The sequence below is a fragment of the Sinohyriopsis cumingii genome, unplaced genomic scaffold (assembly GCF_028554795.1).
Source record: "Sinohyriopsis cumingii isolate HCF-2022 unplaced genomic scaffold, ASM2855479v2 utg001176l, whole genome shotgun sequence".
Classification (NCBI taxonomy): domain Eukaryota; kingdom Metazoa; phylum Mollusca; class Bivalvia; order Unionida; family Unionidae; genus Sinohyriopsis; species Sinohyriopsis cumingii.
Window position 1 is genome coordinate 493429 of NW_028315968.1, and position 72089 is coordinate 565517.

At 36.0% G+C, this 72089-nt stretch overlaps 1 protein-coding gene across 1 annotated transcript; it reads left to right on the plus strand.

Annotated features, from left to right (window-relative positions):
* Positions 1-2042: 2042 nt before the first annotated feature.
* Positions 2043-37953, plus strand: LOC149772751 (uncharacterized). Its single transcript, XM_089947308.1, has 10 exons — positions 2043-2183; positions 11430-11547; positions 13979-14149; positions 15371-15547; positions 17819-18072; positions 20768-20965; positions 23866-24137; positions 27048-27188; positions 31612-31995; positions 35825-37953. The coding sequence occupies exons 1-10, from the start codon at positions 2098-2100 to the stop codon at positions 35920-35922; spliced, it is 1899 nt and encodes a 632-aa protein (XP_089803434.1). The 5' UTR covers positions 2043-2097; the 3' UTR covers positions 35923-37953.
* The last annotated feature ends 34136 nt before the right edge of the window (positions 37954-72089 follow it).

Below are 72089 nucleotides of genomic sequence, written 5' to 3' on the forward strand. Positions count from 1 at the left end.
CCAGGGAAAAGCCCGATAAGAACCAAAGACTCACGGGACGCTACTGGCAATTTTATTTCCAGCCAACGCGGACAAAGGTGTGATGACAATTGACTGGTAACGACGACCGCTTTAGACCACTTGGCCTCAAAGGACCCCCGATAAATCTTTGAATAAGCACATACATACATACATACGTACATACGCGAGGAAGAGAAAATCACTAAAAGAAATAACTCTACAAATAATATATTTTTTAAAAGGAAATTAAAAATCGTATTATGTTCGATACTAAATAAACAATATACTAAGACTAATACAATTATCTCTCTCTCTCTCTCTCTCTCTCATCAGATGCCAATTTTTCATCTGAAATGCAGCGTGATTCAATTGAATTATTTAAATATATCATTTATATTCTTTTTAACAGATTATGAGTTTTTGTTAAAGATCGCAATATTAACAAATGGAAGAAAAGAAAGAAAAGAAAACGTTTAAATGATTTGCGGAGCACTTCGAGTTTATCGGTTTACGCTGTTCGTTTTACTGCGATGCCGTACACCTGTGATAATTCACAGAAGTAGTATAAGGTTAAAATTTTCTACTGACGATGCTAATAACAATTAATGACTGTTTATTGACTTCGCAAATGATGAAGTTTCTACAAATATTGATTATAAATTTTGAAAAAGATTGGCAGCAGTTTCACAAATTTTCAGCTTATATTGACTCTCACTGTAAAAAGAGATTGCCCACCGACAGATCATAAATGAAATTTAAACAGTAGTTATCTTTAAATATATATTGCTGGAATTCACCGCTTACACACTGCAAACAATTGCATCATAATTCTAGACTGTGCTCAAGATGTTCTCAGACCTCCACACCACATATTTAAAATAAAAAATATAAACTGCGCCAGACATGTTCTTTAAAATACAGATGGAAAAAATCTTGTCAGTCAAAAATGTTAAAACGTTTTCGGTTATTCTAGCTGAACTTAGAGAATCCTACTGCTACGACAACCCTGAACAACTCAACAAATATAAGTTTTCATTGAATCTTTGAAATTTATAAGTTTCAGCAAGAACATACCAGATGACTCAATGAAATCTGAATCAAGTGATGAATGATAAAGGATGCTGATTATATTCTTTCTTTGTGACATTTAATTTTCAAAATGTCTACTATTTTCACAACATCGCAGGAGCATTCTTCCTTTGTTAATGAAGGTAGTGTGATAGTATGGTGTTTAAACACTTATTGTTGTTTTGACCTTTTCAGTTCTTTGCACTGGTTTTCATGCGTAAGGGATATAAGGCTTTAGTTTAATTGCCATGGCGACAATGAAAAATAACAACATTTAATCTAAATAATTAGCCTTTAATTCAATAGTCATAACGACACTGAAAATACAAATCATTATATATATGTATTTAGGTTTTAGTTTAAAAGTCATGACGACAATGAAGACAGCAACATGAAATCTGTCTGTTTTAGCCTTAGGTTAACAGCCATAGCGACAATGAAAATAGCAACACGAACACTGTGTATTTAGACTTTAGTCTAGCAGGCCTAACGACAAAAGAAAAATAGCATCATGAAATCTATATATTTAGGCTTTTGTTGAACAGCTGTAACGACAATGAAAAACAGAAATATATGTACTTATGTAACAAAAAAAAAGAAAGTAATTTCTTGGTGTTTTCCTAAAGTACTTTTTTTTCACTCTACAAGTTTATATAGGTCTTCCTCAACTTCCTCATTGTAAAACTTCGTGTTGCTGTTCTTCGCTTCGAGTTACTAAAAGTAAAAATTCTTAATTGCTTACGATGTTTGCTATTTACATGATAGTAGTAGTAGTAGTAGTAGTAGTAGTAAAATTAGTAGCTTATTAAAATATAGAAAAATTTACTGAAAATAACTTTGTTGTTATTGTTGATGTTACTGTTATCACCCATTGCCATTTGTTTCTTGCCGACAGGTATGGATAAGATTTATCTTTACCCAAACTACCTTTTACACCGACCGGCGTCACGACTGACTGCCGTCCCCTTGTCAATTTCCATTCCACGTGATAATTTTGACAGAGCGCGAAACATCGTACAAAAGTTAAAAATGAGTCTGCTGTTTGGAGTGTCTCTCATTTCAGTGTCACTTACACTACTAGCGGTATTTTACAGTGTATTCAGGAGGCTTATTAGGTATGCTTATAAAAGATTCATATTCGTAGGTGTTGCAAATTTTGAAGACGAGGAAAGACCTATTCGTTGGGTGATGGCACAGGGGCTCGTTACAAAGAAAATCAAGGGATGGGGGTTCTGACCTGTAATAACCCCCATCACTTGATTTTCTTTGTAACGAGCCCCTGTGGGTGATGGGTGTTAATTTAATTTATCCTGGGATTTGAGCATGGTGTTAATTTTTTTTCAATTTAATTATTATTGTTCACTTCACAGGGGGCTCGTATCGTTGCATATCTATTAACTATAATACACACAAACACAGTGACACACACACACACACACACACACACATATATATATATATATATTAATTAGTACATGTATTAGCTACGATGTCGTAGCCTCACCTTGATCTTGTTGTGATTGAGGCTACGAACTGATCCCATATCATGTAATGGAGCAAAAAATATCATCACTAAAGTCAGAAAAACAAACAGTGTAGAAATCAACTACATAAGTATAATCATGTTGTGAAAGAAATTTGGCTTATTTTGAATTTATTAAGCCCTTACACGATAAAATAAATTGGCATGGTTACTCTAACCTTATACTGTCCACCATGACAGATAACACGAGACTCTCGCCGTGACCCCTTTTCTACGTAAGGCTTGCCAGACCATATTTTGGATATTCTATGCTATATTATTATCAATCAAGTGCGAATAATCGCTTCTTGGTGAATTTCAAAGTTGCCGATAAACTGTATTTAGATTTAATGCAAAGAATTTCTGACCCAAACGGCGCCAAATTTTTTCTACGATTTGTTTACGTTTCCAAATAAGGCATCAATGTCCTTATATGGCACACAAACAAATGAGGCTGAGAATGGAAGTAATCATTATTTGAAATAATATGGTGGACGATCTAAACGAAAATATCGGCTAAAAGGGGTAAACAAGATTTTACAACTATTTCTACAATGATTTTCGATACTTCCAGTATTAAATAAGAGGACTACACAATTTATTGGATTATAATCAAGGAATATATTTAAAGTGTTATTATTAGGCTAAAAGAGCGCCGGGTGTGAATCACACCCAGCCTGCTCCATTAACACTTATATGCTCATGTTAGTACCCTGTCCACGAGGTACGAGTAGGGGTACTAATATTAGTACTATACATGTATGACAGGTAAAATGTAACGGGTGTTACAAAACAAACAAATATACACAGATCCACTGAATTCCACACCAATTCGCATTGTCACTACTGTCTCATCTATAAATTACAATGCTCCCCTAGTCCTACATGTAAGACATGGCACAGTTTGATTTTGTTCAGGTGCTATGTCTTGCTATCCAAATAACGGCCTTGTATAGTGTGTTCCGATGTTGTTGACATCGAATGAGTATTCCAAGTTTAGGAACATCTCACACACTTGGCAGCCTGAATCGACATTTTTCCACTAATTTATGTGTAATTAATATACTTACTGTGCTGCCTTTATCCTGGTAGAATGAAAATATGACACTAGCAAATGGATGCATTTTCACATTCTGTTGACATACATTTGAATTTGTTGCAATGCGACAGTAGTCAAGGCATGCCGAAGTAGGTTCATGTTGGGGATCTGTTTCTTGAACAAAATGAACCGTTGCTTACAGTTCCAATAGGCATAGTATATTTTTTATGCGTTTCGTTAAAAAATTAATATTTCAACTTTATCCGATTTCGGCATTGTCGGTTTTCATCGCTTTCCAGCCAACTGAAATGTAGGCCAAAGAAACTTTTGTGAGAATTTGAATTTATTCGAGAAAAGGCATTATTATAAGTAAAGTCTGACTAAAACAACTTTAATTTGTAGAAAAGTGTCGTTATTTTAGTTGTCAGTTGTGTGAAATATTCCTGAAAATGTGACTTTCGTAATGATGTTAGTCGACATCAAAACACACTACACCGAGCCGTTAGTTAGGCTGTAAGAGAACCTGATGCCCAAACCATAAATATCAGCGTCAGGTCTTACAGGTAGGACTAAATGCTCCCCTCCCCCGATTTTTTTCTTTAAAACTTCACATTCTTGTGTCGGGTTGATCAATAATAAATACAAATGCTATTTACTTGTATTATATCTTTCGACTTTTATCTCCACTTGGTTAATAAATAAATGACAAATCACTTCACCGCTCTATCGCCCGGCCAAATACCACACAATGGAGTGATTTCCCCTAACAGGATTCTATATAAATGACCTTTAAAATATATAAATGACCAAGAACAAATGTTGCAAATAATTTATTGTCATACAGAAGTAGTTAATAAATTCTTAAGAAACCCAAAGGTTCCAAATATCATTGCCTCATAAAAATGGCTTATCAAATCTAAAGATGTAAAAGAACTAAAATGTTTCTAATATATGATTACCTCATAGAAGTGATTAAAACATCTAACAATGTACATAGTTTTAGGACTAAGACTACTACCTGCACAAAGTTGTCCTTAATGGCAACTTAAGCATGAGATGACATGGCATTTCAGTGTTCAAAAATGCCATTAAGCGAGTTCTCACTTAACATCCCCTCTATGATATAAGTGACGAGCATAACAAAAATTTTAAATGGAGGAAGGAAGCTCTAAAATTACTAATCGGACCAAGACAGCATGTATAAAAGACATGAACTTTTGTCATGATGCAAATATATACCAAGTTTCATTAACCCTTAAAGTGCGACATTAGTTGCGCTGTTGGTCGAGGTATCGTAGTGCTTGTCGCGACTTAAGTCATTTTCCAGGTAGGCAACAATGTACACATTCATTACATAGCTGCCAAGTGACCTGTTTTTTTCTTCGTATTTGTCCTATATTTTGGACCTGAATATAGGCGTATGTTTTTTGGGGTAAAAAATACATTTTTTTATTTTAAAAAAATTATATAAAAAATTTCCTTGCAATTTTCAGTTTAGAACGGGCACTTGGTTCCATTCTGATAGAAATGTATCGCATCTATATAAGAATACAGTTCTGCAATATGATTGGTTCATTCGAAATCAAGGCTACAGTGCCTGTCTTTATCTGCCATATTGGATTTTGCATACAGTTACCGCTGTCACTGTATCTCATTTTCGTAATATTCAACTTCTAATCATGTTGAATAGGTAAGCAGAATATTCAGAATTTTCTCCAGGAAAGACAAGAAAACAGAACTAGTACAATTGTACCGTTTTGTTTAGATTTTTGAAACCAACTAGTAAAGGAGAAAACTCTACGTTTTGCAAATTGTGTAATGTGATTTTGCTATTGGGCATGAAAACACCCATGAAATAAAGAGCACGAAAAAGCTAATAAACATCAGCTTGCTGCTTCGTCATGCATATATCAGCTTGAACTTATGACCTATATAATACCAGAGAGAACCTTGATGTAATTCAATCGAAATTTGGTTTGTTACGTTCTTTTGGAAATTAACCTTCCTCTTTCAGTTACTAGTGCTGCTGGCGATTTATTTTGCACATTTTCCAGACAGTAAAATCGCAGAGGATTACTCGTATGCTAGAACGAAAACAGTTCAGTAAGAGAATAACACAGAATTGAGATCATCAATGAAAGTTGCTACATTCAAATCAATAATGATTGGGGGAAAAATAAGGTGTGGAAAAGGCTACTAAAAACAGCCTCTGTCTGAGTGTGTTGCACCTTCTGAATAGGCATCCAAATACATGATACAACACATGCATCTTTGACATTAAATAATTATGCTAAGCACTGTCCTACTTTACTGATGGTTGTAAATAGTTACATATACATTAAAATGTTAAAAATCAGTATTTATTCCTGAAAATCAGTATTTTTGTCACAAACAGTCAATATTTTTTTATTCGGGGGTTGGCAGCTATGCTATTACTTCAACTTGCCATGACTACTTGTAAAACTGTATTTGATTCGTTTAGAGGCCCAGAAGAAGCATTCTGTTGTACTTTACTAAGCATTTAGCAAAGAAGTTTTACAAATACTTGCATTTGAACATATTGTACCTGGAAAAAACTAAAATGGATGTCGCTAAATACGATGACAATTTTTTGCGAATACTAACTTCTGATAATGATGAAAACAATGATTTTGACCACTCCGGTGGCCTAGTGGTAAAATCGTCTGCCTCAGCTGTGGAAGGTCATGGGTTCAATCCCCGGCCAAGTCATACCAAAGACTTACAAAAATGGTACGAACAGTTGCATCGCTTGGCGCTCAGCAGTAAGATGTTAGTGTTCGGACTAGTTGGCCTGGTGTCAGGATAATGTGACTGGGTGGGACATCATGCTACATATCTGCGGCATGATGCCCCAGTGCTAGACCTCACCATACACTTTAGAGATTGTAGCAATATGACTGAATCTTTTTTAAAGCTAATGTTAAAAATTCAAAGCTCACACACACACACCGTAAGTAAACCAAAAGGTTTAGTTTTACTGATCAAGCATTAGAGATTAAACTTTGTGTATCATAACTTTAACATACTCGCTCATCACATTATTGTATAAGATACTATAATAAATTAAAACTTTAAGAATGACAATCGACAATCTAAAAACGCACCTGATTTGATAGAGAAAACATTTCAGTTGTAAATATTGTTAGATGCCAGGAGGGCACTTTTTAATGCAGTAAATTATTGTTTATCCACAAATTATAGCTCATATTACAATCCCTAGTTGAGGGGCCCCGAGTGGCAGAGTGGTCTAAAGCGCTTTCCGTTACGGATCACTGCCATCTCACCTCTGTCTGCATGGGTTCGAGTCGAGGATTCAACCAATGTGGGTATGTGAGAAAGCTTGCCAGTAGCTTCTCGTGGGTTGGTGGTTCTTCCCTGGGTTTTCAAAGGGTTCTTCCTCCACCATTAATACTGGCCGCCATACATAGCCTATCGTGTGCTGAAAAATGGCGTTAAACCCCACAACAACAACAACAACAATCCCTAGTTAAAGTAGAGACAGCCAACAACAATGCAGAAATAAAAGATCTTTTGTTGTTGTTGAGTTTAATTAGAGTGGCATGCGCACAATTGTGCATGTGCCACTTTTTTCTGACTGCACCGCAGCCTGCTAGTTATTCATGGGGAAGGGTATGGTGCCACTTCCCCCAGGCTTTTATGGGTTTAAGGAACACTGATAGTTTGGCCTGAATCTGTGGATCCATAAAGGTCCCTTACAGTTGAATGGTTGGCCGTCATTAGTGGGAAGGAGAGCTTGGGAACAGTCCTGGTTGCTTCACATTGCTGGTTTCTTGTTGAATTTGCCTGGTTTTTCTTGCTATTTTTTCTTCTTCAAAATGTTCTAAAAAAGTGGGGGGGGTTCTATGCTGTTTATAGAGGTTGTTAGTAGAAATCATGTATGAAGAGAGATTTTCAAGGTTATTATGGTATTACTAGTCGAGGTGTTTAGGGTGTGCTTCCCACTTTATGTTATTTATAAGTTTTCAGATATTGCCTCTTAAGTTATTTATTTATTTATGTTTTTAGAGATTGAATGTTATTTATTTTTCATTTAGCAAGAGACTGGAGTCCTAGCTGATTACACGGTTTGTTTAGTACATCTGATTTTGTGGTTTCCTTAGTTTTTGATAGGTGCTTCGTAATTGAATTATTTATTAATATTTTTATAAAATTGAATGATATGTTATGGGTTTTTATGTGGGGGCTTCTGACCTTATGAACTTTTTAAAAATAGCATGCATTAGTTTGTCATGAAGGGATTTCAGTTTCATACAATGATCCTGATGTTTGACCAAATAAAGCCACTATTCCAAAACAGGAGAAGAAAAATATTTAAATGGCTTCTCCAGAAAGTTGCTCATCAAAACTTGACCAAACTTTACAAAAACATCCTTGCATAAAGTCTTTCAGTTTGTACGGTTGGATTCCATTCTGCCATGAAATATGGCTACTAAATATAGAAAATTCATTCCCTTGTAAAACCAACCAGGCAACATGAGAAATCTTAGGTGAAATTACCATGTCAATCTGACCAGTCATCTTCAAGAAGTATGGATGATAAGATAGTTCATTTAGCCAATTTGGTGGCCATATTGCCCCCCCCCCCTCCATGTGTTTTGTATAGTACTAGTTTTAAATTAAAGTAGGCAGGTATCTATTTTTATATAATATTATATATATTATAATTATTAGTAGATGTAATGTATTAAGCACTTCATGTACTTGGCTAAACTGGCTTGATGCACAAATCAGTTTTTTATTTTATTTATTTTTTTCTTCTATTTTTTGGGGTGGGGTGCTAGGGTTAGAACCAAAAAACAGAGTTGGCCAACTGTAAACAATATTTTGCCTTGGAGATGGCACCATTCTCATATTGGTGAGCTTGAAAATGTTATCTCTTTTCCTCTCAAACAGATAATTATGTCAACATGGAATTTTTGCCAACAAACTACTTAGGTAACTAGTTGTTCCCAAATGAAAATGGTGCCATTCATACACACAATATGGTTGCCATGATGGCTCTCATGAAATCTTGCCGTCACATCCTCACCAGAACAAATGTTCATACTGACATGGTGATTTTGGCACTAAGACTTCTGATGATCTCCTCATGGTTTTGAATGAAACTGGTGCCAATCTGACATCTTGTATGTCTACTACAGCAAATAATTCTTGCTTTCACTGAATTATAGCAGAGATGGTTTCAACACTTTGCATTTGAAAAGAAGAAGTGTTATGTCAAATTCCTGGAAATTTATTAGCTCAGTTGAGAATCAGTTCTGTTGAAGTGACTCTTGTATTTTGTTGTTTTTGAGGTCTTTTTAAACAATGGATGGATGTATTATGTAGAGAAAGGAGGAGCTTGGTGTCTTTCCCAAGGATACACTGTGGCAGCCAAGCCTGGCTGGCAAAGGCAGGTGTCAAACTCTTGACCCTTGGGTTACACATGAGAAAGGTTAAATTTGGAGGACCAATTCAGAATTACTTATGGTTTAATGGACATGCCTAGGTCAGTTAGAAAAATAGTGATTTTTGATGCTTCATTCAACAAATTAACAAATGCATAGAAAGATGTCACAGTGAAAATTAGGGCCAATTCTTTCCAGTAAGCTATTTTTGGTCGTGCTGTATGTGATACAGCAGAATACGAAATGTAATATTTGAAAGTTTTATAGTATATCATCAGTATTTTAATCATCTGTGGCTTTGTCATTATCATTTGAAGTAGCCAGCTCAAAAGAGAAATATAAATGGCAATGCAACTAATAAATCTGTGCAAGTAGGTTATACTGCCAGCAGCTTATGAGATGGCTGCATCTGATGCAAAAATATGGATGAAAAACAAGGTTAATAGGGACTATTTGGAACATTATACATTTTCACGTAAATGTGTCACCCTATTCTGCTTGGAGATCTTTTCACCCAGATATTTCATATAGGACCCCCAAGCCAGTGCTGTCCCCAGGACATCTAGTGAGCTACTTGAGAATTTTCTGCATGATAAAGTCCTTTGATGGCATCATCTTTGTGATAGATGGCATATTTTATGCATGATAAAGTCTTCAGATTATACCATCTCAGTGACAGATGGCTTATATTATGCATATTTTATGCATGATAAAGTCTTCAGATTATACCATCTTGGTGACAGATGGCATATATTATGCATGATAAAGTCTTCAGATTATACCATCTCAGTGACAGATGGCATATTTTATGCATGATAAAGTCTTAAGATTATACCATCTCAGTGACAGATGGCATATTTTATACATGATAAAGTCTTCAGATTATACCATCTCTGTGACAGATGGCATATTTTATGCATGATAAAGTCTTCAGATTATACCATCTTAGTGACAGATGGCATATTTTATGCATGATCAAGTCTTCAGATTATACCATCTCAGTGACAGATGGCATATTTTATACATGATAAAGTCTTCAGATTATACCATCTCTTATGCATGAGAAAGTCCTATGATTGTGCCATCTTGGTGACAGATGGTATATTGCATGCATGAGAAAGTCCTATGATTGTACCATCTTGGTGACAGATGGCATATTGCATGCATGAGAAAGTCTCCTGATGGCACCATTTCAATGAGAGATGGCTTAATTTATCAGCTGAATTGCAAGTGAAAATGGGGTAATGGATGCGAAGTGCATATCTGAAATCCACACAGAGAATGCTACCTTGTGCCAGTGTTAAACACCTGGATATGCAGACACCTGTATACAGCAGCCATTTATGTAGACTGGTGACGTCTGAAGGCAGGTTCAGCTCTCAAACATGGTTCTGGATAAACTTCTGTCCTAAGAACTGAAGACCATTATTATTAGTAGTATTATCAATATTGTTATTTCTTGTCTATTATTATTACTGGTGTATGTTAGCAAGATACAGTGATTTAGATTAGTTTAGTAAAGAGAAAAATAAAACCAATCTGATAATTTAAATACACCCTTATGAAATCAAGACAGCTACAACTGTGTAGATGAGCACTCATTTATACATCTCTCTTGCTCTCTGGTGGCCTCAAGTGGTCTAAAGTGCTCACTGTTATGGATCACTGCCATCTCACCTCTGTCTGTGTGATTTCAAGTCTAGGATTCGGCCAATGTGCGTATGTGAGAAAGCTTGTCAGTAGTGTCTCATGGGTTGGTGGTTCTTCCCAGGTTCTTCCTCCACCATTAATACTGGCCACCATTCATAGCCTATCGTGTACTGAAAAATGGCATGAAATCCTACAACATCAAAACTCTGTCTCTGTCTCTGTCTCTCTCTCTTATATGATTAGAAATTGCTCCTAAATAAAATTACTGACAGCTTTACCTGTAATTGTGAAACACACTATATTTTTTGTTAGGACTGTTGGTATATTAGGCATGAAGACAGGTGTTCACATTTTATAAAGTTTTTGGATTAAACAGTAGCTCAAACTCACTGAGATCAAGATAGTTGGCTTTTGTTTGTGACCTTTGATGATTAAGGAATTAAAAGAAGCTTCCTGTGGCTATTGTTAATAGCATTAATCCATAAGGGATGTCACTAGTTCAGTGAACCTGTACTCATAGATTATGCGGATGGCAGGGTGAAACCACTGCTTCTTTAAGAAACACATGCATGTTTGCATTTCCCATTGGTTTTGGACAGTACAAGTAGAAAATTTTGTTTTATTTTATATATGTTTATTAGAAAGACATTGTGTATGTGTATAAAAATGAGCATATTCATTGTATTCATACATACAATACATGTCATTTCACCCTCCACAGGCCAAAGTTTCCAGTCCGTGTAAACTGCTGGTTCTGTAACAAGGACACAGTGGTGCCTTATGGCAACAGAAATTGCTGGGATTGCCCACACTGCGACCAGTACAATGGATTTAATGAGGTAACTAAACGGAGCTCCCTTCCGCTTTACTTATGACACATATTGCCTGAGGTAGATGCTTTCATGGTTTTAACTTGTGTGACAGTTTAAAATAGCCAACAAAAATCCTATGCCAATGATGTTGAAAAAAATTGGGTGAAAAAAAATTCTGTTATTAACCAGAACTTTGAAAATTACATGTTAGTCATATATAAAATAATAATTACAACTCTTATTGTAAAAAAAAAAACGTTTTTCATGCTTTGTAGAAGTTGGGACCTGATATCATGTATAATTTGTTATGTGCTAGAAGTTTTTGGACATTTTAGACACTTTTTTTCCTCCAAATTGTCAATCATAAGATAAAAGTTTCTGATTTACAAGTTATTAGGGACAACTTCATTACTCATGGGATGGTTATAAAGTTAGATTTATATGAATTGTTTGAGAAATCAATATAAAGATTTAATTTTCTCCTTTGATATGTTCTGCAATCACGTTACATTAGGAATATTAGCCTGCTGCCTCGCAAATCCAGCCCTACTAAGAGGGCAGTCACCATTTTTTGTGTATTTTTGAGAGATTGACTTTTGTAAGGTGAAGTTGTTCGCATTTGAAACATGCATAGTGGAGAGAATGTTGGCATAACTTTATGCTACTTTGTTGCACTGTGGCTGACATTTCTTTGGATATTGTACTTGTGGAAATCGTACATGATCTACTAACCACATGGCTAACTAAAATGACTGCGCTCTTGTGCTAGAAAATCACCCTAAATTAGTCTAAAGTACATAACCTTTAGCAGTTATTAAGATAGGGAAAATGAATTTGAAAGAAAGTCTTGACAAAACCAACTACTGAAAGTACAATAAATGAATTACAAATTATAAAAAATGTATTTAAAAAAAAGATATTGGCTTTTTTTTACAAGAGAAAATGAGCAAGTGGAGCTAGCAGCTATCTGAGAGTTGGACATCTGGAGTAAGGCAAAGTTGTATGCTCTATAACCCATATTGCACCCATCAATCATATACCAAATTAAAGGGAATTAAAGGTTCTCTGAAAAATAACTAAGATATACAAGGTCTTTTTTAAATAGGCAGTAGAACCAATGAGGAAACCTGGGGAAATTCGTTTTCTTTAAAATTCTTACAATGTGCAAATTACCCTAAAATACGAGAATTCTCTTTTTCTATTTCAATAGACAAAGGGCAATAACTCTTGCCCATTACCTCCACTTGGCACTGCCAGGTGTTGCTGATTTTAGCCGAGCAAGATACTAATGAGCATGCTTCCATGGCAAGGTGGTTGGGTGGGTTTGTAAGCAGCAGTGGGATTGGGTAGAAAAATACTTTACTTAAAAAATCTTTTACCTTCTGTTCATTGATCACCAGATTTGGCCTCATAGTGCCTACACAGGACTGTCAAACATATGTTGGGTGTATAATGCACTACTCAAGTTACTTGTATGCATATTAACTTTTAGACTGGTGGTTACAACAAGCCCATCCCTGACATAGTTTTTTCACAGTGTTGTTTAGCTTTTAGACTGGTAGTTACAACAACCCCGTCCCTGACATAAAACATGTACAGTTTTTTAACAGTGTTGTTTAACTTTTAGACTGGTGGTTACAACAAGCCCATCCCTAACATAAAACATGAACAGTTTTTTACAGTCTTGTTTAACTTTTAGACTGGTGGTTACAACAAGCCCATCCCTGACATAAAACATGTACAGTTTTTTGACAGTGTTATTTAACTTTTAGACTGGTGGTTACAACAAGCCCATCCCTGACATAAAACATCTACAGTTTTTTACAGTGTTGTTTAACTTTTAGACTGGTGGTTACAACAAGCCCATCCCTAACATAAAACATGTACAGTTTTTTTACAGTGTTGTTTAACTTTTAGACTGGTGGTTACAACAAGCCCATCCCTGACATAAAACATGTACAGTTTTTTACAGTGTTCTTTAACTTTTAGGCTGGTGGTTACAACAAGCCCATCCCTGACATAAAACATGTACAGTTTATTTACAGTGTTGTTTAACTTTTAGACTGATGGTTACAACAAGCCCATCCCTGACATAAAACATGTACAGTTTTTTACAGTGTTGTTTAACTTTTAGACTGGTGGTTACAACAAGCCCATCCCTGACATAAAACATCTACAGTTTTTTTTACAGTGTTGTTTAACTTTTAGACTGGTGGTTACAACAAGCCCATCCCTGACACAAAACATGTACAGTTTTTTTACAGTGTTGTTTAACTTTTAGACTGGTGGTTATAACAAGCCCATCCCTGACATAAAACATGTACAGCTTTTTAACAGTGTTGTATAACTTTTAGACTGGTGGTTACAACAAGCCCATCCCTGACATAAAACATGTACAGTTTTTTACAGTGTTGCTTAACTTTTATACTGGTTAGTTACAGTGTTGTTTAACTTTTAGACTGGTGGTTACAACAAGCCCATCCCTGCTCAGCTTCATGATGACCTGAACTACCCAGTCGGCTGCAAGCAGGATGAATTCATTTCCAATGATGATGTCCTGTGTGAAAGCTGCAATCGAAATCAGCAATTGAAAATAAAACAAATTGCTCTTTTTGAACCAATGAATGAAGTAAGTTGCAACTTAAATATTTACATGTATTGCACAGTAGTATATTATGTCACTATTTTTGTGTCATTAGATTAAAAGCCTTGGAATCATAGATTTCTTATATTCAATGTGGAACTAAGTGTTTTAAAGGGCAGGGATGCATATTTGAATATGTTATGTATGCAATACTTTTTTTTATAAACTCTAGTTCAATTGTTTGCTTGAATTTCCTAATTTGGTAAAAGATCTAAATGTCTCGAGTTCATATTTATCAGGAATACACAGAGGATATTTTCATTTCTTATGTTAATACAGATATATTTTATTGTAGGGTACCAAAGTCATCATATTGCAACAAGTGGCTAAGCCATGAGTTGAAATGTATAGTTTGGTACCACAAGATGAAAAATATTTTCTGTATTAACATAGGAAAAGAAAATCGTCTTTTTATTACATACCAGATTTGATCCAGAATTGAAATTTAGAAGATTAAATATACTCTTCAGCACAACATGCAGACCCCATTCCTTTTTCGGAAATTCACCTCATGTTCATAGCCTGATCATATAAATATAGGTAACTTGAGAAAGCGGTATGATTGGGTTGACATAATCTGTCACGGTCAATTAAATTTTTGTAAACTATTTGAGCCTATCTGAAAACAATGCAAGTCCAATTCATCAATGCATCACACTGGATTTTTATCGTTGTTGTCGAAGATGTAAGTGGAGATAAGGTGAGATTTCATTATCATGGATTAATTACCATGTCTGAAATGTTAGGCAGTTTCTATGTATTTGTTCTGGCATACAAGGTACTCTATTGTTTCGTTGTTGTTGCAGGTACTTTTGTAGGCATACACAATGAAGCATCAAATGGCATGATGGGAAATCTTTTATTTTCACATGAAAATATAAGGAGACTTTTCACATGTGAAAATACAGGAATGAAGAAAATATGGAAATTATTTTGCCAACAAGTCTTTATTTCACACTTAAGTGTCTAATAAATGGATGCACATTTCAAAAGAAGTTTATATTTATGGAAATTCTGGTCTACATTTCTCTGTTTTTTAAACACCAGATATATTGGCTTCAAAAGGTTTTTTAATTAGCATGAAATAGTCAGCACCATTGTAATTATGGTAAATTCTGTTTGACTATATTTGTTAATAAATCATTAGTTACATATGTAAAAATTGTCAGTTGCAATATATTTTAATATTATATTCTGATTCTTTAGGCCAATTTTGATGCCGAGTTTGCAGCACACAAAATCCATTTAGAGCGGGTATATAAACTATGCTCAGTCTGTCAGGAACAAGTCGACCAGGAGCTACAACGACAAGATGACATTCTTCGACCAAAAGTGGAGAAACTGCATGCCAGCCTGAACCAGTCTGCTGAGTCGGATTCAGGGGTATTTGGTCTTGGTGAAACTTTACACCATTTATTTTGGCAGAAACTATACCTTGTAATTAATTTTAACTGGTACAAATACTAGATAGATTTTGTAATTGCAATTACAAATTGGTAAAATATTTAATTCCCAGCTAAAGAAGCTTTTTAATTGTCATTACTTTCTAAGACTCTCAGAGTCATTAACATTTTCAAACTAGTTTGAAACAAAACCCATAAATGTACACGAGAGCAAATGGATGGGTGTCTTCACACCCTACTGTTCGTCTTGTCCAGACCACAGTGGTCACTTGGTCACTGATGTTATGGTTGAATAGCCTTTAACTTAACAACTACATTTATCAGTTAGAATTCATTTCAATGTATAGTTTTTGTCATGCCCATCTGAAGTTGGATGGCCAAAATATTTAATATAATAACCAAGAAGGGCACATAAACCTTAAGTTGCATGGCTGTATTTGGAAGTGTGTCCATGAATTTCCTGTTCAAGATTCATGTACATCTAATTAATGAGACGTTTTAATGTCTGCATGTGAATGATTTGTTTGCGCAGTTTGTTGTCAACACCTGCCTAGGTCACAATACATATCGCCTGAGGATACAACATCTATAAACATGTTGAACATCTAAAAAGTCAGAGTGAGGTAAATTTTGCTGCCCCTGTTGTTGCTGTTGCTGTTGTTGTGGGGTTTAACGCCATTTTTCAGCACGATAGGCTATACATGGCGGCCAGTATTAATGGTAGAGGAAGAACCCGGAAAACCCCGGAAAGAACCACCGACCCATGAGAAGCTACTGGCATGCTGTCCCTGTAGAAAAAGGCAATGTTTAAATTTTGTTAGGTGATTTATTTGCATGCTATTTGTATAGTGGTCAAGTTGGGCATTGGCCAGGACTGGCCTATAAAAACATGTGGGCTTGATATATTATCTTACCATATGTACCTGCTGACAAGTTGAGTCAAACTGCAAACAGTATAGTCCCTGATCGGTCATTTTGTAATGTGAATGCAGATCAGGATCTTTGTTGTTATACTGATTGCTCCTAACAAACTGCAGAGACCCATATCTGCCTGAGCATTATGCAACAGTAGTTCATAGTCTGTGCATTTTCCAGACCACTCCGATGGCCTAGTGGTTAGACCGTCTGCCTAGGATGTGGGAGATCGTGGGTTCAATCCTAGGCCGAGTCATACCAAAGACTTACAAAAATGGTACTAATAGCTGCCTCGCTTGGTGCTCAGCTTTTAGAGATTAGTGTTATGACTAGTCAGCCTGGTGTCAGGATAATGTGACTGAGTGGGGCATCGTGCTACTTATTTGCAGCATGATGCACCAGTGCTAGACGTCACTATAAACTGCCACACTGCAGACATCATAGTGATACGACTGAAAAATTGTTAAAGCTACATTAAAAATTCCAATCACACACACACAAATTAGAGAACTATTATACTATCCCCAGCAGTGACATCCAGATGTGTAAATGTGTATACTAGTATTTCTACTTACTTTTGTTGTTAGCGGTACATGAACTTCTTAATGGTCAGAATTGAGGCTACATTAGGCTTACAAAGTCTATGGTTAACATGGGTATAATATAATGACAGGTGGCTCTGAGTGGCAGAGTGGTCTAAAAGCACTCACCGTTCTGGATCACTGCCATCTCACCTCAGTCTGCATGGGTTCAAGTCCAAGGCTCTGCTAGCGTAAGTATGTGGGAAAGCCTGCCAGTAGTTTCTTGTGGGTCGGTGGTTCTTCCCTGGGGTTTCCAGGGTTCTTCCTTCACCAGTTATACTGGCCGCCATGTATAACCTATTCTGTGCTTTAAAAAAATGGCATTAAACACTGGAACAACAACAACAAAAATATAAGGACAGAAGGTGCTGCCTATGGGTGATGAGGGTGGGTGTAATGGGATTAGCATACATGCTAACCATAATGCTTTTGGCATAAATATTTCACTTTTTGTCATCAAATTATATTTTACATTCACATGTATATGGATTGCACTTTTTTGTGTACATTAAAAGATGAACATGTAGCAATAGAAAGTTGTTTTTGTCCTTTTTATTGGCAACACTTTACCCAGGTCCAAATCTTGTCATACCCTAGTAATGGCCCTCGCTTGTTGGTAAAGGTCATCAGTGGTCACGAGTTAAGTGTATATTCTGCTACGTTGCTGTAGTAGTGTTACATAAATATTGAGCAGGATTATTTCAAGAGAGATATGCAAACAACATGTTAATGGAAAGCAAATTTTTCTGTTTCAGGGTGACCACTGCACATCTTCAATTGAATGTGAAACGCACAAGAGGGGTGGTGTTGTCCATTGGCTGACCCTGATATGCTCGTTGTGTTTATTGTTCACCAGTGTCCATCACGTGCTTTGGCGATCTGAACATATTCAGCCAGTGGTTAGTTGGCTTGACCCGATGTTGATAGCTCTGGATAGATTCGCCACAGGCATTGCCTTTCTTGGCTTGATTCTGAATGTTGGGGCAAAGTTTCATATGGGGAAAAACTGGTAAGCAAACATAAAATTCTTAAATCAACCAATTGAAAATCTTGGAAAACAGTTACCCGCCAAAATGTATGAACATGCTTAAAATTATTCAATCTCTTGAAACCTTGCAAATTTTAAACTTTACATTCCTCTGTCCACTCAAACCATTGCAGTTTGGAAAAATGTCAGCATCAACAGTGAGTGCAGTGTTAAATTCATGCTGTTTTGGGGATCATGCAGGTTAAAAAAAAAAGTAAGATATCCAATAATGCAAACACTGCAATATTTATAGGTTACTGCATTTGTATGGGAAAATATGAACAAGTTTTTTGGATGGAATACTGCACAAACTTGTGAGTGCAGTATATCCTTCCAACAAAACGAGTTCATATTTTCCCATACAAATGCAGTAACCTTTTTATTATATGCTCATTTTTTTATTCTACCTAAGGTTTAGTTATATAAACAAAATATACTTCAAGAAACAACGTAAATGAATGAACGCTGTATTGCAAACGAAATAAACAAGCGCAGATTTGTCATTACACATTTACATCATTATTAATGCGCACATAACTCCGCCCAGATAAATTTGAACTTAGTTGCGCGCTCGACATAACTTTCGAAAGAAAATGGCATGTCTAGTTAAAATTGAATGAATGCGCATTGCAACAACTGTTCCATTTGATCTGGAATGAATATATTTTGGTATTTTGTTTCGATTCGACGAAAGTTTGTGATTTTTTACTGGATTCATTTGTGCAAATTATACATGAAATACATCAGATTGAAGTGGCGCGGGAGAAGCGTGTTTACGTCTGCAAATATGTCTGTTTTTGTCATTGAATGTTTGAAATCATAATGTGGGAAAAATATGAAGTCTTTCAATTGCAATTATCAAAAAGACTCTATGGAATTTAATGCATATTTCATTTTGAGTGCAGTAAGGAGGATGTAATTGCTCTTATCATCGAAATTACAGCACAATTTCGAAATGTGTAATCCAGATGAAAACCGATGACATGGCTCATGTAATTCGGGTTTGCAGAATTAAGAAAATACATTTTGAGGAAATTCAGGATGTAAAACTGTAACTATATTTTTTTTTGCCATTATTATCACTAGCTAAAGAAAACAGTATATGCCTTGCCTTGTCACTTGCATGTTATTTGTAAAGACCTAATCTTCCGTCATTTATATAATGTAGCTAGCCTAAATCCAAAATATTGTATCAACGCGGAATGTGCCAAAACAGCTGGGGTTTTTTGCAGTCTATGAAACATGTTTTACTTCATTCAGAAACAAATTTAAACAACCACAATATAAAGAGCCTCTTACGCGAGTGTACATGATTGTTTACAAAAGAAAGTAGTTCCTTTATTCACATGAATGCTATTTGTGTATTGTCATGCATGTTCAGTATCAGGGAATATTGAACGATTCTGACAATGTAAAGTTAACGGGGAAAAAAATGAGCATATAATAAAAAATATATACTGTATACAGCATGTATGATATCCAGTAATACAAACACTGCAATATAAATATATGCTATATGCTGTGTACAGCATGTAAGATATCCAGTAATGCAGTATAAATATATACTGTATACAGCATGTAAGATATCCAGTAATGCAGTATAAATATATACTGTATACAGCATGTATGATATCCAGTAATACAAACACTGCAATATAAATATATGCTATATGCTGTGTACAGCTTGTAAGATATCCAGTAATGCAGTATAAATATATACTGTATACAGCATGCAAGATAACCAGTAATAAAAACGCTGCAATATAAATATATACTGTATACAGCATGTAAGATATCCAGTAATGCAAACTCTGCAATATAAATACATACTGTATACAGCATGTAAGATATCCAGTAATGCAAACTCTGCAATATAAATGTATACTGTATACAGCATGTAAGATATCCAGTAATGCAAACTCTGCAATATAAATGTATACTGTATACAGCATGTAAGATATCCAGTAATGCAAACTCTGCAATATAAATATATACTGTGTACAGCATGTAAGATATCCAGTAATGCAAACTCTGCAATATAAATGTATACTGTATACAGCATGTAAGATATCCAGTAATGCAAACTCTGCAATATAAATGTATACTGTATACAGCATGTAAGATATCCAGTAATGCAAACATTGCAATATAAATAAAATTGAGATGATGCCATGGTGACAGATTTCTCTGCATCTTGCAGATGCGTTGTAAGTAGAGTATAGATTTCTTTCCTTGTATTTATGTACTTGCCACAAGTATTATGTTATCATGTTGTCCAGCATTCGATGATCAATCTATTTCTAGTTTCATTACTGGACAATAACTCATTAGTCTAAATTTATGAACCTTTATGGTTGGCATGCACTTGGTGTAAAGAAGAACCCTATTTGTGCTTGGTTAAAAAGGTTACAAAGCTGAATTAACAAAATGGTTTCCACATGATAGCTTTAGTTCTTCATCTACAGAACCCAAGTAACTGAAATAATAATTAGCATATATAGTGTACTAAGCACATAAAGTACTGGGCCCAGTTACATGCAAAATTCATTTTTAGGAATTTTCTTTTCTTTTTTTAATACAGGAAGGGGGAGATCTAGGGTCGGCAACAATGAATGGGGCTGGTTGGCTGACCAGAAGACCGCAAATTTTTTTTGACACAATGTTTTTTGAATTACAGGTTGTCACTGGCCGACATCATAAGCTGTCCTATTTGGTTGGTAGTACTGTTGATACAGACTGATTTTCTGCCTGTTTCTCCAAACTCACAGAAGATGAATGTAGAGCTGTTTGTTTGCTTTCTCAACACGTTTATTGCTTCATTGTGTGCTAGTCAAAAAAGACACAGACATAACAGGACTACCATAAAAATTAGCAGGTATTATTTATTTTGGTGTAAAACATGCATTTTTTTGTTGTAGAAAAACGTTTGTTCAAATCTTATTGATCTAACTTTTGCATTGTTTAGAGTATTCAATCATGTCTCTTCATTTTTAATTGAAATATCTGACAACCATTTAGGTCTTTTAAGTTTGAAGGTTGGAATCATGCCTTGATTAGTCTGGGTCTAGTGTTATGGTGTGTCTTGCCACTTTAAAACAATGTTGTTTATGTACATGTGTGATATTAAAAACATAAACCAAAAAAAATAAAACTTCCAAGCGGTCTGTAATAAGAGTGTCAGTTAGGCATGAAGTAAATGAACTCCCAAGTATTCTGTAATATGAGTGTTGATTGGTCATCAAACAGACAAAAATTCTTCAATGGTGTGTAGTAAGAGTGTCAATTAGACACAAACGAAAACTCTTCAATGGTGTGTAATAAGAGTGTCAATTGGACCTCAAACAAAAACTGTTCAGTGGTGTGTAATAAGAGTGTCAGTTAGACATCAAACTAAAACTCTTCACTGGTGTGTAATAAGAGTGTCAATTAGACATCAAACTAAAACTCTTCAGTGGTGTGTAATAAGAGTGTCAATTAGACATCACACAAAAACTGTTAGGTTGTCTGTAATAAGAGTGTCAATGAGACAATAAATGAAAACTCTTCAGTGGTCTGTAATAAGGGTCAATTAGACATGAAACAAAAACTCTTCAGTGGTCTGTAATAAGAGTGTCAATTAGACATCAAACAAAACCCTTCAGTGGTCTGTAATAAGAGTCAATTAGACATCAAACAAAAACTCTTCAGTGGTCTGTAATAAGAGTGTTGATTAGACATTGTGGAGACTGATGAGTCAGTAGCTCATAAAACAAAAGTGTACATCACAAGAGTGACCTTCCTGTAATGTGAAACAAAGAATTGTATTTTGTTTACACTAGTCACAAATGGGACAATGCTGCAATGTGAAACAGAATTTTCTATCACAAGTCGCAAGAGTAACATTTCTGCAGTGTGAAACAAAGGTTTATATCTCCATTGCTTACACTTGTTGCAAGAGTGACCTTTCTGTAATGTGAAACAAAGCATTTTATATCATTTACACTAGTCACAAGAGTGGCCTTCCTGTAATGTGAAAAAAATTTTTTATATTGTTTTCACTAGTCACATGAGGGACATATTCCTGCAATCTGAAGCAAAAAATTATGTATCTTTTACACTGACACGTACCTCTTTTGCATTCTAAAATTTCTCAGATCTTTTGTTGGACAGCAAAACCTGTTGTGAGAGACAGCCCCTTTCTGCCAAAAAAAATGGTCTCTCAAGACAGGTGGTCTCTCATAACAGGTTTGTACAAAAAGATCGGTTTCCAAGGTCCAGTTTCAGGCCCGTTTAAAGAAAAATAACAACAATCACTGTACAAATATTCTATTCTTTATTAATAGTTCTTGCTAAAATATTGTATGCATTCATCTAAAAACAAAATTATATAGCAGTAAAGACATACTTCTATCCTTAAACATGAAATCACCTTTACATTTGAAGATCACATGTATTAGCATATAAAAGCATTTCTGATTTACTCCTTTTCCTTCATTACACCCTAAATTTGTTTTACTGTTGTTTATGCTGCTATTTTGCGAGTAGTCTTCCCTTTTTCACTTCTTTTCGTTACAATAATTATTTTTCTTCAGTTTTAAAATTTGTCTCTTTTTATTTGGAGGTTTGTCCATTGTTATTAAGGTTCTAGGTGTTAACATTATTAGTGCTCAGTTGTAATATTGAATGTAAAGACAGTTTTGACTAGGCTTTGTGAAACTATGAAAAATCTATACATGTGCATTGCATATCTAACAATTAATGAAATAAAAAAGACAATTATCTCCTCCAGAAACAGAATTGTTTACTCAGAGATAAAAGTATGCAGCTTAATTCAAAGGAGACATACAGGCATTAACTCTATAAACGAAGTGTATAACCCGGTTGTACCAACTTGAATAGATGATAGCTTTGTGATTGGGATGTAATCACCGTAACATTGGGGAAAAAACATCACAAGTCTCTAACACTATCAGTCGAATCCCGCAAACGATTCTCTCTTGCTGGTATAATAAGCAAAGACCTTATTCAGCCCCAGGCAAAACAGATTAACTCTAACACAAACAATATACGTGACCACTACGTCAATTTCAGCACTACAGTGGCAATTCGCGACATGTACTTCAGCCTGGTTTACAGACTGTAGCATTTAACACCGTAGCCAAAATATTTTTTTTTTCATCAGAACAATTGTTAATAATCAAGCAGTCATTGTTATATATAGGTCAGTGGTGTCTATGTTCTCGCAATACTGTTATTCATAGGGATACTGGGGCTACTCTTAATTATGGGCTCCATCAACGATAAGGCCAGGTACCAGGCTAAGTGCGGGAATAATCTACATGTACTTGAGTCTGGTTTACAACAGATACTAAAAACACTGAGCATGCCTACAAAATTCAGATATCAGTAACCAGTCTTTATATTTTTAGAATGGTATATGCAGTCATTGTTCCATTGATCAAAAAAAGGTCAGTGGAGTTTATCCCCGTTTTTGCGATGCTGTTGTTCATAGCAGTGTCAAAATGCATATATTGCCAAGATATTGTGGTCACTGGTCGCATTCAGCAGGTGGTCGCTCACAATTAAGCATTTATATAATAAAATTGATCAGTGCATTGTGATTGTGGTTGGAAATGACAGGTGATCACTTACAGCAGAGGTCGCTCATAACAAGTTTTACCTGTATTATGTATGCATATGAATGTTGAGAACAATTGCACTGTAAAATGGACCATTACCATGATATATTTGTTATAAGTGTATATTTCTACAAAGCCTGGTATATCTTTTGAACAGGGTTCAGCTTGATTCACCTGGCCGGAATTCAACAGGTGATGCTACAAGTATCTCTCCATTTTCTTCAGTCAGCCAGCCGACAAGAACCACATCATTTCGTCCTAAGGAAATGCCCTCATCTCCATTTATATTTCCTTTGTCACAGTCAGCTTTCAAACCCATCAACCCAGCCACAAAGCTTGATGAGCCCGATTCATCCTTGGAGGACACTAGGACTGATTTGGAAACGATTAGTCTTGGCCCAAGTACTTCTCTCAAACGGACTGATTCTGGTATATATCAACAGCTACATAGAGCAGTTTTGTAAAACAATAAAAATTTAGTTACACATAAATATTTAGGTAGAAAGAAAACAGCACATACATGTACTTTACAATTTACTTTTTTATGCTGTCACAAACATTAAAAGGTATCTAGTGCCCGTGTTAGACTAATATACATGTTCATCACACCTTAATTAAGTGTTGCATTTCTATAATTTTCTCATTTAAAATTGGATGCAAGGTAACAACTTAATATCTTGATACCTATTTGTGAGTGCAACTCCTTTGCATTAAAAAGGCGTAACCTGAAGAGCATGCTGGATGTAATAACAGGTTGATGCATAGCTGCCAACCCTCACAAATTTGTTGTGAATTTCACAACTTTTTCGGTGATTCATGCCGCAAGCCAAAAATTCACGAATTCTCAATTATCTTAAATCTTTAATAAAATAACCAATTTCCTGTTAAGCACTAGTCATGGTATTCACAGTTGCCGAAACGGTCCAGTTCTGCTGGTCGCGATATTAGAACTATGGCCGATTAGTACAGTTGGCCCGGTAGCAAGCATTTTAGCCTATTTTAATCTATATGTATAAGAGTAATTTTACAAATGCTTTTGAGAGAAACTGGGGCCTAACTGGAATTTTGCTCTGCGCATGCGTCACCAACACTGATTTGAGTTAATGTTCAGCCTCACATGTAAGATCTTGAAATTGTCTTAACCACCAAGGAAAAAGAAATGTATTGCTCAAAAAGTGAAGTTTAATTTGGAATATATAAAAAAATTGGCCATGCAGTCTGCCATTAAACATTGATATACATCATGCATTTTGCACTCAGTGTGCCACAAATTGTAGTAATGTGCATGGTCGCAGAGAGGAAGCACATCAATTGCAAAAAACACATATATGTCGGGAAAATTAAGTATTTGCAGATTTCAGCTCTGGAATATTTTAAGCCATCAGCGTAAGACCTGCAATCTACCAACGCCGAAGCATTATTTGTGAGTTTTCTTGTCGAACACAATCTATTTTTATCAGCTGGAGACCATGCTAAACATTTGTTCTGACAAATGTTCCCAGACTCGAAAATTGCTTCCAAATTTTCCTGTGGAAGAACCAAAAGTGCTGCAGCTCCTGTGCATTCCTCACAGCAACAGTGACAGCGAAAGAGTATTTTCTCTAGTGAAGAAAAATAAGTCAGACTTTAGGGCCTTCTTAGTTGCAGAAAATTTGTCAGCAATTTTAGTCACCAAGATTAACCAGCAGGCAAGAAGTCTGAACTGTTTAGAAAACAAATTTATGATCAAGCAGTTGAGGAAGTTCAAGTCTGCCACAGTATCATGTCTTGATAAATAAATATTTCTGCATATATGTAGTGTTTTAGTTTTATACTTGATATAGTGTAGTATTGACGGACAGAGTGGATTGAGTTATTGTCATGGTATTTTTCACTAATTCATGTCAAAATTCACGACTTTTTATTCCATTTTCACTAATTGTGAGCCTGGAAGGTTGGCAGCTATGTTGATGTGAGACTAAATAATAATTCATCGTATTTCTCCATACTATCAATCCTTAATTATCAACAATTTTCATGTTATTGTAAGCTGATAATATTATTCCAAATGAAGCATGCCATACCCCTCCCCCAACTTGGATTTCGATAAGTATTGCATACATATATCAAGATTTGGCTGTAAGTGTTTATGGAGGTCACATCCATGGTACAGTCTTGGTCCATTTACTAGACACCAAATGCATTGGCACTAATAACCGGCTTGTGTTGTTGTGCAGTACAACACCTAACCAAACAATCGCTGTTTTGTAAATATTTACACAGTTGGTTATTTTATTATGTCAGTACAATTAAAGTAACAAAATGGTCAGAGGTTCAGTTCCCAACATTTTTAATCAGTATTTGATTTATTCAGGCCAAATAGAAAAAATGGACAAAGCTCTGCCTGCTCGTTTGCATATCGTTCTCTTAAGAGGATTTTGTCGTTGTGAAAAACTACCAGTGATTGAAACAAAACTTCTAATTATATTGTGAAAAATAATTTTAAAAATCAGTTCCTTGAGTTAGCTTTTGCCCTACCTTATCATTTGATGTCAAAGCCATTCATTGAAATTAATCAGAATTGTTGATTGATATGCCCCATCTGTGACTAAGTGGTTAATTATGGCTTTCAAAAATACACCATTCACATACAAAGCAGTTCGGGGGCCCCTAGTGGTCTAAAGTGCTCTCCGTTATGGATCACTGCCATCTCACCTCTGCCTGCGTGGGTTCAAGTCTCGGATTCAGCCAACGTGGGTATGTGAGAAAGCTTGCCAGTAGCTTCTCATGGGTTGGTGGTTCTTTCCGGGGGGTTTCCCAGGTTCTTCCTCCTCCATTAATACCGGCCGCCATGTATAGCCTATCGCGTGCTGAAAAATGGCATTAAACCCTACAACAACAACAACAACAACAAAGCAGTTCTAACTGTAGACGTAGACAGATCTGCCATCACATAATACACCAACAAGTCCATGTTCTTTATTCCACTGATTAGTCCTAAAAATAACTTCATAGTCCCAGATCTGCTGGTGCATAATGCAATGGCAAAGTTTAATTGGACTTGACTTACAAGTGAAAATTTATATGTGGCCCAAAAAATATCGTGAAAATCTGTAAAATTTATTAATATTTATGTATTTTACACTTTTATGTCCCATATTAAATAATGGGTTGCATTGAACATATTAGTATATTATAACTTAATTTATCTGTTGTCTTTTCTGTAATATCTAATATGTTATTATTTGCATCAATGTAACTTGACTGTCAGTCTTTCTAATGGGGAAAAAAAGGATTTGCTAAGTTTTGGTTTGACTCAAAAACAACATAATGACATCGGATAAATGCTTTCATTTTCAGCTGTGTTCTCAAGTTCTTTTTCAACATCAGGATACCAGTCTAATTTTAATGGCAGCACCCAGGTTATTAGGCAGCAACGACCACTTATAAGCCCAGCCAAGTTTACTGTCAAGAGCACCAATCAGTCTCCTTTCAGACAAGGTATGTTGACTCATCATAAAAACATGATACTATGATATGTATTGATTTTTAGAATATCAGATATTGTTGATTTTAATAGCACTAATTCATTACCTGCTTGCACAGACCTGCTAATCGTTAGAATTAAAGCAAAATTCATTCTGAAATCACTTAAAATTGTAGACTGATGGAATAATAGCTAAATTATATACGAGTCCTTGCGGTCAGATCTGGAAACTGGCTTGTCCATTTTTGATCTGGATCCAGGTTTCATATTAGATTCACAGGGAACCAGTACAGATTTTACAAATCATACATAATACGATTTAAACTGACCGTATTTTTAAGGTCAAGCTGATGCTTATAGCATTTTCTAGAAATTACATCCAACAAACCAAAAACATTTAAAGATGAAAGTACCTCCAAGCCTCTTAAAAGTTTAAACATTATAGAAGCATATAAAGGAGTATTTATATTATGGGGAAATAAAGCAAGAAAGGCAACAATTACATTTATTGGCCATGTGTGTTCATTTGAGCATGTCGTGTGATGAGATGATTGCTGTTTCCAGATGAAATTGAAAAAGAAAAATAAACAATGATTATATCAACTTGAGATATCTGGCAAGAAGTCTTTGAATTAAATGGAGTTTCAAACTGAATTGCTGAAACTGTACTTTAGGTAATTATGGTCTAATGTGTGTGATTTAAATTTTTAATGTGGCTTTAACAATTCTTCAGTCACATCGCTACGATGTCTGCAGTGTGGCAGTTGATAGTGATGTCTAGCATTGGGGCATCATGCCACAGACTTGTAGCACAATATCCCACCCAGTCACATTATCCTGACACCAGGCCGACCAGTCCTAATACTAACCTTTTAACTCATTCGGCCCCAGAGGTTTTTGTCATTTTTGCCTGAAATGTGCGTAGGAAAGACATTTGGGGGGCTATTTCTTAATACATTGTAATACGTCAGCTTTCAACAGATTTTTCATGAGACTAATGCCTAGTTGTATTAGAAACATCATTTTCCATTGGTTATTTTGCTTGCACATAAGCAGAAGCATAATTTTTTTTTTTTTTTTTTTTTTGGTTGCTTAATGAACCCATCATTTTCGTATGGAGACCGCATTTTTTATTCCAGATGCCCACCATATCCTAGTTTTTGCAAAGGTTCACCTGTCTGTGTGCAGTGTGCCTTAGATCTGAGGCCAAAAGGTCTAAAATCCTGACACAAAATCGCATTCCGATCTCAAGCGAAATTTGGGTGGGAAAAAAACGGGTCCCAAAAATGAGGTTTTTCTCTCTGTATTTTGCAGTGCAATTAGAACTATCAGAATATTTTATATCATTTTAGAGCTATATCTATCTGCTTTTTTTAAATAACACCCACATTGGTGTATCTTAAATGACTTTGATGCTGCAGAGCTTGGAATAGGGTACAGCCACATCACGCCTACAGACGGGATCGGGGCCGAATCAGTTAATGGTTTGGGGCTAAGCAAGGCATCTGTTTGTACCATTTGTAGAAGTCTTTGGTATGACTTGGCTGGGGGTTCGAACCCATATTCAAGACGGATGCTCTATCCACTAGCCCATCAGTGCGATCTAATTACACCTCTCCCTCGGTAACTCGCGCACAACGGGGTCCACAAACATAAACTGCACTATAAGTGAGGGACCTCAAAAAAATGGAAAAAAAATCACATTGATATGGAGAAAACTGGGGGGGGGAGTGACGTCAGGGAACTGGGATGTTTATTGACTAAATCCTCATTTTACAATCACATCGATAATAATTTTTAATAATGTGCTTTTTCTAATGAAGTTTTTCAATTTTCTGTTTAAATAACATTTATTTTCAAAATGTCCAACATATGAAAGATTACTCCATCTGGTTTAAACAACCATCATGTATGCGCCAAAAAAGTCTGTGTATTACGTCACTGCTTTTTGTTTTCTTGACGAGTCTGTTTCCCGTAGTGGTGTTTAATATTATCCTGCCAAATCAGGAGTCCCCAGAGCAGGGAACTAGACTAACTGTTGATACACCACCAAACAAGATTCCTTTTCTTAAAAAAAACAACATGTGACATTTATTTTGTGAGACAATCGTTTACATTGAAACTCAATTTTTGTAGTGTTCAATTAGTACAATATTGATGTTGTGATTTCATTGGAAGCAATAATGAAACTTCTTATCATCCTTGAGGATATCTCTAAGTGCCAGTTTAGAAATTCTCTTTATTTTATGACGTATTCATTTTGCTTTGCTGCCTTGTTATCTTTGATCACAGTTGTGAAAGAATCGGTTAATTTAAGGTAGTTTATGTTACATGCACAGTAACATTTATGAGTGTTTGATTGATCAAATGAAGTGAGTTCACCCGACATATGACCAAGGCCACTAGATTTTAAGTTTGTGGGATTTGCATGCCTTTCAACTTTTATTTTATTCCCCCTCCTTTATTGGATTCAAAAAATAATAATTAACGTGAGGAGGCCAGCTTTTAATTCAATGCAATAATACAACAAATACTTCCGGAAGTCAGTTATCAAAACAGGGTCTGCACTTAATTAGGTTCTCAGAGAAACACTCGTGGACAAAGCTGTTGCAATAGATTGGCACGTTTTATGTTTAATTACAAGAGGACACATTAAATTTATGACGATTACACTTAAAAGGAAGTAAAAGATATAACTAGAATGCAAATTTCAGTAGATAATTTTTTTATTTAATTTGTATATATTAATGTGTGCTGCCTCTATTCGATCTAAGTGACGTTTTCATTTATCAAAATTTCATTACATATCGTTAATAGTGGTGTACTAGGAATGTTGTTAGGAAAGACCTATTTTTAAATTTGATATTTCATAATGTTGATTTAACTTTCCAGGTCCTATCTACCGTATTTGACAATAAAATGAGCGATACATAAAAGTTTCCGTTAACCAATTTTGACTGTGATTTTCTTCAAGTTCAAATAGGGATACATTTTTGGGGAATTTTTTGGTTTAAAAAATGGGATACACATCTGACAACATATTATGTGCAGGTTTGCAAGTTATCAGTGCGTAAGTCATCGAGGGAGTGGTGTAATTACGGTCTTTGTGTACTGCTGACAATAAATATGTAAGAGCAAATCTGTGAAGGCAATTCAAGTTAAGGTTTTATTTTATTAATTTTGTTGTAATTTACTTACATTTTTTTGTTATTCACCTCTCCAGAGGGATGAGGAACAAATGGGGAGAGAGATCAGCCTTGCCTCTCTGAATTATGGACTCTAACAAGTTCATGTTGGAACCTGTGGTCATTGTTCCTTCTCCAACCATGAATGCCCCTGGCCTTCTATCACCCATTGGGCCAAATGTTTTAGGAGTTTTTTATAGTTGTTTACCACCACCTTCTCCAGAACATTTGTCTGAAGCCTTTAAGCATTAAGGATACAGAGATTCTCCTCACTTTGGAGTGAGTTTTGCGGGTGGCTTCTTGTTCAGACCTGCTGTTGATCTCGCATGCCAGGATGGTCTGCTAACTTTCACAGAAGTTTGTCAGTGACAAGAGTTCACTAGCAACAAGAGGGTGGTCTGTCCCCCCACCCCAGCTTTGACTGATGGTTGCAGCATCCAGCTCTACTATGCCATTCAGTTTTATGACCCAACTAAACCTCCACTCTTAGGGACTCAGAATCCCACTGTGAACTTGGTTACTCTCAGAAGTCTTTATTTATTCCCACTCCAGTACTTTCTTCTAGTGCACAGCAGAGCAAGTATTGGGAGCCTCTAGATGTTAATGATACAATTCTTACCGTAAATATTCTTCCCCCTCTCGTTTGATGTCCTTTACCAAGCTCTTGTTGTGATGGTAATGAATTAGGTTGATTACTATACGAGTTTTACTAAATTTTACAAGATATATTTCAGTAGCTTATTTTCATTGCAGTAGTACATTATCTAGTATGCTCAGTTCAGGCCCTTCAAGTAGTATTGGAGGACCAGATTTTAAGAGAATTTTTCTAGTCAGAATCCTTAGTCACAGTCACCTTCTGGAATATCATCTTTATGAAGACGTCATTGTTACATGGAAGTGTTATCACTCTACTTGATATAGGCTCTAAGCAGTTAGTTTAGTTCAGTTTTTTTCTCCTTGCTATATGTGAGTTCTATATGATTTGTTTTTTGTAAAATTTGTATAGTTTTAGTTTGCTTAGCAACTCCTTTTGTATTCATCTGTTTTATAGAGTCAGGTGAGTGATCTTTGGTACATTTGAGCCTTCCGTGTACAAAATGAGACTGTGCTAAACATAAAGAAAATTTGTTTTTAAGACTGGTTTATCGCTTGGTTTATATTTACTGCAGATTACTACACTATACAAGTCATTGACCTTGCCGCCTTTTTCATACATTCAGTTTTGCATACTAATATGTCTTTTTCTTTTCAGATAAATTTAATTTTCAGGGGCTTGACAAGAAATTTGCCATGAGTGAAGAGAACGTAAACTTGTTCCAGAAATTGTCCTCATCAGTCCCATCTCCCAGTAAGAGCTCATTCTTTGGAGGGAAAAAGGATTTTCAGGGCCTTTCCTCAATGAATACATTTCCAGCCTTTAAATCATCCACACCATCCATAATAGTTAAGAACAGTGGGTCTACGTTTACTATGCCACAGACAAAGTTTTCACTGTGGAGTGGAAAGAATCACTCTCAGTTTGACGAGGATGAGGAGGACGAAATAGAAAGATTAACACGGAGGACTCCATCCCGCATATCCTCGTACTGCCCAGTTGATAGCACTACAAAATTAGAAGAGTCTAGCCAGAGTAAAGGTATATCTTATAGCGTCAGGTTGATTTATTATGGCATCAAGTTGAGTGGTAGTCTTTCAAAGATTATTTTCCTTTTTACAAACTTTAACTGATCCACTAAATTCTGGTAAAAAAATTACTTTTTAAATCTCATAATCCATAATTTTTACTTACATGTCATTAGCATAGATGTTATTTCAAGAGATTCATTTTTTCTGTTGCCATATTTTCTGGGTGTCATTTAACTTCTCTGTACGAGATAATTTTGTGACTGGTTTTGTTTAATATCTGCAAGGACGAAATGGGGTAAATTTAAGTCCAGCTTGTATAAATGATTATTGTGTCACCAGTGTTAGTGGAATAATGAGACATAACACATCAACAATTTGTAAGGAAAAACCTGTAAATTACTTCTTGTTAAAAACACAAGAAAATAACTGAACAAATTAGAAAATATTCTGGAATAAAGACTTCAGATTTTATACAAATGATACCAATCCACTATTCAGTATGTTACCATTACTAAAAACAGAAAACTTCTCAAACTAGAAAACTGTCCAATTGAACAGCATTCTTTCATAGCGGCCTTTGAGACCTTTATACATAATGCAGATCAATTATTGCAGTTACTTCCGAGTAGAGGAGCCTTCAAATTACTTCAAAAATTTGTTTCCTAATTAGTCCGAAAGCATCCTGGCAAGAGGGCCTTTAAAATTGTTGCAGATAATTCTGTTACTACCGTTACTAAATGTAATAAAACCTTAAAATGACTCTCAGAAACTGCACAGCAGAATTTGACAGAAAGCATACATTCATGAAGACTTTTCTAAAATGATACTTTATCAGCTATTCAGTATGCAGACCTGCCATCCCTTATGATGTTGCCGTCAGTCTTATGAAAATTACCTGTAAAATCTGAATTTACAGAATAAAAGGAACAACTTTGGAAGTATGATTATTATGGTAAAATTGGCTTGTCCCTATTTGATTTGGATCTGGGTTTCATATTAACTTCATTGGAATTATTGAACCAAACTAACTTTACAGTAGCATCTCGGATGCTTTAAATTGCACACATTTTTTCATGCAAAGCATCTGTGTTATCAGACTGTTGAGTATATTAAAAATGGCGTAAAGTGACCAAAACCTGTTAAAGATGAAAGAAAAATAAACCTTTTAAAAATGTTGTAATAATCGGTAAAGACCAATGAAAAGGAACATTCAGAATAATAGCAGGAACAGACACTATTACATTTATTGGACTTCGTGTATCAATTTGAGTATGTCACATGGCAGGAGATACGATTGTCATCATGTGAAATTAAAATAAAAATTCCAAGAATTGCATAAAGTTGAGAGCTGTGTAAGGTTTGGAACTGAAGTTTGTGCATTTGTAAAAGATGTAAATAAGGTCTATCTGTACTTCACAAACTTTTTAAATGAACATAATGTTTACCGTCGATGCAACAGTTTGGAATTCTAAATGTTATAAATACATATTTTCCAACTTGACAGTAGTATCACATGATATTTTGTTACACCTTACTGAAAAAACTGATCAGAATTGTGGGGGGAAAACCCAACTGCCATACTGAGACAATCTTGTTAGGGTAGGCAGGTCTGATATTAGTAATATAATAGAAAAAGTTTTAAACGACATATTAGAAAATGGTTAAATAAGTTGACCAATTTCTTGGAAAGCCTCCTGGTATAAAGTCTTAAAAGCTGTACAAGTGAGACTGATCCCCCATCCAGTATGGATGTCATTACTAAAAAGCAACAGATTTACTCGTGCTGCTTCTTTTTTCATATATGAATGAAGAATCGGTTTGAGTAAGTATTAAATCTGATTTTCATCAGAGAAATATGATAATTGACTGTCCATCACACTGTCGTAGGGTAGCTGAAAAATATTGCTAATGCATGGTGTTTCTTCATTATTCGTTTAGGGAGATATTGGCAGTTGAACACATAATGTAAACAGAAATTGGCGTGATGGTTTGGTAAATTTGTGAAAGACTTGTTGCTGACGTATATATCCTGGTCTAATACTTGTGATGAAAATTCATACAATTTCTTGTTTTCTCTACAATTTTAAAACTGGTGTTACTAACCCGATTAAAATTGAAATCTGCTTATAATAAGCCGTTATAACCAATGTAAGTTCATGATCTTTGGACGTTTGGAATTCCCAGTCTACTTATTTTTAGTAACCTATCAGATTAAGAATTACATTTTGCGTTAAGGAGAGTTGTCAATAACAGTTTTAAAGGGCATTTTTCATTTGTTGATGTGAAAGTTGAAATTTGATGAATTACGAGTCTGAACTTGAGTTCAAGTCGATTTTGTTTTTGATGGTTCTAATGGTACTTTTAAATAGGATGGAATGATTTAATGATGTATCAGTAAATCAATAATTTTGTCATATCAATGCACATGTTGATACAAGAGGCGAAGAATCGTACAAAATGAATCGTACCTGATACAGGTTATTTTAATCATCAGCCGTCACAAATAATTATAATAATAATTAGTCCTTCGTCTTTTAAGTCATTAAATTGAGAATTCGTATGAAAAAGTCATCATGTGTGCAATGATTTGTTTCTGTTAGCAAGAAAGAGCAACACCCCCTAAACCTTCAACAAATTAACACAAGGTGATTAACGTGTATGGTTTGAGATCTCCTTCCCTTATCCTGTTGATTCCATGCCATTTTTGTATGTCATCATGTTCAGACACTGATAACATGTCAGTGTAAAGGAGATGATTCACACTTGCTCCTGATTTAATTGAAATTTCATTGTTGCATCATAACTTGTCTAATAGAATCAAATATCTTTGAACAGTCTGAAATAATGGTTGGAATGGTTGAATTAGAATCGTTGAAGACTAACAGGTAGTCAGTCTGGATTCTTTTTTTCTCGTTATCTTATCAAAGATGAGAATAGCATATGAACAGATGACAAATTGATGTCTGCCTGCCTACGAACTCTAAACATGACCAGTAGTCAACACATAAAATAGCACCACCCTACCATTAACAAACCTTCTAAAGACACAAGATCTTCGAGTTGGTATGTGTACCAGTAATGCATCGTATCGTAGGTTGTCTATTGTTTTGCATTTTGGCTATAGCATGTTGAGGAAATGGGAGCCAAGTGCCTTTCCCAGTGACCCAGCTGACCCAGGCTTTAATCAGACTGTCTGTTATTGATTTTTTTAATCAGACCGCCTGTTATCAGTTCATTTAATTAGACTGCCTACCAGTTCATTTAATCAGACTGCCTTCTCGTTCATTTAATCAAACTGTCTACCAGTTGATTTAATTAGACTGCTACCAGTTCATTTAATGACTGTCTGATACAAGTTCATTTAATTAGACTGCCTACCAGTTCATTTAATCAGACTGTCTGTTATCATTTTTTTAAAATCAGACCGCCTGTTACCAGTTCATTTAATTAGGCTGCCTACCAGTTCATTTAATCACTGTCTGTTATCAGTTCTTTTAATCAGACCACCTGTTACCAGTTCATTTAATCAGTCTGCCTATCAGTTCATTTAATTAGACTGTCTGTTACTAGTTCATTTATTGACTGCATGTTACCAATTCATTGAATTAGACTGCCTACCAGTGATTTAATCAGACTGCTTGTTACAAGTTCATTTTTAATTAGACTCCTGTTACCAGTTTGTTTAATCAGACTGCCCATTACCAGTTCATTCAATCAGACTGCTTGTTACAAGTTCATTTTTAATTAGACTCCTGTTACCAGTTTGTTTAATCAGACTGCCCATTACCAGTTCATTTAATCAGACTCCTGTTACCAGTTTTATTTAATCTCTTTTTCAGGCAAACTTTTGATGCAGCCATCATTTCTGATTGGTGTGGTGATGGGAGCCAGTGTTGTCATGAATGTTTTCCTTGTTGTGTACATGGTACTAAGCTGATGCTCCATTCAGCACTACACATCGATCCTCAGTTATGCTGATTTGTATAGAAAGAGATTCAGTGTCAGTCTAGCATTCACTTGGGATGTGTTTTTGAGTGCATATCAAGCCTTTATCATTGCCAGTGGACATTGCCCCGTTTGGTGAATATTCTACATCTGCCTCAAGCAGACATTCCATGTAGCATAACACTGAACATGAAAATGCTCATAAATCCTTTTTAAAAAAGTGTGATGGACATTTGTTTTCCACTAATCATTGTGCTGCCTGCTTCCCTCCTGCTTGGTTCTGTATTGGCATCCATCACCTGTAAATTCTCGATTCATTGTCGACTGATGATCCACACTACTGAGTGGCACATAGGTCTTTGGAACTTGGATGAGGCTGATTGTCATGGTTGCATTGCATGGCCTGGAGATCAGGTCATGGCACATAGGTCTTTGGAACTTGGATGAGGCTGATTGTCATGGTTGCATTGCATGGTCTGGAGAATGGGCCTGTTGTTTTGATAATGAAGCATGGTCTGGAGAATGGGTCATGGCACATAGAACTTTGGAACTTGGATGAGGCCTGTTGTCTTGATAGCAAAGCATGGTCTGGAGAACAGGTCATGTCACATAGGGCTTTGGAACCTGGATGAGGCTTGTTTTCTTGATTACATAACATGGTCTGGAGAACAGGTCATCACACATAGAGCGTTGTAACTTGTATGAGGCTTGTTTTCTTGATTACTTAGCATGATCTGGAGAACAGGTCATGTCATATAGGGCTTTGGAACTTGGATGAGGCTTGTTATAATTACAAAGCATGGTCTGGAGATCAGGTCATGTCACATAGGGCTTTGGAACTTGGATGAGGCTTGTTATAATTACAAAGCATGATCTGGAGAACAGGTCATGTCACATAGGGCTTTGGCACTTGGATGAGGCTTGTTATAATTACAAAGCATGGTCTGGAGATCAGGTCATGTCACATAGGGCTTTGGAACTTGGATGAGGCTTGTTATAATTACAAAGCATGGTCTGGAGATCAGGTCATGTCACATAGGGCTTTGGAACTTGGATGAGGCTTGTTATAATTACAAAGCATGGTCTGAAGAACAGGTCATGTCACATAGGGCTTTGGAACCTGGATGAGGCTTGTTTTGATTGCTTAGCATGGTCTGGAGATGTCATGGCTTGGATGGATGATATTTCAGAGATTGACACATAAATCTCTGATATGTTGCCATTACTGCAGTAAGCAGATCAAGGATGCATGATGTACAAAGTACAAATACTAAATAAAGTGTAGCCAGAAATTTAAAATGTTAATTTTGAAGTTTTATAATTTTGCAGTGCATTTTGTCATTGCTGTATCAGTTTTGCAGTGACTAAGGTTGTTAATCCTTGTCACATATGATTCTGTTTTCCTCATTATTTTTAAATACCTACACATTTGACACCCTTTTCTTATGCAGCCCCTTTATATCCCTTGAAAAACAAGCAAAATAGGATAATATATGGCAATGTAAGTTAAAATTGCAGCAGAATGTGCAGGCTAGATTCGTCATTTCTCTTGCCAATTTACATCAAGGTTATTTTTTAATCTCTCGACCTTGTTGATTGGGGGTGGAAGTAAATGTACCCGATATCAGTTGTTGTATGGCAGTAATGGGGAGTTTTGACTGAGATCCAACTTTGTGATGATGGATATCATTGTGAATATATATTTTCCATTAAAGTATGCCTACTCTGGAGATAAAAATGTTTGGAATAAACAGTTATTTTGAGCTGTGAAAATATGAAATTGGGTTCATTATTGGGAATTTATGGGCTATGATGTGATGAAGCCGATTTATCATCAAGTGGGGACATTTATGGGACTTTCTTACTTCTCCAAATTGGACAAGAATTCTTAGTAATAGAAAGGGAAACAACTGTTACTTCCCTCTTTATATATGCACAGATGTCTTTGTACATGCTCATTTGTTTTAATGAATGTTTTTAATGGTAACCTTTTACAAGAAGAATAAAATATATATTTGTAACAGTCTTTTTCATTTAATATATTTTTGCTCAGTATTGAGAAAGAAACAGCAAGTTCAGGACATTTGTAAATTTTCATTTTGTATTTATGTGTGTATATATATTTAAGTGGTAGAGAGAGAGAGACGCACACAAACACAATGAAGAGGGTGGTAGAATGGTCTAAAGCATTCACCGTTACGGATCAGTGTCATCTCACCTCCAAGTGGGTTCAAATCTCTGGTTCAGCCAATGTGGGTATGTGCAGACCTGCCAACCCAACTGAAAAAATTGGGAGAATTCTGACCTTGTGAGGTGTAGTTGGTCCTAAATGGAAATGGTACTGCTCAGACATCCAGTGTGACTACCACAATGGCCATATTGAAAATCTCGTCTCTGCAAGTCCTGAATAAAAAATGGTCATATAAGCATGGTTTTTCACAACAAGACTTCTTGTGACGTTTAGTTGGTCGTAAATCAAAAGGGTGCTATATGATGGCCACAATCTCATCATTACTTCTGTTCAGCTGGTCATTTTAATATTGTGCTTTTACCAAAAAACATATTTAGTTGTTCCTAAATGGAAATGGATGGTTTGAATATAATAACCAATGTAGCAGCCATCATAAAAAATTTTGTTTGTTTCTCCTCCAAAATGTAAAATCAGCTCAACACCAGTTTTGACCAGAAGACTTATTATAATGTTTTAATGGTCCAAATTGGTGCTTAGCTGATGTCCAATGATGGCAATCTCAAAAATAGACGTCATTTTGAAACAAGGGTTTTCATCTGAGGAGTTCATATGGTGTCAAGTTGGTTCTTAATGAAAATACTGCAAATAACATGGTCGTCATGAAAATAGTTATCCCGACTCTTCCTAAATGGATGGATATTTATCAACATATGGGTTTTACCTGCCGATTCTTATGATGCCTAGATGGTACTAAATAAAAATTGTGCCAATTTATTGAATATGGCTGCCAGTGTGTGCTTATTTGAATAGGCCAAAATCTCTCAGTGGACATAAACTATCTTCAGTTCAGATTGAATGGTTCGTTGGTCCTAATGATGCAGTCAGGCTTTGTAGCTGAGAACAGGTTACTATCAGCTGGCAATCAGAGGGTTCATGCACTCCTTTAAAATAGCAAGACTCTGCGTATGTCGTACGGTACAACATCTTTCTAATAGTGAAGACTAGGAAACAGAATATAAACCCTCAAGCCCTTGATGAAGCGAGCTATAAGCATTGCATACTATCAAGTCTCAAAAGAACAGATAAACTTCATGAAGATTTCAACTTTCGAGATTACATTGAGCTCGGCAAGCTTCGCATTTGAACATAACATCTAAACCCAAGATACGTTGGAAACTAATGGCTAGTATACTAGTCAACTTTCTCGGGTGTTTTTGTATTTCCTGTGATATAGCTTGAGAAAGACTAAGTATTTCATCCGGTTGGTCAAATGTCCTTGACCTGGATGACCACAGGCCTGGTTCATGTTAGCACAACCTCATAGCTGCATGTTTAAGACTTTTTCTGGTTTGCCCGGTACTTGAATCGGAAGAATTTATTATATACGCCTGTTAGAGGCAGGATGCTGAGCATTATCTACTCCTGTTGGTTATTCTCCCAACATTCCCTGCTTCTATTACCTATTCTTTCAATGTTAAGGTGATCAGGGAATGCATTCAAAGAAGAAACCATATTTGTTTATAGTAAATTTTGCTTCTCCTAGAATACTTCACTGATTACATTACAGTAGAACCTTTCCATGCATTCCCACAAATAAAAGCATTCTAGGCCACATGTTGCTCAGCATAATATTGGCACTATTAAAAGGAGACAAGGGCAAGGTTTTCCCCCACTGCACATTATAATAATAATAGTAATAATAATGAGGACTTTGTATAGCGCCTAATCTTTAAAAGCTCTAAGCGCTTTACAACATTAGACAACACATGTAAGGTAAGAAACATAATAATATTACAGAAACAAACAACATGAAATTAGAAAAACATTTTAAAATATTAAAAAACATGCTGAGAATATTTCAGGTAGGAAACATTATTAGGCCAGTCGTAATCAAGAATAGTTCAATTTTCAAAACAGATCCGAACAAACTTACCTTTCGGTCAATGGTGAAATCCAAGATTGTCCGAATGCAAAATTGCACTGTGAGTAGGGTTAATGTCCAGACGTCAAGATCTGCGAACAATTATTGCATTTTCTCCATTATATCACAAATTGAACGAAGTGTGTCAAGCTGTTTGAAAATTGAACTATTCTTGATTACAACTGGCCTAAGATGGAAATTAGCAGACGCAATTAGGATAAAATAGCAGTGTTGGAACTGCCGAGGGGTGCGGACCGGTGCCTTCCCTTGTGTTATATTATTACAGGTTAGAACCCCCATCCCTTGATTTTCTTTGTAACGAGCCCCTGTGGTCTAAATAATTGATCACATTGTTAGTCATTTATCCTGCCAGATTTACTCAATCAACACACCAAGATGTCACAGGCGATTAGTTTACCCTTATCTGACATTTTTTTTAAACAATACTTTTAAAAAACCTGACAACAGTAACAACCACCTCAATTATCAACACGTGTGCACATGGCTGCACCAGGTGGGTCGTAAATATTTATGCCTTATTTAATGATTGGCAGTACGTGGGCCCAAATCTTTTCACCTGTAACTGAATGCAAAAGTCTGGCCTTCTTAGCGACATGAAGAGCTTGTTCCTTTGAAAAGACTAGTCGACTCAACTAATTACTGAATAAACACATAACCAGCCATCTGCTGTTGGCCTCGCATCTGTAGCCATCATAAGCCTTATGTAACCCTTAGCCAGCCAAAAGTTCAAATTATGACTGTCAAGACGGAAAAAAGCGGACTATTTCCTCACAGTGAGGTTCAAAGGAACAATTTTTCAAAACTTAATATTGAATGAAAATTAATCGTAGTAAACCATTCCCTCGATAACTCGCACCCTGTCATCTCATGAACCCGCTTATAACACTGGGTCCAGTATGGATCACATTTGATAAACTAGAAAATAACACAAAAATTGATCCACATTTATTGAACTTGAAGAAAATTGCAATCAAAATTGGCTCTGGAAACTTTGATGTATCGCTCGTTTTATCTTCAAAAATGGTAGATAGGACCTGGAAATTTTAATCAACACTAAGAAATATCTAATTTAAAAATAGGTCATACAATTTTTTACATTTTCTTTCCAAACGACATTCCTAGTACACCGCAATTAACGATGAGTAAGGAAATTTCGATCAATGAAAATATCATTCACTCCAAGTGGAGGCAGTACTTTAGTAAATAAATACAAATTAAATTAAAAAATTATCAATTTAAATTTGTGTTCTAGTTCATCTTTTATTTTCTTTTAAGTGTAATCATCATAAATGCAATGTGTCCTCTTGTAATTAAATGTAAAATGCGTCAATCAACAATAACAGCTATGTCTGTGAGCATTTCTACTCTGAGAACCTAATTAAGTGCCGAAACCAGTTGGAACTATCATATGTTGGACATTTGAAAATAAAGGTTATTTATACAGAATAATGAACAACTTCATTTAGGAAAAGCACGTTATTAAATATTATTATTGATGTAATTGTAAAATGAGGATTCAGTCAATAACCCCACCCCCACCCCCGACAGTTGTCTTGATGTCAAAATGATTTATTGTAAATTTTTGGAGGTCATTTGGTAACTCGTGCATTTGCTTATAGTACAGTCTAGGTTTGTGGATCCTGTTGTGCACGAATTATCCAAGGAGAGGTATATTCATGGCTAATAATCTGGCCATTGGTGGCTTTATGTTCTACATTTTAATCAGATTGGTTACCATCGATATCGACTTTCCAGTTTAGTCCAACTGCAAATTAACAGACCTAGATCTACTATTACAACATGCACCGACTGTCCTGGATGTAAACCTGTTGTTAGTAGTAATCATTAGAACATTGACCTTGATCTGCTGGCATATTGGGCAATGGCAGATCAAGCTCTTTTGTGTGCAGTTGGACTTGACCTGTAAGCAAGTATGACCAATGTGTTGTATGCAGCACTTCCATCAGCCACATCTTTCAAGAGTTCAATGGTCACGATTTTTCATTTATTGACGACTTATGGCCTTTTAAAGATAGTTTCTGTGAGCAAGTATTCAGTGCAAAATCGCAGCTCCTGCATAGATACAGAAAACTCCGCCAATGCAGGTCCAAGCCTGAGTGTAAAAGGAGGGTTGGGCATGGAGCTAGCAACCCGACCCTGTAAAACCCAACTTGCTACAAAAACGCCAACAGAAGAAAAATTGGAAACTGAAAGCCCCAGGGAGGAAGAAGGGTCTTCTCTTGGAAGACTTCAGCTCGAGGGGATGGCACAGGACGGAAGCCTCGGACAATCAAAACTGATCGACTGCACAGACACAAATGTTGCAGTATTGTTCTGAAGGAAATATTCTTGAAACGGGAATGTAATTTTACACGTCAGTTGTCAAGTTTACTCCATATTTCTTTCTCCTATTAAAATTACCACTTACACAAACAGAAGTGAAATTCAATTTTAAAATGAGGTTTCTTGCAGGAATTTTTTTCAAGGTTTTAAACATTTATTTTTGCAGTACAAGATTATCTCCATGGTAAGCAGAACATTTATGAAAAATTTAATCAAATAATTTTTAAAATTGGAAATTAATAAACAGTTAAAGAACAAACATCTCCAAGCCACTTGCACACTTTCTCGACTGCTAGGCTAGCCAACAAAAAAAAATGGAAAACATTTTTGTTGGGTCAGGGTAGAGCCATTGATAACTTTTGTAATAAAAAAAATTTTAAAAGCCATTTTCTTTTGTTTTAGGTTTCCAAGGTCCCAATGAAACTTTAGATTTCTTGTGGTCCTCTTCTAATGACCATGTGATCACAGCTGACCAATGCGCGTGTGCATGTCTGTCAATCTCCCCAGGCGTGGCAGATAAATGACGCTCCACTTTTAACTGCAGTAATTACTGTAAACCAATGCATAATAGTGCCTATGTGATATCTTTTAACAGACTAAAACTAATGCTTTACTTGTCTGCCACTCATTTCTTGGGTTAATTTCGTATAAATGGGACAGCCACTAACTTTACACTTACACTTTACTTCCTTCACAATTGACAACATCGAGAAAATTAAAGCATGGCCATTGCTTATTTCATTGTTTGGCATAAAGACATGTAGCAAATGTTAAAGAAACATGAAATTGTAGTTATTGTACCAATTCACCCATAATGATGTAGCATCATTGACAAAGCCGTTGCAAGGATGCAGGTTAATTGGTTTATTTTCAGTATTCAGGGGAGAAGTTGATGCATGAAGCAGGTTGTCACAAGGAAGACTACTCTGACTAGATCAATCATTTCATGGTTCCTTCACTTTGGAATCTAGATAAATATGAATCTGACATGCCCATATAATCTCTAACCTACAAAGGGGGTGCTCAGCAATTATGTACTTTATTTTTAGAGCGACGTCTGTAAGGTATAGTTGTTTGCATTTAAAACATGCACAATGGAGAGAATGTTGGCATACCTCTATGCTACATTAATTTAATGTGGATGATATTTCTTTGGATATTGTACTTTTGGAAATTCTACACGATCTAAGCACACTGCTAGCTAAAATGACTGCTCCCTTGCACTAAAAAATTAACCTGAATTAGTCTAAAATACACTATACATAGCAGCTATTAAAAGAGGGAAAATAAACTTTGCCAGACTAGACAACAACAGCTTCTAAAAGTGCAATGAATAAGTTACCAAATATATATATATATAATGTAAAATAAATTACGTTCTTTTTTTAAACACAATTTACCTCTGACGTTCAGGAAGTGAAATAACCAAGTGGAGCCATCAAATCTGCAGTAACGCCAAACTATATACTCTATAACCCATATTACACCCACAAATTATACACCGAAATAAAGTGAATTAAATGTTCTTTTAATTATACCCAAGATATACAAGTCTTTTTTAAAATAGCCAGGATAACCAGGGAGGAAAGCTGGGGAAATTCTTTTTCTTTAAAATTCTATCCTATGCAAAACGTGAAACTGAAGAGCACCACCAAACAAGACATGCCCATATCATCTCTAACCTACAAACAGTACATGCCCATATAATCTCTAACCTACAAACAGTACACGCCCATATAATCTCTAACCTGGCTATTGTTTCATTGTTGGAAATTTTCAAAGTTGATTTATCCCTTTTCCCCCCGACTTGAGAAATTACCTACCTTGATATATTTCATCTACAAATGTAACAAAAGAACAAAAAAAAAATACAACTTTCATGATGATTAATGCAAGGGAGCATCAGAATGTTCAAAGTTTTCATGGCGTTCCATTCACTTTGGTTGGGTAAGAGGCAGCAAAGATTCTCCAAGAGATACGACTTGCAGGAACACCGGTTATAATGAATTTTATTCAGTTTATTCATTTATTTGTATTTCACAACTGATGCCAAATACAATGCCAATTTGATCATAGCAGTTAGTGGCAATAATAAATTCAGACGTCACAAAAAAATAAAGGATTTGTTCACATGTATCATTTTAAAAAATCAAGAGAAAATGGTGACATGAAAGTCGATTAATTTTTTTAATGCGTGCTCATGAGAGAAGTATACATAGATTTTACTGATACGGACACATTTGTCAAGCATCTATTTACATGCCAACATTACTGTAAAAAGGTTAAGAACCGATGTTTCAGTGAAGCATGGCCATAGACTACAGTAAAAAAGAAATGGATGAAGAAGCAAGTGTTTTTTTTTTTTTTTTATAAAAAACGTTTAATGCATCAGCATTACAATTGAAAACTTTATACACTCTTTATTGAACAAGAGTAACATTTCTGTATAATCACCAGCCTGGCTTGTTTGCATTTCTCTGTTTGATGCCAAATGCCAGCATGTGCTAGGGTCAGTTCTTGCCCAGCCAGGGTGAATGGGTTCCCTACATTTTCTGCACCTTCAATTCCATCCCATGTCATCGCCAAATAAGTTGTAGCAAGTCCGATTCACTTGTTAGAGTTTTGTCGTTCAATGTATATTACTGGCACATTCAAGCAGTAGTCTTTTTATACATTTATTTGTAACTAGGTTGGTGCAGACCTTGTAACCACTCTGGTTACATATCATTGGTTACACAATACACAAGTCTAATCATTAACAGGTCTCATCAGACATCATTTGTGTACACGTTTCCAGATTGTTAGACCCGTTTATAATCCATCATCTTTTTATCTGTGCCAAATTGCACAAGGTGACGAGATTAACGCCGGACTGGAGTTTGTGATAATGGTGTTTATTTCCAGTTTATAAAATGATTCCATCATAGGGACGATTACCTTATGAATTATAGCCTCGTTACATTAAAAAACTACTCAAAATTATAGCCTCGTTACATTAAAAACTACTCAATTTATGCAGTGACAAGATACATTACTACCCTCTAAATTGAGACACGTGATAGTATCTGACAATTTCATCCTAGAAACTTGCTACTAGGACTGCTCCCCACAATAGTTCATGCCGTTTCAGGTTATTGATGACAATTTAAAGTAATGCTTCAAGTTAGACACAGTAGATATTATTTTGCTTGCACTTTTTCTTCCAAGTAACTAGTGGAGGAACCGACAAAGAATAAAAGGAAACCCAAGCTTGTGTGATTGAGATGGTGATTCGACTTGTAATTAAAAATTTAATGTGTATGAAAACGCTGGAGTATTTCACAAAGGGACACACTGTAGAAAGGTTTGACATCACATATAGTTCTATAACGAAGCATTTTATTATCTTTTAGGAAAAAGAACCAAGGATTTTTTCAACTACGAGGAAATACTTTAATCTGCCTCCAAGATAACACCAACCCTTTTATAAAGAATTTAAGAGATGACAAGTACATTTTTAGCACAAGATACCTGCTGAATATCAAGATAAAACGTCGTGTTACAGACCAAATAATAAAAAGACGTTTAAACATATCTGTTTGAATAAGAAATATCAAATGTTACTCAGAATTGGGACCTGGTTCAAGGTTGCTTTTTGCACCATTTTTCCTTTGCAAGCTTGACCAACATGTTATTTTCATAAACATTTGAAAGTATTGGTAGAAGACAAAGAAATCCAAGCACTATTCTTGGACCATGGACCACTCCAGTTTCTGTTCCTGGCTAGTCTTTAAAATATTCAATAATTTTGTCACGTAACGAAGAACGAAACACATTTACTTTAACCCTTTACCTCATGCAACTGTCTTTGGACGCCTCTACCCCATTCGCATGGAAGCGCCTTTTGACTTCGGCTGTAAACATCAGCCATTTAACCCAGTTTTCATAGTGCCACCTTCGGGGAAAACCCCATTATTAGATACTATTCATTTCTGCAAATGACAATTACGTCAGGTCACATGGTCACTGTTTATGCACTAGTCGATACCTGCTATTTAAAGTAACTAGGTCGTAACCTCCACTCCAAAATGGCAGTCGCAGATTTCATTCAGTAGTTACAAAGTTTTCATGATTAGAATCACAACTATGAAAGATTCAATAACATAGATAAAGGCTCTGATACTGATGTAGGTAGCAATTAGTTTTTAATAAGTTATCAAATTCAGAAGACTTGGTGATGTAGATGCAGACGAAAAATTTCAAGTATGAGAAATGGCAGCTACGGTTGGTCACATGGCCTCACTGACCAGACGGTGAACAAGTTCTCTCCAGATTTTAAAGCACATAAAAAATTCTTCCGTGATAAATAATTACACAGAAATAACAATCGGACTGACTCTTAAATTGTCCACATATAATAGATGTGTACCAAATATGTAAAATGGTTAAAATTGCTGTTAAACATTACATGCAATACATTGGTTAACAGTTCCCAGGCAACCGTATGCGCATAGAGCCAACTAGGTAACAGGTGTTCTATTTATAGCGCGCTGCACTTTGTAACTATGCTCTACGAGGTGAAGGGTTAAAGTACATTCCAAGTCTGTAAAAGTTAGTTTGCGCTTTAAGCCGCCGTTGGTAGCGTTCATAAGCATCAACATTTTCCCTACAAAAAGTAAACTTTCACAGCACAGTTAACATGTTCCAGTCACGTTGGAAAATGCAAAAATCCATCAAATTCCATCACTTTTATTTAAGCATGGTACCGACTTCCTTTGAAGAAAAGTTAATTGCTGTTATTAAAAGATTGTAGTCTGCTTTCTTTGATGAAGAATGCATGCGCTATTGAAGTCATCACCAAGGACAGCTTTGGAGGGCCAAAATGAATGGCCATTTCTTGTTGTGGCGGCAACATCAAATAATTGTATTGCATGATTGAGACTGGTATTTTTTCCATTTGCAGAGTATTTTTTCATAACAGTCAGTGCTTCAAAATTAATCTGTTGCCTTTCAAATTTCAGCAAACTATTTTATCTGGGTATATTTTTACAAAGGAATTGGCTATTGTTCAGACTATTCTAGTTACTGTCCCTCCATGCCTACTAAATAAACCAACAAGTAAAATGTATTTTTTTTTTTTTTTTTTTTACATTTGTGGTAGCAGCATGATGCTGCCTTCCATGCATGCGTCTGAAAATTAACAAAGGGTCAACGGACGATAGAGACGCAGGTGTTCTGATGACAGGGATTATTACAGAAAACCCCGAGTGTTCTGAAGGATTTAATTCTGAGTGAAACGAAGAGAAATTTTACTTACCATCCACATACAAATGTCAGTCTTTGGAAATATATGAATTACTAGCGAGCGACCGAAAATCCGATGACTGATCGATTACAAAACAATGCCTCGTCCGGTTGATCTCTGTTACCAGAAATGTCAACAACAAAAAAGCAGATATTTCACAACATACAGAACTCGTGCTAGATGTCAAGATAAACAGATTAAGATATAACAATGCACTGTTTAAATGGTTTGTCAGTATGGACAAAGAATTTATGTAACGATAGATAAATTTCTGTGCATGTTATATCCAGTTGGCGGCTTTCTTTCATGGGGCCTCTGAATTTCTGCACTCCAAACAAATGGTCATATATAAAAGTTTAAACAGCCAACAATGTCGCCAATATATAAAAAGCCACATGGTATGTTTTGCAGCCAATAAGGAAAAACAATCCAAATATGTGACATTGGCGAAGACCTACGCGATCCCAGAATAAACCTTTTACGTGTTTTTTTCTTTCTCTTACTTTTAACTCATTCGGCCCCAGCACTGTTTTCAGTATCTCTGCTGATATGCCTCAGAAGCACAAAGCCGTGTCTAGCTGCTTGTGCCCAATAGTTTTTACCCGTTTGAAAACATCGTGCACATGCATTCACTCTTACCTTAATTTCTCTTCTTATATCCAAACAAAATTCACGAATTTTTCACCATTTATTTCAAATGAATTCGTCGACACATTGATTGATGCAATTTTTTCCCTATTTGTCGAAGTTTTTCACAACTTATTTATCCAGTATTTACAAACTTATGTGCAACGTTTATCGGCAAGAACTCTTTCATCATCGCTGTCAGCATCATCATTTTTGGACGATTCAATCTCAGAAACTTCTACATCCAAATCTAAATCTCACAAAATATTCAACTGCTGAACATATCTTTTGTCAGCTTGCTCAATATTTTCGAGATCAAACCCGAGAAACTCCACATTTTTGCTCTCATCAAAAATCACTCTTCCGTCCACCATCATTTACGATTTTTCATGAACAGAACACAAGTAGTTAAACGGCTCTCAAACTTTAGCCTTTTGCTTCAGAACAATTCAAATTCCCACAAATGAAAGTAAAATCATTTCTGATTGGTTTAATAGTTGTTTAGTTCTTGGAATAAACTATTTCTAACCATTCAGAGACGTTGTATCTAAGACACATTCATCACGCCTGGAGACGGGATCGGCCATTGAATGCAGTAAACATTTCACGACTACAGGCGTGATCGGCCAATGAATGCAGAAACTGGATCACGCCTACAGACGGGATCGGGGCCGAATGAGTTAAGAAGAAAATACTTTTTCGTGTACGAGAAAAATGATTATAAAATTTCAGGAGCCAAGTCACGATCGTCTTGTATTATTCATTCGCGATCTCTTCCCCAAAATGATAAGCAACTTTGTACATTTTTTTTCAGCCTTTTTTTTGTGCAAAAGAATAAACACATGTATATGAAAATTTCAGGAGCCACGCTATAACCGTGTTGGAAAACCAAGCAAATGACCATTTCTTATTGTGGCGGCAACATCAAAAAATTGTATTGGATGACTGAGACTTTTTTCTTCTCCATATGTCGAGTACATTTTCATAACAATCGGTGCTTCAAATGTAATCTGTGTTACATCCGAATTGGCTTTATAACATAGCGCGCTACAGCAGGGTCACACTATATATATAGATACACATACACGTATATACAGACACACATTGTGACCCTGTTATAGCACGCTCCGTTATAACACAAATTTTGATGCAACACAGATTAGATAAGCACCTGTTATGAAAATGTACTAAGTGAATGGATAAAAAATATCAGTCTCAGTCATGCAATACAATTATTTGATGTTGCCACCACAATGAGAAATGTGCGTTTGGTTCTCCAATGCTGTCATTTAGCAGTGTCTTCAACAAGGCATGCACGCTTCAGAGAAATCCAACTACAATCTTCAATAAAAGCAAAGAACTTTTCTTCACAGTCAGTCAGTACCAAACTTGAATAATGGTACTGTAATCTGAAGGATTTTTGCATTTTCCAATGTGAGTGGAACACGTTAACTGTGCCATGAAATATTCCTTGCTGCAATGATGGCTTAAAACGCAAACCAACTTTTACTGACCTGGGACATAATGAAAAGTAAATGTGCTTAGTCATTTGTTAGGAGACTGTGCTACATTCTTCCACTGAATTCAGACAAATTATGGCCTCTGACAAAATTTTTGATTATTTTAAAACTGTGTATGTGCATATTTTCAGTGGAATCACTTGCATTGTGGATTTAATGTATATGACGAGATAATTGGGCGAGTACACGGTGTTGATACTCTGTTCATGTTATACACAAGACATGTACATCTAAACAGTATTAACGTACATGTACCAATTTGTGGTGCTCTAAATAAACTAAACTATTATGTAGCTGTGCTGATGTCAAGCACATATTGTACTGCCCACATTACCTACTCGTACCCCTGCAATTGTTTGGGGGTACATGCATCATTCTTGTCACGTAACAGACCTGGTTGCTTATAACATGGTTGTGTTAAATGGCTTCCAACTACAGTGTTATAGCAGGGTCACACTACATGTGTGTGTGTGTGTGTGTGTGTGTGTGTGTGTGTGTGTGTGTGTGTGTATATATATATATATACACACACACACACACACACATAAAGATACACAATTCTGTATAAATGTGTACAGATGCTCATCTATAGAAAACCATCTAGAGACTTCAATATGACCAGTCCTTACTAATTATGGTCATACTTAAAAATAATAAAAAATAAAAGAAGTTAATTGCAAGTCTAGATGAGCAAGATCATAGTCATAGGAAACTTGCACCAGATTATTCACAAACTGCCTGCCTCATGCTGCACTGATTAATTTCTGGACAACTTTTCTGGCATAAACACAGCTTTGTGGAGTCTTCCAACGATAGTATTTCTCTGCCACCCTTGTAGAGTGACAAAGATAGTCACATATACTCCTTCTTTCGATGTCTTGCATATTCCAGGTACTAGTTTCCAAAATTCGCCTGGCTTGTGTCCCTGTAATTCTTCGTAGTCTGTTTATCTTCTGGTAATTTGTCAGCAGATGCGAGGCATCCCTGATTTTATTTCCAGTGGAGGTAAGGAAGAATTCCTTCTGTAAAGACTTTGGTCTCGCAAAAGTGAGATAGTCCTTCATCTGCTCTTCCTCTTCCTCAGACAACGCAATCATTGCCAACTGACTAGACAAGGTCTTGTGATTTTTAATTGCTAAAATGATGTGGGTTTCCTCCATCTCTGTGGTATGCCTCATTCTCTTGTTCCACTCCTCAACTGTTAAGTTTTCGTAGACGCACTTTCTCTGGAAATGTCTAAAAGTGAAAATCATATAAAAGTATATGTTTAATTTACATATACTAAATTTTTTATTATGTTTTGCTTTTTCCATCTCTTCCGTCATAATCCTAAGTGAGAATTGTAACTGCTGACTGAGTTGATTTGATGTTGGAGTTCTATTAAACGTCGCATTATAATGCCTACTGGCGATTTCTTTTTGAACACACCGTGTATTCAAGTGTCTAAGGTTTCTTATTGTATTTTTTGAAGAGTTCAAATTGATCGTTTGAGTTTTATTTGTCCAGGTTTCCATAAATTCTATAAACAGGTAAATTGATTTCAGAAATATTGTTATAGAACTGGCCTTGAGAATTTCTTTTAATTCCTGGTACAACTGAATAAGTTTAGTTTTTTTTGTTAGAGCTTTCAAATCTAGTTTTTTAGGGTTCAAATAAAATAGGATTTTCCCCACAGTGCGTGTAATCTGCGCACAGTGTGAGGTCCTGTTACCACGTTCTTTGAATAGATAGATGTAAAAATCTTTCAAAACTCCTTCATCAACATTATGAAGCTTATATAATCCTTTTTGAGACATCCTTTTTCTTGCAAGACAAGAAAAGGTTGCTTTGTATTCTACATACTGTGCCACATCTGAGGTTGCCTTGTATTCTACACCTTGTGCCGCATTTGGTATTAATGCCCCATGAATAATTTCCCCTGGATGTTCACATTTTTTCATGCATACAGGTCTTTTACCAGGCATTCCAGTAATCATCGCTTTCTGACAGTGATTTTGCTTTTCACCCTGTCTTGTCCTTTCATTACATTTTCCATTTTTGGTTACAGATATCTCAAATTGCTCAACTTTATCTGATGGTGGGTCAAATTGACTTTTCTCTCTAGCAGTGTTCTCTATAGTAGATTCCAATTTTATTTTCTTCTTTTGGTATTGATGGTCTTGACTGTAATTGGTATTTTTACCAATATCACCAAGGACAATGAAAGGATCATTAAGCTTCATGCCAAGAAATACCACTTCTTCATCACTGTTTTGACATGGCACATTTGAGGTGGACACATTTGCTTGCTGATGTAAATCGAATTGTTTAGCATCTCCTGTTCTTCTTGTCAGCTTTGGTTTATTATTCATCCGTTTTGGCCCATCTCCACCATGGTCTACTTGCCTTGAATCCGATCGTTTTTCATGCGGCATATTTTTCCTTCTCCCTACTTTTTTGTACGATGTGTCCTTGTCTAATCCTCTTCTGAATCTGATGGAGTCCATCTGAAATCGCTTCAAGTGTATTTTGTCATCTACTTCCATTGGATCCAATTTTATTCTTTTCCATTTGCACCTTACTTCATCACTGAAGAGTACATGATCACAAAGTTTTTCAACCACCACCACTGGATCCTTCATTTTAAAGAAGACCAAATCATCCTCTTGTGATTGATCAGTGCAGATGTCAATTCTCACTGGTCTTACAGCTGAACTATTTGAGGTCTTGCGCTTACGACCTTGCCGACTCGAACCACAATGAACGACATCTCTGGTCCTTGCTGGTAATGACACGTTTTTGTTTGTTGGCTCTGGCATCTGTGTTATTTCATTTTGTCTTTTTTCATCGTCCATGCAATTCTTGATTTGTGATCTTGTGTTCCTAGTTCCAAAGTGTACCTTCGACTCTGCATTAACGACATATTCACTTACTCTTGTCCGACTTAGGAAGGGCTTTGTGCCAAACAAATCTCCATCATTGGTTGCAATCTTGTCAATGGGAACCAGCTCTTTGACATCTGTCTGTGTGTTCCCCTTTAGTATTTCATCCTCATCTTCTCCCAAGTGTACGTTGTCATTTAAGCATGCAAGGCCTTTATATTCTCCAGTTATATTGCCTTCAATAATCGTTTTAGACCTTTTAAATTGTCTAGCATAATTTGGAGTCGAGGTGATCTTCAATTTTTCGATTCCATTAGTTTCCACTGAGGATGTTTTCTTTCTTTCCACTTCCTGTTTTACTGGTCCATATTTAAACTTTGTTGTCAATGTTTGAGGAGATTTAATGCCTTTGCTATCAACAAGAATATCTTTTTGCAAAGGTCCCAGATTTCTTTCTTTCATGTTCTCTCCAGTTACAATGCTTTGATTCAACATGACATCATCCGGATCACTTGAATCCATTGTCGGGAAAATGACATCATTTTCAGGCGAATTTTCTGTGGAAGTACAGTAGTCTCCATTCTCACCTCTGGCCTGTATATTATCCCGTTTGCACACATTTTCCAGATTTTGCTTTGCAGGGATCATTTTCAGCATTCCTATGCTGTGACTTGCTTCACCACTATGCCCAACATACCTAGTTTCTTCAAAGGTTATAGAATCTCTTGTACTCAGTGGTACACAAATTTCAGTCTGTTTTTCAGATAGTGATGTGCCACCCAAAACCTTTTCAAGAACATTTCGATCACACATAAACCTTTTATCAAATTGAAATGTCGAGACTTTGTTGCTTGTCCCTATAATCAACTCGTCAACATTTGTGTCAATTTCAGAATCCAAAGAAAACACAAAGCCTCTCTCCTGCAGTCTTTTTGCCAGGTTTTTCGTTCCACCCATTCTCCTAAAATCATCCATATTGACAATGAAATTACGAGAAATCCGTTGCATCTGTATGGTCGAAGCATCCACAGCCATCTGTACTTCCCTGTCAGAAAAACCATTCATGCATGTGGTCTTTAGGTGTTTTCTCAAGTGTGTAGTGTTCCTTTTGCATATTGAGCAGATCAGACCCCATCTGCCAACGTCTCTGAAACGAGATATAAATTTGGATGATTGGTTGTAACTATCGTTATTTAGTAAAAGCTGCTCATTTTGGGCCTTCTTTGAACCAAGAATGTAGATGATGTGGTCACTGTTGAGAAATATAAATAGCACCTTACAAAAAGTACAGCTATTTAGCACAATGTGTTTACTCCATACCCACATGCCAAATAAATCTGATGCTGCCAAAACATTGCAGAAATATATTACGACAAGTCTCCAGCAGACCCAACCATCTATCATGCACAAGATAATTTCTGTACACATTCCACTAAGTGTCACAGCAAATTGCCTTGAAACTCCAAGCATTATAGTTAAGATAAATTGATGCAAACAAGATGGTGATTACCATATGCATGTTCAAAAAAACATTGATGTCACTTGTGCTCTAAAACTGAAGTCAGGTTGTGTCAACGCTAGCTATGCAATGTACATTATCCTTATGTAATTGACAGGTCTGTTGCTGGAAGTTATCAACACCACATCTATGGACAATATTTTGTATTCAGCTTCATTATTGCCCCTTAATTCACCAAATTTCTCGAGATGTAATCTAAAAGCAAATTTTTTTATGTAAAACGCATTTAATATGTTGGGTCTGTAATGTATTTGTATGTGGGTACTATTTAAAATATTGATACAGTCAACGATTTTTATTTTGTTAAATCATTTTCATTTGCAATATTTTGATTCTTTATGCACCTCCTGGCTTTTGTGTATGCTCTGGCATGCCAACTTGATCAGGTAGACTTCTGAACTAAGCACTTGACGTCGAAGGAAACTTTATGGTCCTTATTGTTGACTGCTGCTGTTATAACGTCTCTTGACAGTAGTAAATGTAAATCATTTCAAAATCCGACTTTAAACAAAGCAATGTAATATTATGTAACTTTCGTAGGCAAAATGTTGTGCGAGATGCACTTGTTGACAAGTAATCAAAATGTACACAATCCTTACTTGGAAATGCAGCATTTTCATTTTAATTCAGTGCATGCGAGTGTTATCCTCGTAAAATAACTATATTAAATAATCACTAAACATTAATTAAGTTTTACGACTACTGTTCCATCAATGTCACACAATTTCACTCAAGTTTGTCAGAAATAAAAGTTTTGATTGTATTGCAAAGAGTAAATGTTAAGGCTACTTTCAGGCAGATCAATTGGATAAATTGGTATATAATTTCAGTTATATATAGAGCAGTTTATGCACAAGCACTTGCAGTCCATAAATCTTGCGTGAAATTGGTTTCAATGTCCGTAATGATTGATCATCTTAAATGTGCAGCAAGAAAACTGGTTCTTCCTTACAGAAGTCTTGCATTTTAATGGTCATTACGTATTTGTAACTAAAGCTAAACAATTCATGTCAAGTCTGTTTGCTACCCTTTTAAAGAATCCTCTTATTTTATCACAAATGAAGGGGCCATCCATTTAGTTTGTATGCAGAAAATCTGGCAAAGCTTGACCCACCCCACCCTCGTACACTTGCATATTTTTTAGACCCTGTCTGCGTATGTACGCTTGACATGCCACCATCTCTGAATTCTATAGAATGGCCTATATTTAATTCATGCAGAAATGATCAAGGATTAATATTAGTACGTTTAATAAAAGATAGTCCACCAACATTGAATGTCTTGCTGCATCAAAGAAACAAGCTGTGTAACTTTGAAAATTTTGTCTCGTGTCCACTAAAATTCTGAACCGAGCCAAACAGGTTACATAAATTATGATTGGGGTTCCCCTCTCCCCATTTCCTACGTGCATGTTAATTCAAACAGACTCCCCCATATGCAAACGTGTGCATTTGGGTTCAACCCCATCCATGTGTATGTACTAAGTGGACAGACCGTAACAGCTATTTGACATTTTCACGGACACTGAGCAAGCATCATAATCAACTGTAAACAAGCTCTGATTGGTTACACGATGGTTTTTGACAACAGGATAGCAAGTGTGCCTTGTTTCGGACAAATGCTGTGTACAACTGTTTGGGTTTTTGGTAAAAAAATAAAAGCCAAAATTTTAGTCTTGTAACAGATAAAGTGGATGGATATGGATAGTTTATAAATTTATAAATGACCATCTAAAGAGAATAGAGAGAAAACTGGTGTTAACTCTTTGAATTCTTACATTTTAACGGTCATCACATATTTGTTAACTAAAGTTAAACAATTTATGTTGAGTATTTGCTACCATTTAAGGAATTATCTTATTTTGTCACATATCATAAAAGTTACTCAACATCGTTATGGGCATTGAGCAGATATCCTGATAAACTGTAATTAAGCTCCGATTGGTTTTATGATGGTTTTGGACAACAGGACAGCAAGTGTGCCTTCTTCAGGTGAAATGTTCTGTGCAACTGTTTGGATTCTTGTAAATAGCTAAAATTGTATTCTTGTAACGGTGAAAGTGGATGGACATGGTTTATAAATTCATAAATTTGTCAAATGTTGAATATATTAAAGTATTTAAATTTTCTTTACTCAAACAATATAAAATGACTTTCACAATGCACATCTTACTATTTAATTTACTGGAAGTATCATGATCATCACATAACCGGTCTGACACAGTGGGGGTGATACAAGTTAAATTTTTTAAAATTCTGTTTCCATCCAGCTAGACAGTTTTTACATGCTAGAATACACAAGGTTTTCTTTACCAAACATATATATGTTTATATACCTGCAATGATTTTTTCAATTTTTTTTGTAGGAGAGTCACATTGTAAAATGTACCATTTTCAGAAATGACAGAAAATTAATGATTACCAAAGATATATTGCATGTCAACACTGTCACAGATGCACATGAAAAATATAATACATGCAAGTATATTTATGAGTAATTAAAGTCTGAATCGTTTTTTATAGCCTCTTTTCAAGTATTGCAAGTCTATGCTCTTAAAATAAGTAACGGAACAGAGTGAAGGCAACAAGCTTTGTTGTTGTTGTTGCTGTTGTTGTGGTAGGGTTTAACGCCATTTTTCAGCACAAGATAGGCTATACATGGCGGCCAGTATTAATGGTGGAGGAAGAACCCGGAAAAAACCAGAAAGAACCACCAACCCACGAGAAACAAGCTTTGTAAAAGTTAAATAGTTTATTTCCCTAGAATATCAAGTAAAAATTGACACAAAAAAAAAACAAGTTACAGTATTGCCAAGTGAATTGAAAAATAATCCAAGAAATAAAGATGCAAGTCCTAATAATAAAAAGTCCTGAATGAAAACTCAGTTCAAGTCCCAAAGAGATCCTAGATACAAGACATGTTGTGTCCATCATAGCCTACAAAGTACTGATGTGTCAACAGTCTCTTGTTGAATCAAAGAAACATTGTTCTTTACTTAAGAATTTTATCAGAGCACTTTTGCACTTCCTGAGAAAATAATCAGTTGAATTCAATAATTTGAAGAAAAAAAAATTCAGCATAATCTGGTCACAAATTAATAAAACTTGAAGTGCTAGATGTGTATGCATGACTGGTAAAATCCAGTCACAAAATATAGTTCTCTGCTTGAACTTGTGTTCATAATTAGCATTTTCTAAAAACAACCATTACCTAATGGAAAATAACCCTCTCGAATGATCTAATGAGCCTTTATTTATTTATAACGCAATAGCCGATAAAATTCACTTAGTTATTGCCAGAACTCTGACTATGATCAACAAATTTAGTCCTCGTTTACCTGAATAATAAGCTCATACACAGAGAATAATGAAGCTATTATTAGTTGTCAATTAGGTCAAGCAGAAATTAACTCAATTTCGGACAAGGTCAAGTCCAAGAAACGATACATTACAATAACTTGTAATCAAATTAAATGAAATATATATAACACAACACTAGCATCCGACAGCCCAATTCCATTGTATACAGCAACTCTTGTGTAAATCCCTTTTTGAAAACAGTCTCATAACCTTTTGCCTTTCTGTTGGATGTTATTTTTTTAAACTTCAACGTGACCGACATTGAACAGAGAACACTGTACTTAGCCTGTTTAATGCAATGGGCATGGTCCCTACACTTTTTTCAAAAGAAGCTTTCAGGTCCATTCCATGGTTTTTCCTGGAAGAATTTTGTTTTTTGAAGGTTCACATATGGCCATTACTGAATGGAATTAACGAACAGTATAGCTTAGAAAATGTGCATTTTTTTCAAATCAAAATACGTCAGATTAATTATCATGATCATGCACTAAACCACAAAATGCATTACACAAGTTTGACTACTGTGTATTGGTATAAACTTGCATGGCAAGTCATTTCAATTAAAGAATAAAAATGTCAAGTTTACTCTGCTGAACTGTATTATGTTGGTATGAAGAAACAACATCATAAACATATACTGTTTACCTTGAAACCTTTAATTCTAAAGAAATCAGAATAATCGATTGTAAATCGAGATAGCCTGGGATGGTCCTGGTTTTAAAAAGTCGTTGGCAAAATATTCACCAACCTCAATATTTTGTGGCCAATTGTCAAAAAGCCGCCAGAGCAAATAGTGAATATTTTTCCAAATCTATTAATGTAATAGGCAATGAAAATTGAAAAAAGATGGGATAGTTATTACTTTATTGACAATAAGCAATACAGCCATTATTACAAAATAAATCATTACACGACCGTTTTACACTACTTCCATTGTCTTTGCATCCCACATCACCTTTAGTGCATAGGTACGACTCTTGTCACCTGAAAAAATGAATTATCAAATGTAGAATATCTACTTTCTCTCCCTTTCTCTAATTTTTTTAATAGAAATGTCGGGTACTAAGCAAATCTATATTATTTGTATTATTTTCCAAGCAAAAGTTTTGTAAGGAACTTTAGTTAATGACGTTTTAATACTAAAGCCCCATGATCTTACTTTGCAAATAAGATAACCAACATATAATGCAACCATCGATTTCATGGCGTTCAGAAATTGAATGCTCCCACACCCCACTTATGGCTAGCTTTAAAAAAATGCATCGCCATCAACCAGGATTGCAGAATATTGTTTTTGCCCTACTTTACATGCTTTGCTTGTAGTGAATTACTTCCTAAATCCCAAGAATGATCACCAAACTGCTGTGCATTTTTTTTCGGAAAGCGAACTAGAAACTCCATTCCCATCAATTAAACTTGTATGCATCAACACCTGGCATTAATTTACCATACATGTAAACATTAATTGTCATCATCAAATTAAAAGAAGAACAACAAAGAAATATACAGACCATATCTGACCCCCAAAACGCCAATTCAGAATAAATGTTATTTAGTAAGCAGTGTTACATGCATATACGAGTTAACAATAAGGAAAAAAAGGTGGGATATTATAAGTGGGAAATAGTTATCACATGTATGTAGCTCAATGAGACCACATTTGAAATGTTAACGTAAATCCGCACCCATTTTAGGTATTGTTAGTTATAACAAAAATGGGTATTGTTTATTTGTCAATCATCTGCTAGTGCTTTCACTCTCTCTAGAAAAGGCAATTTGTTTAAACTATGTCCAAAAGGCTGGAGTCTAACCTTTAGCTATTGTGCATGCAGTTTGGGCACAGCTGACCACAATATGAAATGGGGGCACATTGTGGGGGGGGGGGAGAGAGGGGGAATAATGCACTCCACGGGGAGAAGTGGCATATACTTTAAGAATTTCATGTGTATCGGACCTGAAAAATCTGGACCTATTTAGTGAAAACAATGGTTAAATATGCTGCAAAAAACTTCCCGATGGTAGGTTGTAATCTGCGTGTATTTGGAATCAATCTCCCAACTTGGTTTTTAAAAAAGATTTATTTTTTGCATGACACATTAGAATAACTGTATGGTATTAAAAAAATTTATTCAACGAATATTTGAATTATCTGGAAATCTTTGTGTACAATTGAATGTTCAACGCAGAAGGATCATTTTTTGTTGGAATGTATTCAGATTTCTTGAAATTATTGGAATTAAAAGATTTTTAGGAAATAGGGATTCATTCACCATGCTCTAAGCTTTTAATTCTTTCACTACTGTATTTTGAGAAATCATTTTCAATTATGCGACTTGTTTGTTTTGTTATTTCTTGTTGCAATACAAGTCCCTGGAGTCGTCACATGGTATTGATGGCAAAAGTAAAAGATCAATGGGCCAAATTTACAAATATTACTTACCATGCCTGGATTCATGTCATTGGTGACATGCACCTTCTTCAAAATATAACAAGTTGTAAATGAATCGACTTGTGCCTTGATGCATACATTATAGAACATCTGATTTAACTTTGTATTACATCTCAGCCACGGATGCTCAAGTTGAAATTTTCGGGAACTTTTGACCCAATTCATCATGATGTGGTGTTGTACTTGAAGCATTGCTACCATCACTACATGCAGATGATGTTGGACTGCCAGGTATAACATAGGTTCAGTGACTGTATTGTCTGATCAATTTGCACTAAATCCAAATGGTGTTGATTTTGTTAACTTGCTCTTAGGATGAGATGCTGAACATGCAACGGCAAATGTTTCGTTTACCCATGATAAAGTTACACTGTTGACTGTATATAATTCTGATTGAGATTTTTTCCATTTGCTTTGTATTTATACACAGCAATCAGTACTTAAAAAATAATCAGTTTTCTTTGAGGTTTCAGAAAAACTATTTTCTTGGTATATTTAAAAAATATACCAGAAGGATTAGCCGTCATTCAATTAATTGTAGCTGCTTCTGTTCGCATCTGCAGAGGTCGGTCGATTGTATAGTCAGTCCAGCATCATGACAGCGTGTTGTCACAGCATATAGTATTCAGGCCAGATGCCAACATAGGCAGACTATGATGTAACAATGCACTGTCAAGATTAAAGTATCAGTATAAACAAAGGATTTGTTTTTTTAACAGATTCCAGTGCATTGTAGGTCCAAGTTTGTGGCTTCCTTTCGTGTTCCCTTTGAATGTCTCCACTCCAAATCCATGATTGCAAGTACAATTAAACAGACAAAAAGGTCGCCAGATGGTATAATTTATTGCCAACAAGGAAAATAAGATCACAGTTTGCAACATTGGCGAAACCCAGAATGATCCCTGGATAGCAGTCTATCTGCACCTTGAATGTATGTGATGTATTAGAATCTTCTCTTGTAAAAAAAAAAAACAATGCAACCCCAAAATCATTCATGCTAATAAAACCCAAAGTAACAAGATTTTTAAGCATCCTATATTCCAAAAGAAACGTTGATTAAAAATTGATCTTCAAAAAAATGCATAATTACAAATGGGTTGATTTAAATTTTGATAAAAGACCATCGAAATTATATACCAATGTATAAACAAGGCTTGAATGTTCTATAAAATTTACACGTGTCTGCTTGTAACACAATAAACCAGTTCCATGTATTGATACTCATGGGTGGCATTATCATTTCTTATAATTAACCAACATAAAATACAAGGGATAAAAATCTCCCATTTATACTGTGATCTATTCAAGATTTGATATGGAATGGCATCCATTTTCTAATCTGGGTTTCCTCAGAATATTCTCTTCCAATTCATATTTTGACATTTATATTGGAGGGTGAGGTCAGTCAATAAAAAAAATTGCTGGTGGCGGCACGTGTCCGTTTACCAGCAAGCTTAGCAAATTTGCTCGATGTGACAGCAAATCACACTGTATGAATTCAACAGGAAAACCGTTTATTTTCTCAGAAATTACAAGTAGTGTAATCATTATGTCATTAGACCACCAACAGTCAATACAAAACTTCAGCACTAATGAAACCTGACCTGGTACTTGCCATTTCCATTGATAGTGAAATGACTACACAAATCTCAACTACAACATCAGAGATCCAATAGTCACCCAATATCAACAATAAACCATTCTTCTATTTTGTTGTACAAAAAGTCAAAAATATGAATTTTGGGTACTGTTTGTAAAAAGCAGAAAGGACTAATTCTTAATGTATTTATTCTGAAAACAATGACCAGAACGAATCCAGGTTCATATAAAAAAAAGTGCACGTCAGCATGGTTGTCATACGATACAATAAAACCGTCTTTAACATGTGCTCTATCCTACATTGAACTTGTCCAGGTAATTTTGTTGTTCTTGGAATAAATATATGGACAATTTAGATTTTTTAAAATTAGAAACAAAATACCACTTTTTATTAGATGTTTTTTTTTTCTTCTTTCTACATCTGAAATGAGCAACTGCTGATATAAGCGACCAGTGGACCTGTGATGTCATTAAGCGATTTTTGTACTTGTGTGACTGGCACTGCAAATCACAAGCACCAGGTCAAATTTCATCACTACTGTAGTTTCATCTCAAATGTGTTAGGCCATCTGTTACTGTTAGCCACTACCATGTTCTGATGGTAAAATGGTTTTCATATCTCCATGTAAGAAAATTAGCAATATCCTTCTTTGAACTGACCCATCTATAGATGAATTTAAACCAAGAGTTTGGTTTGACTATAGAAATATATTTACGGCAAACACCTATTAATGATCTGTACTGCTCTCTCCGAATATTTCGGTCAGAACTCAATGTAACACACAATCAGTTCAGTTCTTACTTAAATGAGTAATTATTTATGTTGTCAGGTGGAGGAGGCAAGAGGGGAAGTCACACATTGATGTGAGCAAAACATCATATCCAGACAAGGCTGAGGATTTCACCTATGCTCTTTCCATGATGTTTGATTCAGAATCCCCCAACGGCAGTGCCAAAGAAAGATGGGATCACATCAGAGAGACTGTGTACAGCACAGCCACACATATCTTTGGTAAGAAGCAATCAAACAACAAGGACTGGTTTGAGGCCAACTCTGCCACACTCATGCCAACCATAGAAGAGTGTTGCAGTGCTCATCTGCAATACAAGCGATCCCCCTGCCAGAAGACACTACAGGCATACAGGTCTACCAGAAGCAAAGTGCAGAGCTTAGCATGGCAGTGTGCCAATGAATACTGGCTTCAACTGTCAGAACATCCAGTCAGCAGCAGATATCAGAAACATTAGAGGCATGTACTATGGCATAAAGAAAGCAATGGGTCCCACAAAGAAAGTGACAGCACCACTTAAGTCTGCCACAAGCGATACCATCCACAACAAGGGCAAGCAGATGGAACATTGGGTGGAATACTACTCTGAACTATATTCCAAAGAGAACCACGTGACCAATGATCCCTCAACGACATTGAAAACCTCCCTCTCATGGCCGAACTGGACGAGAAACCTACTGTAGCCGAAATAAAGAAGGCCTTAAAGAAAGTGTCCTTAGGTAATGCCCCAGGTAAGGATGGCATCGCAGCAGAGCTCATTAAGTGTGGATGTAGCGTGCTTCACACACACCTGTACAAGAACAAGGATGACAGAAGCGACTGCAACAACTACAGGGGCATATCACTGCTCAGTGTCATGGGTAAAGTTTCTGCATGCATCATCCTGAACAGACTGCAGACACTTGTTGCCAGAGTGTACCCAGAGTCGCAGTGCGGGTTCCACGCTGAGAGGTCCACAATCGACATAATCTTCTCTGTCAGGCAACTGCAGGAAAGGAAAATGCAGAGAACAACACAGACCCCTATTCCTGGCCTTTGTAGACCTCGCCAAGGCATTCGATCTAGTCAGCAGAGATGGACTCTTCACAAACCTGGTGAAAATTGGTTGCCTCCAAAGCCAAGCATGATTCAGTCCTTCCACGATGACATGAAAGGCACAGTGCAATATGATGGCTCAACATTAGACCCCTTTGACACCCGCAGTGGAGTTAAACAGGGCTGCATCCTTGCCCCCATGCTCTTCAGCATCTTCTTCGCAGTCCTGCTCAAGCACGTCTTTGGGACGTCCACATAAGGGATTTATCTGCACACGTGATCAGACAGCAGTGTTCAACCTGGCACGGCTGAAGGCAAAGAGCAAAGTGTGATAGTCACCATCAGGGACATGCTCTTCGCAGACGATCCTGCTCTAGCCACCCACACAGAAGCTGAGCTTCAGCGCCTGATGGCATGCTTTGCTACAGCATGAAATGAGTTTGGGTTAACCATAAGCCTGAAGAAAACAAACATGATGGCTCAGGACACGGACCACCACCCCAGCATCATCATCAACAACTACGAACTTGAGGTGGTCAGTCAGATCATGTACCTCGGCTCTACCATCACCAACAACCTCTCGCTTGAAGCTCAGCAAGCAGATTGGAAAGGCATCAACATCTTTCTCCAGGCTGTCGCAGAGAGTGTGGAACAATGGCATGCTGACCCTGAACACAAAGATCACCGTGTACCATGCCTGCATGCTTAGCACTCTCATGTATGCCAATGAAACCTGGACTCTGTACATTTCACAGAGAAAAGACTGAGTGCCTTTCACATGCGATGCCTCTGACGCATACTTGGGATCACCTGAAGTGATCAAGTAACAAACAAGGTGCTCAAACATGCCAAGATTCCCAGCATGGTCACACTCCTCTGCCAACGTCGCATCAGATGGCTGGGCCATGTACGTTGCATGGATGATGGACGGATCCCCAAGGACATTCTTTATTCGGAACTTGCCGCTGGCAAAAGGTCAATCGGACGGCCACATCTCCACTTCAAGGATGTCTGCAAGCATGACATGAAAGCCCTTGGCATCGATGTCAACACCTGGGAAGAGCTCGCTCTAGACAGATCAAGCTGGCAACATCCTCTGATCACTGGTCTGAAAGCCGGACAGGACAAGCTACACTTGCTAGCTGATGAAAGACTATCACAGATGAAGAAGAAGCAGCTACAACCAACACAAGACGCAATCTTCAGTGCAGCAAGGACTGCCACTCCCATGTTGAACTACATAGCCACATCTGATGCTGCACAACCACCAACCAGGACTTCTCTCATAGGCATAGTTCCATCGTCGCTCGAGACTAACGCATGCCAACACAAGTGGAGGAGGAATATTATCAGGTTTCCCCTCCCCCATCTTCACCAATATTTAATGCAAAAATCAAGGACATTTTATAGTTAAGAAAAAAATCACTTCTCCCGACCTTTTCCCAACCTTCCAGTAGCGTGGGAACACAGAAATTGAGTATCTGCTTCCATCATGCAGTTTATAAATAGACACAGACAGTATATGGCGAGACAGGCAACAAGAATGCAAATTTACTTTTGTAATGGTTTTTTTTTCTTTCTTTCCATAATGATGAAAATTCAAGCTACATTGCTTGGCACTCGGCATTAAGAGGTTAGTGTTAGGACTCGTCAGCCTTGTGTCAGATAATGTGACTGGGTGGAACATCATGCTACATGTCTGCGACAGGATATCCCAGTGTTAGACATCACTATAAACTGATACAAAGCAGACATGATTGTGATAGGTGTGACGTTCTGTCATATTGGGGTGGGGTCCTCCCAATATAATTTAATTAAATTAGATTGAAAGTTCCACCCTGGCTCGTTAGGTTAGAAAGTTAAATTAGTGATGATGTAGATTTACAGCTCTGAGCCCCCAGTCAGCAATGCCGACGGTTAAATTATAGAGAACACGAAGATGAAATTCAATCAATAACAATTTAATAAATGTGATAATTTAAAACGATAACTTCCAATCACTCGTCTTTCCCTCGACCAAGTGACAGCCTAATTCATCCCGTGATTTACAGTGTGAGTTCGATTTTCCCCCTGTCCTTGCATCTACTCATCTATTTCTTCCCGCTGATTCTTCCTTCCTTCCGTTCCTCTAACTCCTTCTTTGTCTCTGTTTCTTCTCTACTATCTCCTCCAGCTTCGCTCCAGACTTCAACTTCTCCTTTCTTCTCCTTTCCCTCTCTATTATCTCCTCCTCTAATTTCGCTCCTAGACTTCAACTTGTCCTGAGTTCTCTCCTTTCTTCTCTTTTCCTCCGTCTCTCTATCTGAGACTACGGGACCAAACTGAAACTGGTCTGTCCCTCAAAGCTTCCTGTGAAAAACCACAAGGCGTTAACAAATGTTTTATCGAACCTCACCTCACACTATAACGACAATTAACCATCAGATAGCTGTCACTGTTTCGGCCACGCATGCATACACATCGAAATTCACACACATTTCTTGCTGGGTAAACAATGGCGTAATAACACAGTATCAGCGAATTGTTATACAGACATCAATACATTGCGTCACGTATATATTTAATCTCATCGTACTACAATCCGACAAAATCAGACGCATGTCTGTACATCACAAATATTCACCAATGGCAAAATCTATAATCATATGAACATATGTGTTAGTCTACTATAAAATACCCCCATAGTAAATTACAATATTAACTCTTACGACGGCTAGCAAGCTATATAATTCTTTACAAATATCAAGTCATTTCTTCAAAATATGCAACATATTAACAAAACAAAGTAATTCTTTGTACTACGATTCTAGTAATAATAAAGTATACATACGACCTACAATTAAAATGCAGTCGCATTCCACAAAGACCGAACAAATATCTACTGACCTTATTTGAAGCTTTCTGTACTTAGACCTTCCCGCTCTAAGATTTTCCCGCCAATAACGAATGGCTATTCGGAGTTACGCTAACCTCTTCTCTGGGTAATTTCTCTCAGCGAACTAACTTTTGCCGGAAAACGCAGGGATATCATTCTACCCAAATCAAGGTCTCCCCCCATCTCGATTCTGATTGGGTGGCGCTGTGCCCCTGTCCAATCGTCTTGGCGGCCAGTTCAACCTATCTGTCTGTTTGCAGAGGAAAGAAGTTAGGACACTCCCACTTCTTCAGGCAATTTCTTTTGATCTTGGAAACATTTCGACACCTAGGTGATAATTGGCTATCTGTGACTTTGCAACTCCGATGTCCGGTTCTTCTATTCTAGCCACAACAATCTTACGTAACGGATTAGTGCTAGCCTTCGGCAATGTTCAACATCAAACAATGACCCGTCAGAATTACCTTGATTATACATGTTTCAAACTGGGCTACTCTGGGTTGGGGTAAACATGACAATAGGAATGAAAAATTCTTAAAGTTACATTAAAAAAATACAAATCACATACACGTGTACTCCAAGCGCATGGCAGAAGTGTACATTAGAATTTATGAGACTCGTGCTTAAATTAAGAGGGTTGGCAGCTCTGCTACAAAGAAAAGATGGCAAAAATTTGCTTGCTTAAAGTGTACAGCTCTTTGAGAAGATTCCTATACAGCAGAGATATCCTTTGCTAACCAGGGAAATTTTGGACAAATGGCTAAAACATGTTGATCCTATTGGAAAATAGCGAATAGAAATTCCACATGAATGCCATAGGAATGATAAAATCATTTAAACACATTTCAAAACACGTCTATGTGCAGTTACATAACACTATTTATATTATACAGCATGTATTTTTTAGTTGTCCTTCAAACTTCTATGAGGTCTTTTTTGCTTTGCCAAGATATTTTCCAAAAATCATTTCCACATACCAAAGGTTAGATCCCTGTTTATGACACCAAATTCTCAGCGGTCTTTTTTTGGACAGATTTTTGTATCTTTAACATGCAAAGGACACACAGATTTCTTTAAAATTATGAATTTAATTGAAATTTATTCCATTGAGCCTTCAGGATGGGCTTAAGATCATTGTCCAACATTTTAAAGTCAGTGCACACACACTGCCAATTATAGTTGGCAAGTAAACACAAATGTTGCAGAAATCTAATTTGAAAAATAAATAACAGTACAGTAGTCCCCTCTTGAACAGCCCCGTTGACCAGTGGCCACCTGCTCCTTATGGCCAGAATCCATTGGCAATGACGCGTTTGTGTTCAAAATTACCCCTCATGAAAGGCCACTCAGGTAACGTGACCAACGGCTAGCATATTAGTGCAATAATATAAAATTTACCCTTCACAAGTGGCTACATTTTATTTTAATATGTATCCAGAACCAGTGTTTTATTCATAACGTGTTAAATAATCTGATTTCCCAATGTCATGTTTTCTTTAATGAAAGAGGTGTTGACTAATGTACATGAACTCACTAAGGTTAATATTAGATCATTTACACCTCACAAGAAGCCACATTTATTCCATAAAGCTGAGAAAGACTCAAATTTTAATCAATACAAAAGGGTAAGTACATGTAATCTGATTAGCCTTACTGCTGTGTTATCATAAGATGTCCGGTTTAGTCACTATGACAATTGTTAAGATTACAATTGTTGAACAGTAGTAACAGCCGAGAAGTGGCATTATCGATGTCAGCAGGAAAATTGTTTGATAGCCTTTATGGCTTCCCTTAGTAAAATGTTGAGATTGTTCACTTTGATAATTTGTGGATAACCATTCTCATTACAAGGACACTTAAACCCTGGAAAAGAACTTAGTCAATTTTCAAGATTGGTACTAAGAATTATTTTTAATTACCTAAAGAAAGAGCAATCATGTCTAAACTGCGCTGTAACAGATTTTTGAACTTGAAACTAAACTATTATTTCAAATCTATGATAAATATACACTGAGAAATAGAGGACAGTCAGTCAAATAAACAAACTAAACCATACACACACACACACACACATACTTGACCCCTGCTTTAAAAAGACAAACCACAAGTGTTGAAGTAGTACATCATTTATTTTATGTACCATATATGTAATTAAATGTTCATTATCAAAAGAACATCACTATACAAAAATGTTGGTGTAACACAAACTATACATGTATGAAAAGATATCTTGAAAAATTAGTCAAATCCTGACCAGAAAATATCTGGCGCATATTCAATCGTAAATATGTCCAAATCTGTTCACCACATAAGCTCGACACTACAGTGTATAAGTATGAAATTCTGCTGTGCAATGGTGAGAGCCATTTTAGTCCTTTTCATGATGATTGGGGAGAATAGCACCATAAATGGCATTTCCAATTTCAACAACAATAATAGGTTCTCGAAGACCCTCTATCCTATTTTTGATGACGAAAGGAAGTCTTCTTTCTTGTCAGAGCCAACTTCATTCCAAAGAGATGTTTGCTCATACTTATTAGTTGCACCTGTACAGCCCTCAGTTTCACACATTTCATCAATTTTTTGCAGATCTCACAATAAAAATTGTATTTGAGATACTCCTTACTGAATTCACATTTTTTCCTTCAAATCTTTGACAATTGTTAATCCTGTGTTTGCTGAAGGAAGATGCAAATGAATTAAGTCCAAAAAGTCACATATTTAGCAATGTTTGACAATTTATGTCTTGTTGGCAAAGCCCCAAAGGCAATAACATGTTCAGACTTTGTGATTTCACTACAATATATATATTGTTATGGGGCTATGACATAAAGTGGGGGATCTGTGACATAGGATGGGTAAACTCTATACTTTCTTCTGAGTCGGATGAAAAACTCGTGTCACTGTCACCATATCTAGTTGGTTTATCTGTTGATATTCTCATTATATTTAATGAGTTAGTATTACTTGCACTCATACAGTCACCAATTTCATAATCACCAAGACCAACAGAACTGGATTCACCTAGGTCAACATCACTGTAATGAGAAATACAAATTTTAGTGAACATTTATAATTAATATTAAAATCTTAACATTCAAACATTATTGTTTTGTTGTGGGAATTGAATATGTACAGTTAATATTACACTGTTACAGTAGTTTAGTTCGACAAATCCAATGTTAATGCATGCATCATTTAAACATGGGTAATGCAAACATGATACACAATGAATGCATGTAAATGACAAGTAATTGATACACAATAATATACTCAATCATACAAAGTACATGTGATACAACATACACTTCATAAATTTATGTGATGTTTTCAGAAACACAACTCAAGTTTCATAACGTTTCAGGGCGTTATAAGAAAAATGAAAGTAAAAATCATATTTAACATTTTAAATAATTAAAAACTGAAGTATGATTAAATCACAATGCATAACAATAAATTATTATATCTTGTTCTGCAAGAATCAATACTGATCAGATACTTCCTGGAATTTCTGTAATTGGCTGATTTGGTTGTATATGGTGTACATTGTGCATATGTTGTGTATGGTGTGTTGGATAACCCATACAGAGTAAATGTTCTGTTCAAACACGCACACTGAATATTCTGTCTGTAAATACTGAATGATTTCAGCATATACTCTGAAAATTCCACTTAGTGTTGTAAAGTGAAATTTGTTTATTCCTTAAATTATTGATATGGTAATGAAACTGTGTTTAAGATATGAGCCATGTTAAGCTGTGAATGTACTAGGTAAGAACAAATGTATAAAGAATAATGCTTATCTTCACAAAAATAAACAATGTTGTGAGAGACAGCTGCAGATATTATTTTAAATGTGAAAAAACTCTATACTACTCCTAGAATTACCATTGTTTTCTCTTCCTCCAGAACATGGTGCTTTTAGGAATGGATTTTGTGGAATTAACTTCATATTGCTTATGTATTTTTTCCTGAATGCCAATACCTGTAATACACAAACAACATTAAAACGCTTACAGACTGTACAGTCAGACTGATTTAAACATTAAAATATCGTTCAAAAATCATCTTCATGGTAAAACTTGGGTAAATTTTAATCTTGCTAAGATTAATGTGAAATTTTTCAAAATTTCTTTATCCAGGACTTAAGTTATGATTTTACTTATATATATGAAGCAGTCTGAAAATTTAGCAGTAACCTAAAGACCTTTTTAGACTTAGATCTACAAATACTCAATAAATTCATAACTTTATCATAATACCAGAGCAGTCCCTTTTTGGGCTTACATGTATCACTGGAGTTAACATTTCCAAGACTGACAATTACAAGGTTATGGCTGTTAACATAAAAAAAAGTGCACAAATTAGGTTGCTTTGAAAGTTATATATATATTGAAAAACAAAAATACCTACTCTAATTTTAAAACTGGTGCAGGAGGAAACTTGTTTTTGACCTTGCATATCTTTACACATTTATTGAAATTAAATCAGCCAGTTCTTTTAACAACTATTTCGTATTACAATTATATAATGAATTTCAACTGCGCAGCTTCGAACACATCTGTCAATTTATACCAATACCAGGACTAAATAATTAGTGCCAAAAGCCGGTGTTAACCATTGACTATGCTTGTATAACGTGGGCTTCTATACTTGCTTACAATTTAATTACCAGTCATACATATATAATATAGTGCTGGGCGGTTAATCATATAGTCGGTTTATACTTGGGCGAACGAGATAAAGTCGAGACTCCGTTTGTTTCATACTCACCTACAATATTTGGGTGTCCAATTTGTGTTGTCTTTCCATTTGTGTTCCACACCTCGACACAACATTGCCTCTTGGTCGTAAACTTTGTCTTCTAAAACCACTTTACTGTAAACCGATCCATTTCCCAACATATCCAAATCACGGCGTTGGTATCTGATGTATACATATTAACTCTTTTGATAAATCATAAATCAAAAGAGAACAAAATTTCTGATTTTTCTGTCAAGTATTCGCCTTCTTGTATCGGAGTCACGTTTTTGTCACGCAGAAATAGCTGAGGTTGTTCCGTATGATGATGGCTGAGGAAGTTGACTATGATGGGATATAAAATTATGAATTAATTTTTTCAAAAACCAATTACTACATTGAAAAGGCCGGCACATTTCGATTTCATGCGTTAGAACAAAATATTCTGCAAAAAGAAGAAGAAGAAAAAAGAAGAAAAAAAAAAAGTTTCTGTAAATTTTGTTTCTAAATTTGGCACCGTTAAAGACTTTGGATAACCAGTCTAGAATTTGGGCGCAATTTTCAATTAGAGTGTCATTGAAATTGTACAATATAAAATGTCCCAGGATTTTAAGATGACCATTGAACCCGAAATATCCCTGGTTATATGGTTGAATGATCGTCACATTCAGGGAGGCATAATCTGTATGGCTGATTTTCACTCGCCACGAAAAGAAATGAAGGAATATCGCACGGGAGAGAAAGTGATGGCAGTTTGTCGTGGATTCAAGGGATACCATGAGTGTATTATTGTGAAAATTGCAGGTAAGTCATTTCCCAGTCCAAATGTAGCAAAATTATTTGCACAGCCGCCAAGTACCTTAGCTGCGAAAGACTTCGCGTGACGTAAATTTACAGAAAGCTATTACAAAATATATCCTATGGAACAATTTCTTTTTTTTTATGCTGTTTGAAGACATAAATTAAACGTCAAACCTGTAAGGGTATTGATGGGTATGTGTTATGTTTTAAGCTTTGTTTACAT

Coding starts and splice junctions, on each gene's coding strand:
- LOC149772751 (XM_089947308.1), top strand. CDS start 2,098: ATGAGTCTGCTGTTTGGAGTGTCTCTCATTTCAGTGTCACTTACACTA. Junction 15,548..17,818: donor CTGCTGAGTCGGATTCAGGG/GTATTTGGTCTT, acceptor TTTCTGTTTCAG/GGTGACCACTGCACATCTTC. Junction 27,189..31,611: donor TCAGTCTCCTTTCAGACAAG/GTATGTTGACTC, acceptor TTTTCTTTTCAG/ATAAATTTAATTTTCAGGGG.